At 33.1% G+C, this 72,089-nt stretch overlaps 3 protein-coding genes across 6 annotated transcripts; 2 read left to right on the top strand and 1 right to left on the bottom strand.

The window, feature by feature from the left end:
- Positions 1-9,784: 9,784 nt before the first annotated feature.
- LOC131616692 (uncharacterized) lies at positions 9,785-10,801 on the bottom strand. Its single transcript, XM_058888103.1, has 2 exons — positions 10,263-10,801; positions 9,785-10,152 (listed from the first exon to the last, which is right to left on the bottom strand). Exons 1-2 carry the CDS (start codon positions 10,452-10,454, stop codon positions 10,081-10,083), a joined length of 264 nt encoding a protein of 87 aa, XP_058744086.1. The 5' UTR covers positions 10,455-10,801; the 3' UTR covers positions 9,785-10,080.
- Positions 10,802-18,717: 7,916 nt separating this feature from the next.
- Positions 18,718-27,479, top strand: LOC131616688 (MADS-box protein SOC1-like). Of its 3 annotated transcripts, XM_058888095.1 has the most exons (9): positions 18,718-18,973; positions 19,083-19,133; positions 19,284-19,470; positions 25,637-25,721; positions 25,841-25,902; positions 25,999-26,098; positions 26,166-26,207; positions 26,387-26,428; positions 26,547-27,479. In XM_058888095.1, exons 3-9 carry the CDS (start codon positions 19,289-19,291, stop codon positions 26,715-26,717), a joined length of 684 nt encoding a protein of 227 aa, XP_058744078.1. In that variant the 5' UTR covers positions 18,718-18,973; positions 19,083-19,133; positions 19,284-19,288; the 3' UTR covers positions 26,718-27,479. The 3 variants fall into 3 exon arrangements, with proteins under 3 accessions (XP_058744078.1, XP_058744079.1, XP_058744077.1); XM_058888096.1 differs by lacking the exon at positions 19,083-19,133 and having other exon boundaries at positions 19,289-19,470; XM_058888094.1 differs by lacking the exon at positions 19,083-19,133 and having other exon boundaries at positions 18,719-18,973; positions 26,547-27,475.
- Positions 27,480-43,847: 16,368 nt separating this feature from the next.
- LOC131616691 (MADS-box protein SOC1-like) lies at positions 43,848-50,412 on the top strand. Of its 2 annotated transcripts, none has more exons than XM_058888101.1 (8): positions 43,848-43,938; positions 44,438-44,628; positions 48,561-48,645; positions 48,745-48,806; positions 48,907-49,006; positions 49,089-49,130; positions 49,428-49,469; positions 49,588-50,412. In XM_058888101.1, the coding sequence occupies exons 1-8, from the start codon at positions 43,936-43,938 to the stop codon at positions 49,744-49,746; spliced, it is 684 nt and encodes a 227-aa protein (XP_058744084.1). In that variant the 5' UTR covers positions 43,848-43,935; the 3' UTR covers positions 49,747-50,412. The 2 variants fall into 2 exon arrangements, with proteins under 2 accessions (XP_058744084.1, XP_058744085.1); XM_058888102.1 differs by lacking the exon at positions 43,848-43,938 and adding an exon at positions 44,002-44,294.
- Positions 50,413-72,089: the final 21,677 nt, after the last annotated feature.

Genomic DNA, 72,089 nt, shown 5'->3' on the forward strand with positions numbered 1-72,089 from the left:
TGTAGATTTATGAAGAAGCCACGGGAGTATCAACAAACTGCAGTCTAGAGGGTGTTGAGATACATAAAAGATACTATCGATCATGGTGTGCTGATCTTGAGGCAGAAGAATACCAACACAAATGCAGAAATACATGGCTACATTGATTCAGATTTCACTAGAGATCGGGACGAGAAGAAGAGTATTGCAGGCTACATATTCATGATTGTAGGTGCTTTAATCTCTTAGAGCTCAAAGAAACAAAGCATTGTGGCTTTGTCATCATGCGAAGCTGAGTACGTGGCTCCATTATATGCAGCATGTGAAGCAGTATGGATATAGATGCCGCTAGTGGAGCTTAAGATCATGGTACCTAAGAAAATGAAGTTGTTTGTTGATAACAACCAAACTATCGACCTAGCTAATCACCCTGTGTGTCACGGTCGAAGTAAACACATAGAGAAGAAGTATCATTTCCCAGAGGTCAAGTAAATAAAGGAAAGCTTGAACTTGGGCATCATAAGATAGAATGACTGCTAACTAATATACTCACCAAGCTTCTGAAGAATATAAGGTTTGATGAGTTGAAGAGAAGCATCGTGATGAGAAGCCTTGAAAGCACGAATTAAAGGGAGTGTTAGAAGGTGTAATTCATGGTTTTAATAAGCAAGTCTATGTTCGACAATGTTGTGTTCGACAAAGTCAAAGTAGTTGGAGATGACATAGTTAAGATAGTTAATTAGAGTTAGCTGTATTAGACAGAGTCGAATACAACATATAGTTGTTGTGTCGAAGTGTAACTTGTATGTTTTGGGTTTCAGTTGCCTATATATATTCATGTTATGTTGTAAATTGACACAACATCTTCTCTTTTAATAAAATTCCTTTTTTCAATATAAACTCTTCTTTTTCTTCTCTCTTTCTTCTTCTTTCTAGAACCGTAATTGTTTCAATAGTCTCCTATACAAAATTTATTTATGAATATAGGTAGATTAGAATTTATGGAAAAAAGTTGGTTAGTTTGAAGTTAAAGTTGAGAAACTTGATTATTTTGGTAAAAATTTCAAGAGTTTAATGGTTATGCACTGACAGTGTAAAAATGTTTTACACTGTCATCCAATTAGAATATAATGTTCTGGCTTGTCATACAAATTTTTTTTTAAATTTTCAGTCTGACTTGTCCTGATTCGTAATCGTCATTGACTGACAGTGTAAAACTATTTTAGACTGTTAGTGTATATCTTTTTTTCCAAATTTCAATAGTTTGATATACAATTTTAAAAGGACCGGTAGTTTGTGTGTGTGTGTATATATATATATATATATATATATATATATATATATATATATATATATATATATATATATATATATATATATATATATTGTTGCAAAATTCTCAAAAGTTATGCATCAATATTGAACTTAATATTTCATTCAAGTGCACATGCTTTGATTAACATGATTATGCTAGGTTGATGCTACACAAACTACTATTCCTTCCCATTTCTTTTGCCTTTCCCTAGCCGGTCTACAATAGGCAGCGTGATCCTATATAAGATTAGATTACCATCACACCATAAGAGGCATTGTTGATTAAAAAAACCAAGATACTATAAAAGGTAGTCGTTCTGAAAAAAACAACACGATGGGACATAAAATTGATGTTAACACTTGCAGAAAGGTGCTTCGTTTTCGATTTCTTATTGGTCATTTCATGTAAGTTGCTATACCTACAAAGCTGACGTGTTCCTAACATTGTTTTGCGAATTTTTTACCAAACTACCATTCATTTTCAATTTATTATCTAAAAATACATCTCAAATTTTTTCAGAATTCTTTTTTTACACTGTACGTTCCTTTGGTGGACACTATATTATTTTTTTTCAAATTTATTTGTTAATTACCTGCGGATTTTCTTAGAGAAATGTCTGCAAATTTTCCTGCGAAATTATACTCATATAAAATTAGCAGGAAATTTCGTATGAAGTTTTGCAGAAACCAATTTTCGTAGAAAAATCTGTAGGAAATTCCATACAAGTTAGTCTTCGCAAGAAAATTCGTAGGGAAATTAAAAAATAAAATAAAATAGAAGGATCCGCCCATTCAATTGGCGGATGCACTTCTAAATATATTTTTTTTTTTGAAAAAATAGTATTTGGAATTTATTTGGAAAAATTGGTAGTTTGATATTTAAAATGGAAAAAGATGGTAGTTTTGTAAAAAATTCTTGTTTTGCACCACTATCTTCAAAAAAAAATTTTAGCCATATATTTAATTTTTTTGAATTATATAATAATTCATCCTTATGAGTGAGATTGTAACTCAATTGGTGTTGTTTAGACGATATATATTAAACAAATATATTATTGTTAGAATTTTGTTGGAGATACGTTGGAATTAAATCAATAATAATTGATCACATATACTTGTTTTATATATTATATAATATATTTTAGTGTAAAATAGAATAGATAATAGGACATGTTAGTATCTGAGAAAAGAGATTGTAAAAATATTTGAATTTATTGAGAAAGTTTTTATTGGTGGTTATCCTAAAAGTTAGAAGACAAACAATGAACACCTAACAGCTTGTAAGGTTCTTTCTCAACCGGTACTGCTAATGCCTTAAATACTCTTTAGATGTGGATAAGATGTATACGGCCTATGTTGGGGTCTATAGCCTATATATATTTATTGGGAGATGACCAATTAGGTTCCTATTATCGAAATGGGTCATTCTGGCATACACTAATATGAGAGTTTATATCCAATTAATTAATTAATTAACTATTAAATAGGAATCTAATTAGCCTTTTAAAATTTATTTAACCACTTAATCAATTAAATCTCTTGATTTGATAAATAGCTAATACAATTAAAAATATACATGCCTACATAATAATAATCATCGAAATATGATAATTAAAAAATATTTAATTATAAAATATTCTAACAATTTTCCACTTGAACAATATATTTATAAATAATTATATCACAATTCTTTGGGCACACATCCGAATGTTATTTATATTTACATTTCAATTTTACAATTTGGTGCACCTTATACATCAATAATGAGACCACCGCGACTATCGTCACTGATGTATAACGTAACAGAACATCGACGACCACCACATCAATAAATTTGATGACATAGATCGATATGGAGGAGTGACGTAGAAATTTCATGTGCTGTGATCTTTGAATCATGTATATTTTCAATTGGTTCATCTGAAGTCTTTATTGAAATCAAACTAAAGTTTTCAAATTTAATATTTGCACAAATGATACAGAACTGGTTGTCACAGTAATAACATAATAAACTTTATTTCTGCAGAAAATCATAACATAGTTTGTTTATTTATCAAACCCAACAATAGAACATAAAAGAAGAGAAACTCCTACTAATCTAAGACATCATTAGTGGCAACAACCATATTAAAGATCTTAGTTGTCAAATCTTTAATTGGTAAGTCACCTGGCATAACGTTTCTATTTATATGTTCCATCCTTCAACAACAATAAGTTATAAGTCAATGAACATTATAAAATATTTGTTGAAACAATATCATACTAACTTACTCCCTCCGGTCTCAAATATAAGCAACAAAAAAAATTTATAGTCTTAAATATAAGCCGAATAAATTTATAATTATTACATTCAATGTCACTAGAAAGAGTGTAAAAGTTAAATGGACTGAGACATTCTTCTTAAATGTGAGCTTTTTGTAAATTTGCTTATATATGAGACCGGAGGGAGTATGTTACAATATATCCTTAGTAGTCTCGTTGATAATTATGACTACTCTAGTTTATTATCTTTCATGCTAATTTTATTTTCAACTTTATATATATATATATATATATATATATATATATATATATATATATATATATATATATATATATATATATATATATTTGTGTTAATCGGATGATACCTTGATAATAAGTATCTAAATACCTAATACAAAAGAGATGTGTCTAAGATCTTTTATCGCTAAACTTTTGTTAGAGATTTCTAGGTTTCACAAAACAATCATATATCATTACTGAGAGAAATTAAATAAAATCGACACATTAAAATAGGAACATAAACTTACTCCCACCGAACTTTTAAAACCCAATAATTTTCATAATAGATATCTCAAAACCAAACGAGACAATTACCTTATGAAATATTGTGGTATCACTATATGCATACCATATGCTAAATTTTCGGCAAAGTCACCTAATTGACCAAACTATAGCGCTTTAGCAAAATTAAATAGTTTCATAATACACTTATGGTATTTTCTTTGCTTAATAATCTTAATGAAAATTTACCGGTCCAATGAGAGTTTGTCTTTCGCTTTATTGTTTTAGAAGCACTAGAATTTAAGCAAAGATAATATGACGAAATGTTTGTCATCTTAAATAACACCTCTAATGTCTCTGAATTTCAAAGCTTTAAAATCATAGAACTATGTAATTTGGAGTGTACTCACTTTTAAACTTTAGTCTCACTTTAAATATACTAAATTGTGGGAGAATTTGAATTTCTCCATTATCATGTAAGGTCTAGATCCAAAAATATAATGTTCATATTTTATTCCTAAAAGTTAAAATTTTTTAAAATCAAAATCTAACTTATTTTGCAAATACATAAACTATATTAATTTATTGAGAACATAATTATTTACTCACCAAAATACCAAGTGCATCATTCATGTCAATTCTTTTGACAATAACATCAATTGTTAGTGATATTTTGTTACAATGATTCAAATAGTGACAATTAATATTGATAAACAATAAATCCTTATAATCGTCAAATATTTACCATTATAGGTGTGAATGCAATTCACTGAATATTTTCATGATTTTACGTTCACACGACTTTATTAGGCACGTTAATAAATTATTATAAAAACAATCAAAATCACATTTATAATTATAAATTTATAAGAGAAAAATAAAATACCAAACACACCATTAATCCACAATCTTAGATTGTCAAGAATTAACTGCAAGCTGTACTCTCAATGTAATGATTGAACATTGGTAATAAGTACTGTAAAAAAACTTAATAATTATCACATAATCACCATCACAGTAATGCAATTATCCGACCAAAAGGTGTCTTCCTTTTGGCAGGCTATAACAACTCGCATGAACAATTTCATGCTACATCTTTTGTAATTTCATCTGGATCTAATATATGCAGCAGAGGTTACTTTTGCAACTTGTTATTTCAACCAACTCATTCAAAATTACTAGAAATTGAAAAATTAAATGGGAAAGGATCTTAAATTTACAAGGCACTACCCATAAAATGTAGGTCGGATTCGTAAGTTTGTCGCATTCCTCATAATCATATGTTTACTTAGTGACACTAACTGTGAGAACAAACTCACAATAAAACATAAGTTTTATGAATTTATACAAATTGCTTGATTAAATAATAATATATTATTGTATAAAACTTAATCACAATAAATTCAAATAACATATCTTGCTAAATATGTATAATTTCAAATCAAATAAATATTAAATATTTATATATCCAAAATAAATGTCAAACAAATTCACATATACACCATATAATTTTTTACATATATTATTTTAAAGTCAACAAAATCAATTATAAAATCTTGATCGCGACTTTGAGTCTACCTAGATACTAACTACAAGCGCACAGTCTAATCACGTAGTTTTAAAAGATATCAAATCCACAGGAACTGGTAATCAATTTAATACGATCTAATGTTACTATGTAAGCTAAAGCTATGGTCTTCTTTGGTTTAGAGGGAAACGGAAATTAAATATATTTTTAAATTAAATAATCAAAGGAGAGATGTCGGTATGCAATACGCCGGACTTCAGGGATTTAGTGTGTCATTGGCGTTATTTTTATTAAAACACTCCTTCAGCAGAAGCTATTGATTTAAAACCTTTATCTCACACTCTCGTATTTATTGATTCGGATTATATTATCATATCTAAACGCTTGCTCTCAATGTCTCATTTAAAATCTGAATATACTTTTTGAAAAATAAATAGAATCTGATTAACCCTAAAGCGCTCTCGATGTATTTAGAATTAATGTTTGATTACCACTATCCGATTAAAATCTCAAACTCTCGTAGTGTTGATTTTAACCTTCGTTTGTCTTTTACTTTCGTAACAAAATAGTCTTAATATTAATTATGGAAACCAGAACCAGAAAAGTATTTAGTGAATGTTTATGCCAAATTATTACCGAACCCCTTTAGTCATGTGACTTTACATACCGGTATCAATGAAATTAGTCGGACAAGCTTTCGAATACCAACACAAAATAATAATAACAATAAACAAACAATATCTCAAGCATGATGGTTAAGTATAAAACAGTAAATATGCATATAAAATTAGAACCTGGAATTTATAAAGGAAATTTGGATTTTATGATAAGCTTCAAGTGCCAAAGCAATCCTCCGCAAAATGTCGGCAGGATTTTCTTCACGGAGAATATAAATCAAACGGAAAATAGAACCTAAACTAATGGTGGCAATAGCTTCCCGATGTAGGAATCTATTGCTATTTGAAGTTATTTAACTGCTTAAGAAACTAGGAAAAATAAAAGAGCTATGAACTTGGAAAAATTAGCAAAATGAACGAGAGAGAGAGAGAGAGAGAGAGAGAGAGAGAGAGAGAGAGAGAGAGAGAGAGAGAGAGAGAGAGAGAGAGTTTCTGTTGGTAACTGCTCTGCTTTTATATTCCTTGTCCTCTCCTGCCCTTCAGAAAATCTAGGAGTTATGGAGTAGAATCCGGGAGAATTGGTTGTGTGAGAAAATATAGGACGTAGCTCTTCTTACATGGGAAAAGCCTTAGTAACTGTTACATAGGTTGTGTCGTTCGTTACACAATGTGTGCCGAGGGGCACACTTCCCTTTGATCTGTGGCGACCGGCATGAAGACTGTGACGAGCGTCACAGTCTTCTGTCATAGAATTTTTCTGCTGTTCTCTGCTACTTTTTGGTTTTTGGCTCATATTTTCCTCCTTTCTCATGCAGGCCATGTGTAACATAGACATCTGAAAACATACTTAAGATAGCACATAATGCAATATAATCAAGTAAAAATGGTAACTTAATTTATGTTAATCGAGCCGAATATGCTATGTATTTTCGTGTTATCATATCTAAAGTATCCCAAATTTAAAGAATCAAATCTTTAGATTTACCTTATAATTTTGAGAGACATTCAAAATATTCAAAAATCTCCTTAAATAATATATAATAACTAAATATATATTAAACAAATTAATATTTTCTTATCTCTCAAAATATAAATTCATGTGAAAATGTCATGTGAATCAAATGGAAAGACAAAACAATAATGAAAAAATAAAATAAAAAATTTGATAATAAAACCTTTTTTTAAATTCAAAATCAAGAATCAAATCACCAAAATAAAATTTAAATTCAATATTTATCTTTCCTTATATATATATATATATATATATATATATATATATATATATATATATATATATATATATATATATATATATATATATATATATATATATATATATATATATATATATATATATATATATACTCTCTCAAGGAACAAATAAAGTATTGAAAATTAATTTTTTTAAAGAAAAGATATTATGATTCTCAATCATCGATTACAACCATATATGTGATTCCAAATATATTTAGCATAATATATATTAAATAATGTATATTTCAAAGAAAACATCCCCTAATATTATCATAAAAATTCATGTCTTGTAAAATAAAATTCACACAACTATGGATTTCAAATATATATTTCATAATCACATATTCACAAAAAAATTGAACTTTAGTGGACAAATCTCAATAAACTTAACCTGAAGACTTTCTTTAATATCACTTGTTGGAAAAGTCTGGGGAGCGAGGTCCAAAAATGTCAATGAAACAAACGTCAATGGTTACAAGAGACCTTAAAACCACACATTTACCCAAAATTTTAAGTAAATAGGGGTTTGAGTCACATCTCTTATAAATCCCTCATTTCCTCCACTACTAGTCGATGTGGGACTTTAGCACTTTCACACGTGCATGAAACTCAATCTCCCCCACAAGTGTGAGTCACCCACATCACTAGCCTTGATTCACACTAAGATTTACTTCCGCTCCCCCACCGAGCCAACGAGACTTTGATACCACTTGATAGAATTAAATCAATAATAATTAATCACATATAGATGTTCTACATATTATGCAATATACTTTAGTGCGAAATAGAATAAATAATACAAACATGTATATAAATATAGGATCTACGACATGTTAATATATGAGAAAAGAGATTGCAGGAATACTTGGATCTATTGAGAAAATTTATGTTGGAGGTAATCCTGAAAATTAGAAGATAAATAACGAACACCTGATGACTTGTATGGTTCTTCCTCAACCGTACTCCTAATGCCTTGATTACTCTTCAGATGGGTAGAAAATGTATACTGTATGTGTATGGTATATTGGGGACCATAACATATATATATGAGGATTTTTTTTGGCTTTCCATTAACATAGACTTCTTCATCACGTCAATAGCATGTAGGATTCCAATGATATTAGAAAACAAACACTAGTATAAAAATGTTAATTTACACCCGTTTTTTATTAAATTTACACCCATTATTTTTAATAAAAATCGGGTGTATATCCACAGGGTGAGAAATGTCTAACGAATTTACACCCGTTATTTTTAACAAAAATCGGGTGTAATTGGGCGTAATTATGTTTTTAATTACACCCTGTTTTAATAAAAATCGGGTGTAATTGGGCGTAATTACGTTTTCAATTACACCCTATTTTAATTAAAATCGGGTGTAATTGGGCATAATTACGTTTTAATTACACCCTGTTTTAATAAAAATCGGGTGTAAATTGGCTTAATTATGTTTTAATTACACCTTATTTTAATAAAAATCGGGTGTAATTGGACTTAATTATGTTTTAATTACACCCTATTTTAATAAATATCGGGTGTAATTGGGCTTAATTATGTTTTAATTACACCCTATTTTAATAAATATCGGGTGTAAATATGTTCTTAATTACCCCCTATTTTAGTAAAAATCGGGTGTAAATACGCCATTTATGAATGAACAATTATATCTATTTACACCCTATTTCATAAACACCATTTAGTTATATTTTATTTTCAGTCATAATATTGTAAATACTATAAAATCATACACATAAAAATCATATTTTAACTAAGTCAAAATATTTTTAATATTAACCAAAAAGTATACAAAATCATGTACAGTCATAATATTTCAAGTATTATAAAATCATACACATAAAAATTATATAATCCAATTGAATCCAACCGCTTTCCACATGTAGCATTGGATTCATCCATGGCCAAAATACCACGTCCTGGAGAAGCAATTGTTTTCTGTATGCAAAAAAACAAGACACAAGAAATTATTACAAGAAAGAGCCACATGTATCAATGGTAACCATACCGAGCCGTTGATAGTGCCCCTCCGAGAATGTGACGAAAATGCCCGTTCAAGAAACACAGAACGAGGACTATCAAAATCACTAGTTGTCTTAGAAGACCTATTCCTTGAGTGAGCTACAATATGAGTATCTACACAACAATGTTAAACCCATTAATTTATTATCGTTTCCTCTTTCTCATAGAGATAACTTAGTTATATAAACTAAAAACAAAATCCAAAATTCTACATTTCTTAAACAAATAAGAAAAGGAAAAAGAAAAGGAAAGGAAAGAACAAAAAAAGTAATAATTATAAGATGCTGAGATGGAGCATTGACGGCTGAATTAAAGTTGTTTCCAATCCCAATTTATTTATTCTTAGACTTTGAAGTAGCCCATTTAAAGTAGCCACAGTTTGCTTCTGGATTAGATGCAGGGACCTGTAAGAAAGAAAACATACAAGTATTCCTCACTTAGTGCATTTGGTGATACACAAATTATAGAATAAAAAAGCATCAAGAGACAAGGTCGGACACAAATTACTAAGATCAAACACTGGATTAAGCCTAAACACAAATTACTAAGATCAAACACTGGATCAGAATAATATATTCAAAGTGTTCAGCGGTGCTTCAGAGATTCAGTCTCAATTCCAGAAGCCCAAAGCCAAAGATCCAGCTCTACACTGAGCACCTGAAATAAGATAATACCAGATTTCAGTCATAAAGACAGTCATTTTCTCCATATACATTGAACATAGGTATAACAACAAGGAGACAATACTATCAAATAAAAGTACTCACCTGTCTTCCTGATTTTACACTTATCAGCTCCCTCATTTTCTCCACAGCATGTATAGAGCAAGCTCGAAGTTCAACTTCCTCCTCAGTCCCCGGACATATTTCACCACTGGCTTCAATAGTACTGGCAAGTTTTGGACTGAATTTTAAAATGCCAAGCTGTTGAAGAACGGCTGGGACTATATAGTCAGCCATTATGGTCAGAGAGCTGATGTCTTTAAACTCGCCATATCCTTGGCCATTAAATGCACCCCATAAATCTACTACAAATATCTGAGCTCTTTTATATAAAAATACTTGACGACCTTTGTACACTGAGTGGTCTCTAAAACCTAGAACATTTCATATTAGGAGTCAGTGAAACAAATTTTTTGCACACTATCAATGTCAACTTGAAAAATAAATACTCCAAAATTGGTCATAATTTATTTCAGAAGAAAATGTTTTACCAGGAAAACAGGGCTATATGCTTAGCTTTAAAGACCAAAATCTTGTAATGAGGAGCATCAAATGCTATCAACAAGTCTAGGCCCACTCAATTAAAAGTAAAAACGCTAAGCAACAATCAACAACATACTCACATCAAAATAAACAAGTAAATTGAACATACCACATTAAACGAGAAAAGAACAGAAGTCGTCAAAGGTAAAGTTCAGAAAGCAACCTCATCAAAAAAACTAGTGATACTTTACTTTTTCCTTTTGTATAAAACAAAAACCATTAATTTACTTTATCATTTTAGAAGAAACTCGTAAGTATTGTATCACAAACAAATCTTCGAGCTCAACAACATTCATAAGATTTCTAGCAATATATTTTTTCTTGTTGAGGCTCCTTAAGGAATATTGCTTTTTCATAGGAGCTTTGTAGCACAAGGTTGCCCTCCTTCAACTGCCAGTAGAATACTTTTAAGCACTTTCAAGACTCCCAATGAAGTTACACAATCTAGTGAAGTGCAATGATAACATTCAAAATATCACATACCCATACTAGATATGTGTCAGCTATATTAGAGATCTGAAAGCTGATATACCAGTAAATAATGCATTATTTCAAGACCATCCTGGCATTAGGCTATGTTATATCTCAACGTGAACTCTCAACCATTTCCATGTTCTAAGATCTTAAGATTCAATAGCAAAACTTAGTGTTAACTTATTCCCATTGATTAGGTGAACGAAATACCAGCTGAAGCTTTAGCCCTGTTACTCTCCCCAACTTCGCCCTTTGAACCCATCCAAAATACTTTTTTCACAGAAGAACATTAAGAAAATATACAATATCACACAAGTAAATCATTGAGTTATTTCATTCAAGAGACAATATCAGAATAAAGTTATATAATATTCGTTAAATTGAAATGAGAAATTACATCCATACTTCAAACCTACATCACCAGTTACCACATACAAACTAAAAATTACTAAATGGAGATTTAGGAATTATAACAGCTGCATCCAAGAAAAGTGAAAATATTTTTAGTTAAGACACTGATCAGCTGCATATCACCAAACTCCAAAGTTATAATACTTTGATAAACAAGTTTGAACGTCATAAAATTCCAAGGTCCATGACTCCAAAGCAAAATAAGACATCTGGTGAAAGATAAAAGGATAAAGTAGAAAAAAAATACAGATTTTAGACTAGCATTACAAATTTTATAAATCAACCAAAAAAGCCTTTTTCCACTAGGCAGGTCATTTACACGAACCAAACAACACCATAGTATCCTTTCATGAATTAAGTCCAACGATAGATCATGTAACTCTAACTGATTTGACCAAAAGTTTTTCTCTTTTATCCCTCTACCTCTATGTATCAGAATGAGACCACCCTCCAATTGGTCTGCTCTTCTAATTGGTGATTCCTTAGGTCTTCTCCACACATCCCCAAAACATTTAAGGCAAGAATCTACCATCTATTCTACACTCAAAACAACTTAAGGCAAGACTATACCGCATTTCCTAATCATATGGAACCACTAGTCCATTGTAACATTATCAGGCTGAAAAGTTAATTGGACAGCGAAAAATATAATACATACATAGTCTTTGCAGTGAATGGATTAATGGAGGATCGTTTTATTTTAAAACCTCTGGCAATGTGAGAACAAATATGTAACTTACACAAAGCATAAACCTTAAGACATGAGAAAGAATATACATCATATAGGCATGTCCGATGCTGATTTTTGTGTTATAAGCAAAACATAATCCATAAGTTTCTCAACAGGGGGGTGGGGGGATTACTACTCAGTCATACAAAAGGTAAACTGCAAATTTCAAATAGATTAAACTGACAACAAAACTTAATGCATATGCCGAGCACTGCTTGAAATGAATGATTCTAAACAGTCTAGATGTACTAAAGAAGTTCAAAACTAGCATGTGTAAAGTTAGCAATATACCTTGAACATATTCAGACAGAACCTTGCACCAGAAATTTGACTACCTGGAACTGGTCTTTTGGGGAAGTTCGTGGCTCTAAGTTCCAAGAAACTCCCGGTGGTTGAACCTGTACATAATTGTGATTCAACAAAAAGTACTATTTTATTTTTAAAAATAAATAGTGAGTATTACAAAATCATGTCAGCTTAGGTAATTCATCAAACAGAAAGGAACAAAATTGAATGTAAGGAGTTAATACGATTGTAACTAAATGCACCAAAACAACAAACTAACAAAACCCTAATAGAAGAATTAACACAATCTATATGCATGGGTATAATCAACATACCTTTTCAGTGTAAGCAATGAGCACAGGAGCTAGAGTTCTGTTTGTGGCAGATTACCCTATGCTTGATGAGTCTCACATTGCTTACATCTAGAGGATGTGGGTTTCGACGAATTATCAACTTTATGACATGAATCAAGACTAGATGAACTAACCGAATTTGTATTTACATCTCTCTCCATTGCAGAAATTTATGGGCCCAGTACTGGCTCCGTAACATCCAAGCCAGAATCTCTCATTAAAAGGATTACTCACATAAGTAACCGCATTTCGAATACATATCTATGAGAGAATTACTCACCTTGACATCTCCAACAAGGCCAAGTTTCAAAGCCAAACCATGAAGCATCATCCTCAATTTAACTTCACCTTGTGAAGCACACAAAGGTATCACTGTCACCATCGTAATACCATTAGGCACCAAACCTTCATCACCAATTATAAGCCTCTTAAACAAACCATAACTCTCTTCAAAAAAACATTCTCAGAATAAGCATACATAATCGAGTTCCTCTAACATATAATCTCCCCTTGTCAAAACTCATAGGTCATGTATTCCTCAATGAACTCAAAACTAAATATTCATTTTCCGAAGAAAAACTAGAAGCAACAATGAGCTATTAAGTGAAAACAAAATCAACAACAACAAAGATATAGGATTGAAACAAACTCTCAAACTCATATGATGCTTCAAATGATATATAATAAATTAAGTCACAGATTCAGACCTGCCTTTCAAAACTAAACGAACCATGCTTGAGTAAACCCCTTCTGAGTCTACACTTTCTCTGCAGGTTCTTCTCTATCTCGCACCTTCTCCCTTCCAGCCTTCATATATAGTCAAAACACCAAAACAAAGAAGAATTTCAAGTAAGAACATCACAAAGAGTACAATTATAAAGTCTGAAGAACTATCTAATCAAGCAATGTCACAGAAAAAGAAAAACAAGTTCACACAAACAAAATTCATTTCAAACAAAATCAAGCAATAGGAACTAATTTATGAGTATAAACCTTAATTCTTCAGCTACCAATGTCGCTCAAAGTATAAAACCCCTAATTCTTCCTTAACAATGTCGTCAGAAACGGTTTCTTCTCAGCTTCGTTGTCGTCACTGCGAAATGGTTTCCTCTCAGTTTGTGTGAGCAAATGAGCGGTGCGGTGTTGGAGAAGAAGAGAGCTTCGTTTCAATGAGCGAAGCCCTTTTCAGCCGTCACAGGAAGTTGAGCGAACGCGAAGAGAAAGGATTTCGACGAAGTTCACAGAAGCAACTCGATGCGATGAAAAACTATTTTGATCAGTTAAAGCGATGAAGTTCAGAGTTAGATTGAAAAATGGGTTCGGTATGCATGCGATGCGATGAAGTTCAGTGAAAATGGATATGCATGCGATGCGATGAAAAACTATTTTGTTTTTTTATATTTTAATAAATTATGTTATTAAAGAGTTTTAGTTTGCCAGTTATAAAATTAAACAATTTTTTTTATTTAATAAATTTATACCCGTTTTTTAGTTTAAAAGGTGTAATTTAAATTTGATTATAATAATTTTTTTAATTTAAACCCGTTTTTAAGAAAAAGGGTGTATATTATAACCAGATAATGCAAAAGTGACATTTTATTTACAAAATTGCCACTAAAATTCTTATTTACACCCGTTTTTAGTAAATCGGGTGTAAATTTTAAAATTATATTGGTTTATTTGTACTAGTGAAATCATAAATATTATCATGCTAGATTAATTTAATTTATATTATTTTTTAAGGAATACTCACCAAATAGGGTTTTTTAATTGAAGTATCATTAACATATGTCCTTGGGGCACAAATTAATAGAACCCTTAAGATATTAACAACCATGTATTAACTGTTTTTAAATGACTTATGAACTTGTCTTGGATTCTGTACACACTAATATTGTGTTTTAATAACCGGATGTCGATGAATTATGAGTTTTAGTAGTTTTTTTAAATGAAGCTATATTAAAATAACGAAGATTGATACAAAAGCGATAGGGGGGACATAAACCGAAACCCTATCAATAAGAGACGAACCTAAAGAATGGCAAAACGAGCCGATTCTTTACAAAATCTTCACGAATATTCTCAAGAATAGAAGAATAATAAGTAGGATCAATTAAACTAAGACCTAAGTTAGCAAAAGCATCAGCACAACTGTTGCCTTCTCTATATATATGAGAGACTATAAAATTCCAGTTAAAAACTATATTTATATAGTTTAACCAACGGTTCCTAATACGCCAAGGAACCAAAAACGGAGACTTGAAAGCCTTGACAACCGCCATTGAATCTGTTTCCAACCAAAGATATTTCCAGTTATTCTCATGGGCGAACTCTATTGCAAACATCGCACCGGAAAGTTCGGCAATGAGCGAAGAAGAAATACCTAACCGAATGGCAAACGCACCAAGAAACCCACCCTCACTATTACGCACAATCCCACCACAAGCAGAGTTTCCCGAAGGAGCAACAGAAGCCCCATCACAATTGATTTTAACCCAACTCCTAGGAGGGGGTTTCCAAATAACCTCAACAATTCGCGGAGCTCGGGGAGGCCGGATGATTTCACGGAAACTCTTTAGAATTATGAAATCCTGCATATTCAAGTGAGATCCAGCCGTGCTATTTCCAGCTATGGTGACCGCATCCAAAATACAGGAGATGTAATAAGAAACACTAGTGCTAATGTTTTGGAATCGTACCTTGTTTCGAGCCTGCCAAATGATATTAAAAACAAAAATAATAACAGCACCATGTAATGCTTTACACTGACCTGCTGCCTTCTTGTTGAAGATCTTTTTCACATCTTCCCAACTATGGATCGAATCATTAAGCCGAAGCATCAAACCGACCCAAGCCCAAATCTGAGAAGCAAACTTGCAGAGAAAAAACAAGTGGTGAGAAGTTTCTTCTTCTTCTTTACAAAGATCACTCCTAGACGGGAAAGCAAAACCTCTTCGTTTCCATTGATCGTCTGTGGCTATCTTATTGTGCAATAATTTCCAAACCATACACGATTTTGAAGGAGGAATTGATTTGGACCAAATCCAACGCCACCAATCTAAAAGAATACCTCTAGGTCTCTTGAAATCGTAACACATTTTTGGAGTTAGCTCGCCGTTTGAAGAATGCAGCCAAACCCTTGAATCCTCTCTAAGATCATGGGGAATATGAAAATTTTGAATCCGCAGCTGAAGCGGTAAAGGGATGGGAGAAGAAGAAAGAGAAAAATCCCAATTACCGTTCGCAATAATGTTAATCACTTTATGGTCCACCAAAGAAATCATGTCAGGCACCTCAAGATGCAAAGGATCCCCGCACCAACTATCAAACCAAAGGCTTATAGATTTACCATTACCCAAACACCAAACCGAATTCTCCAAAGCAGTGCTCAACTCTGTTTTGATACTAGACCATATAGATGAAAAAATGTGATGGTTGATGAATTTACCGTTTCTAAAAGTTCGTTGTCTTAACAAAACAGCCCAAGAATCCACCGAATTAAGACAGTCCCACGCAAGCTTCAGGTTATAAGCTTCATTAAGTTTGACAAGAGATCTGAGACCTAGACCGCCTTCGGCTAAAGGAATGCACATTTTCATCCACGAAACTGTAATGACTTTACTTTTAGAAGAATCTCCACTCCATATAAAACGTTTTATCGCCCGCTCAATGTCTCTAAGAAGCGATATAGGCCACGCATAAATAGTCATACTATGAATTAACATACTCTGAATAACCGATTTCACAAGCTCCACTCTACCGGCAAAAGATAATAATGAACCTTTCCAAGAGGCCAACTTGTTAATGACTTTATCAGCAATAGGTCGCAAAAACACCGCCTTAGGTTTGCCTTTGAAAATCGGCACCCCTAAATAAACCAAAGGAGCAGCCCCTACCTTAAAACCCGACATCTCCGACAAAATATTCCGTCTAGAATCCGACATGGCGCCACAAAAAAGGCAAGATTTGCTATAATTAACAAACTGACCCGAGACAACCGCGTAATCATCCAAAGCATTGGTAATGACTTTGATGTTTGAGAACTTGCCTTTGCAAAAAAGAAATATGTCATCAGCATATAAAATATGTGACGGGACAGTGGCATTATGTGGCCCTTTTGTTAGCTCAAGCTGCTTCAAATCAACAAGAATATTTAATTTCCTACTCAACACTTCTTCCGTGATACAGAACAGAAGCGGAGAAAGCGGATCTCCTTGACGAACTCCACGAGAACATGTGAAATAGCCTTTGAGAGTACCATTGATATTAACAGAGAGATGAGCAGAATGAAGGATGCTTAAAATCCAAGAACAAAATTTACCATTAAAACCGAAATTATGCAGCACTTTAATCAAGAAATCCCATCTAAGAGTGTCAAAAGCTTTTGATATGTCCACTTTAATAGCAATATTCCCACACCAAGCCTTGGTATCGAGCAAATTGAAAGCTTCCGAAGCCAAACCAATACAGTCCATAATCTTCCTTCCGTGAATGAAACCACGTTGCTCCTTTGATATAATTAACGGCATAATGGATGCAAGCCTGTCCACCAACACTTTCGAGATGATCTTGAACTTAAAATTGGCAACTGCAATCGGGCGGAAAAGGTCCAGCGAATCAGCCCCTTTAACCTTAGGAATGAGAATAATTGTATTAGCGTTAAAGCCCAGCATTATCCAACCAGTTGAAAAAAATTGAATCGCCGCATTTATGACGTCCTGTTTGATAATGTCCCAATAAGTTTGATAAAACACAGCACCGAAACCGTCCGGACCCGGCGCACTGTCCCTATTCAAGCTAAACACTGCTGTAGTAATTTCCTCCGCAGAAGGAATGCGAGTCAGGAGACCATTCGTCTCATCATCAACCAAGGGCTGAATAGTATTATCTACCAAAGAGTAATCCTGCAATATAGAACTATTGGTAGAAAACATATTTTCAAAATATTGAACCGTGTGGTTGGCAATATCTTCCGGATCTGTAATGTGAATATTCTCATGGACAAGCATGGAAATGGGCCTGAATTTCTGCTTAATCTTAGAAATTCTGTGGAAATAGGCCGTGTTACGATCTCCCTCCAAACTCCATTTTATTTTAGATTTGTTGCGCCAGAATTGCTCTTCCATGGCCAAAGCTTTAGACAAATTGGATTGGGCCTCCGCTTCCAATAACCTACTAGACTCAGTCATACCGTCAACCTGAATGATGTCTTGAATATTACGAAGCTTAATTATCTTCCTCCCTCTTGACATTCTCGGCAATGTTCCCAAAAATATGCTTGTTCCAATGTTTAAGATCAAATCCAAGTAAAAATGTTCATTTACCAACAAGCAATTGAAACCAGCAAAGCATGAAATATATATATTTTTACTAAAAACATGTCATTAATAACACTACTACCTTACCTATATCTGTGCTGCTCCAAAATATAATCCTGCACAATAAAAAAACATATATCTGTCCTTTCTTTCCACATACATATATAAATATATTTTCTCTTTCCTTTTCCTTTCATAGAAAATTCCGCAGTATCATTTTCACATTTCTTTTGACTAATATAGATATTCCTTTTTTTGGCCAAGTAGAGTCTGGTTTCACCTAAACAAGCAAATTATGAGGTTTCATTTTTTAATATAATTTCTTTTGGTTAATATGGTGGGGTAGCAAGATGAGATGAGGTTGATTAATAAGGAAAGGTAGGTTTGTGTATTTTCTTTCTCTCTCAGCTCAAAAAGAAAGTCAAATACAAATCCAACCCTTTTCTTCTAAACTTACCTCAATTATCTATCACTACTTTTAGGGATGCATAGTTTCAACTTTCTTTTGATTCCTTGGCTATTATTTATTTTTACTCTTCTTTTCCTTTTTTAGACTCAACCCTTTATTTCTATCTCTTCTCTTCTTCATTTTCTCAATATTTGGTGCAAATCTGTTTCCTTTTGAAGTTTCTTTTCTTTCTGGTAAGTTCAGAAAACTCACTTCTTTGAAATGAGATATAAATCTTTAACCTAGATGATTATATAAACCAATATATAATTTTATTTGGTTTTTTTCCTTCTATTTTTTCAGTAAACTTCCCACTTTTCTGTTTCTTCCAGCCTTAAGAATTTAGTTATATTGGTTGGTAAATGATTCTAATAGATCTCTTTCATTTTTTTTTTCATTTCCTCTAACTTTCTAGATCTTAAAAGCTAATATTTTCATCCTCTTTTCATATAAGTCTTTTCTATAATTTTCATACCATTTTTCTTTGTTTTGTTGTGATTTTAGCAAAGATGGTGAGAGGAAAGACTCAGATGAAGCGTATAGAGAACCCAACAAGTAGGCAAGTAACATTCTCAAAGAGAAGAAATGGTTTGATGAAGAAAGCTTTTGAGTTATCCATTTTGTGTGATGCTGAAGTTGCTCTTATTGTTTTTTCAACAAGAGGGAGACTCTATGAATTTGCAAGTTCAAGGTATGTGTCATGTTCATGTACTTGTTTTATATTTTATTTATAACTACTTTGTGCTCAATTTGTGTGTGATTAAATCTGATAATGTTTTTATTTATTGATTTATTCTTGTACTTTTCTTTTATTAAAGATAATGTGGTGTTTTAATATTAATTAATAAAACGAAAAATGCAACTCTATTAGTTAATTTTGGTGATGTGATATATTAGAAAATGTGCAGTGTACTCAAACTTACGCATCTAAGTACAAAGTGACAGAGAGATATTTTAACTGAAAAACGAACTTGAAAATAATCTAAATATAAAAATTTATTAATACTTTGTTTTTTTATGAGAAAGATTCATATCATTAATAAGAATATTTTGAGTACATGTTAGAATATCGATAAAAATATGGAAACTAGTAAGAGATGGAGTCAACCATGGCAAAGCACGTGCAACTTTATTTACTTGTCATCTAACGAACATAACACGAGAGTTCATAAAATAATGAGGTAGCAAGTGTTTAGACTCCTTGATAATCTCTCCAAACTCAAACAAACTCAATTGCTGGCTATTCACATTATCTACTACACTTTTAGAATCCACCTCAAAGTTCACTCCATCAAAATTGAGTTCATGCACCCATTTGATTGCTGCTAGAAGGCCTAAAGCGTCCTCTATATCAACCTCGATAATAGGTGACATCTCGTACACAAACACATATCCATACTTCATGAAAAGTCATTGAAAGGGAAGCATTTATATTGCATTTGAGATGACCTGCGAAGGTTTTCTCCATGTATTACAAATTTAATAAATATCTCCTTGTTTGCTTGAGAAAGACACTTACTACAAGAATTTATCTTTTTCTAGACTCTTTTATATATTGGAAAGTGGATTTTCTACTTCTTCCAATCACGGATGGTAGGCCAAGATACTTCCTTGTACCCCAAACATGTTGAATCCCTAGAATATTTGCTACCTTGTTTTTAACATTACTAGTGACATTTTTGCTACAAAATATTTTAGATTTTTGAAGATTAATGGCTTGACCAGAGGCTTTTTTATAAGTACCAAGAAATTTTTTCAACATATTTACTTCATTCACATCAACTTCAAAGAAAAGAAAGCAATCATCAGCAAACAAAATGCGAGAGATAGTTGGAGCATTTTTACAAATTTTAATGCCATGAATATCCCCGAGCTTCAGATTGTTTAATAAGTGGTGAGAGACATTCATAACATAGAATAAAAAAATACAGAGACAAAGGACCGCCTTGCCTTAAGACACGTGTTAGAATAGTAGGTCCTACAATTAGAACCGTTCATGATCACAAAATAATCCACAGTTTCCACATAAACATTATCTATCCTATCCATTTTTTAATGAACCCCTTCATTATGAGAAAATCTCTTAATTAAACTCAGACAATTCAGTCATAAACTTTGTTGATTTTAAGTTTAAGAGCCACCTCACCAGCTCCACCTCTCGTTTTTACTTCATATAATGAACCACTTCAATAATTGCCATAACATTGTCAAAAATATATCTCCTTGGAACAAAAACCGATTATTTATTTTATATGCATTTATCTAGAACTTTTTTAAGTCGATTAGCAAGGACTTTAATTATCACTTTGTACAACATATTGCATAGGGAAATTGGTCTCCAGTCTTTCATGGAATGTTGCTCGTCAACTTTTGGTATTAAAGCAATGTTTGTTATATTGAGGCTTGTTGGGAATACACTAGATTCCAACCATGAACAACTTGTACTAGAAATTTATCGACCACAAGTATTCCAGAAATGGAGATAGAAACATGGATTGAACCCATTTGGACCCAAACATTTGTCATCCTGCATAGAAAAATTGGGTCCAAATGGGTTCAATCCATTTCGGGAATACATATTCAAACCCGGTTTAGTCAACCACACATTTTCAAACTTTAATATATTGCAGGTTCTATTTGATGTCAAATTTGCTTCACAACAGAGAAGGATTTGATAATGATATGATGTGGTGACAGTTAAACAATTCAATTTTCACTACTACAAAAAACCCAATTAACAACAGTTGGGAAAGTTATATAACAACACGGGCCCAGGCGTTGTTATGTAGAGTTTCGTTGACTATATGATACTTACTATCACGGTCCAGTAGCCGTTGTAATATAATGGAAAACGCGCTCCCTATCCCAATGGTTTTCCAAAAGACCATTGTTATAACTTTAATGGTCCTGGGTTCGATTCCCAGCTACGCCGTTTTGATATTTCTTTTTATTTTGACAGCGCGCGAGATATTCTTTTCTGTTGTTAGATTTTCTCATAATTAACAAATATTGTGCTGCTTTTATAATTAATCTCATTTTTAATCTGTATTATTGTTCACCATATCACAACAGAAAAGAAAATTCACATTTGTGATAAAGTTACCTGAATAATATTACTTGTATCATATTCATAATATAACATAATTATATCATATTCAATTATACCAGAACAAACAATCTACAGTTTACACATTACATAACGTCACATAATTGTAACTTGGTGTTTTGATGTCTTGTCTCTTGGTGTCTTGACTCTAAACACCTATAATTTCAAATCATTATACTTGTTAGTAAAAATACTTGGAAACTATAACATACATGAATAAAGAATAAATTACGTACTTGTTAATTTTCTCAAATGCCTTTTCATGATCGATTCGAATAGCATGGACAACATCTCCATCAACTTCATCATATGAGGTAGGAACTTGTGTTGTGTAAGAAGGTGCGGACTTAAGTTACGATAAGGATGATCGGGTTTTAGAAATTTTCGATGCCCAAGATAAACGGTCTTTTTTCCTAACTCAAATTGGTGATAACAAGTATTATCTTCACAAATAGGACACACTTTGTGTCCTTTGACACTATATCCAACCAAGTTACCATAAGCAGAAAAGTCGTTGATTGTGCAAAATAACATTGCACGCATCTTAAACTTTTCCCCAGAATATGCATCATCAACTTCAACGCCTTCATCCCACAAGAGTCGTAAATTATCAATTAATGGGCTTAGATAAACATCTATGGTTGTCTTGGTCCAGAAATCCTCATACTTAACAGTATATACTTGCGCTTCATGCATAACCAATGAGAAGAACAGGCCACGAAGAATGATTAGTGCTCAGATTACCAAAGGGGTTCATTCCATTCGTGGCAAGCCCAAGCCTAAGGTTTCTTGGCTTAACTCCAAAATTCAGAAATAACGAATCAATTTTCCTCCATTGCAACGAATCAGCTACATGGTGAATGTTTCCATCACGATTTCTTTCATTTGCATACCATATAAGATTCTTTGCGTCATTTGAATTAGCAAAAAGTCTCTTAAATCGTGAAATTCTTGGCGAGTATCATAACACTTTAGCAGGAGGATGCTTCCTACTAACATTGTCATAGTCATTGTCATCAACATTGTTGGCCTTCAGCTTGTAACGCGACACACCATATTTCGGAAATTGATACAAGTCTTCATACTATTTCCTGTATAATATGCAATCATTAGGGCAATCATGTATTTTGAGATACTTCAAACTCATTGGACACAATATCTTTTGGCCTCATAGCAACGAGCCAGCAATTCGTTATCTTCTAGTAACATTTGCTTTAGCAATTCAAGTAATTCCGTGAAACTTTTATCCAACCGTCCATTTTTTGCCTTCAGATTAAACAACTTTAACACCGCCGACAATCGTGTAAAATTTATGCATGCCTTATATAAAGGAGTGTCTTTATCACTACACAAGGTGTCATAAATATGAACATTCTTAAAAGAAGATTCCCCAATATCACGGAACATATCCTCTAGTTGATCCTCCATATATTCATCTTCATCAAATCTTTGACTTTGTGGTGCCCCTCTTTATCCACCTCACCATGCCACGTCCATATTATATAATTTTGACATATACCATCACAACAAAGGTGCTGGAATATTTCTTTCTTTATACCCTTATTGATATTCGTACAAACAACACTAGGACAATAAAAGATACCATTATTGTCAGGAAGATGTTTATCAGAGTATTCAAGGAATTCAAGAACTCCTTTTTTATAAAACGGACCTAACCTATCGACTTTCATCCAACTATGATCCATAACAACTTCTGAAATTTATACATGTATAATAATGTGAATGAAACACCAAAATCTAAACCTAAAGTAAATCTAAACCTAAAGCATATGAAAAATGTACTATCGTACTAACTTGAGCATATATATAAAGAAAAAAGGAATAAAGATGTTGAAGAGTACATTACTTCGAAGCTGAAAAATCTTATGCACGTAAGGAATGAAGATGTCGAAGAGTATCGTACTTCAAAGCTAAAGACTCAAATGAACGAAGAGGTGAAGATTTGAGCATATACAACATAAACCAAGAAAAAAATAATGAAGATGTTGAAGAGTACCATACTAGGAAGGTGAAGAAACAAATGAACGAAGAGGGCGAAGATTTGAGCTCAAAATCAATGGATACGAAGAGGGTAAAGATTACGCCACCTCTGTCGTCTTTGGATCGCTTGTTCACCTAGGGCGTCTTATGAAAGAAATATGAAATAAGTTTTGTTTTAATTTATCAGTAAACCCTTTAATCGCGGTTGGACAAATGAACTGTAGTGGAAACTTAAGTCCTCTAATAACGGTTGGTGTATTCGTTGTTGATAAATCATTTACAATTGATTTTTAAAATAATGGAGATTGGTGACACATGCTTAATGTACTCTAAAAAATGGAAAAAATGTAGTAGCTGGGAAACAAAGCGTGTACCCATCATTTTTTACTATGGTGTTTAAAATCAACCGTCGTTAAATTCTTGTTTATAAATCTAGCACCTCACTGGGCGCGAAAATTTTAACATATCACTACGGTGTATATGAATACGTTGTAAACATGGCGTTGTTATTTGCGTGTTTTGTAGTAGTGTTTGCTTCAGAGAAAAGACGACAACAGACAATATTAACTAGTGCTCGGTCTAAATTTTTTTCAACTGCACTATTTCAACCCAGGCTGTTGAACCAAGTAAAAGGATATCTCTGCATAGGAACATCCACCAAATTTGCGTCTAAAACAACCTACCGGAAGCCATTAATCAACCAATTTGGTCGTTCAACTCTCCCTTTTTTTCTCTTCAGATGAAAGAAGATCATTAAAGTTACCCGAAATAGACCACGATAAATTAGAGCTACATGAGAGACGAAAGGTTAAATCCCAAGAATTTCTCCTACTATTTCCTTTAAGGAAGCCATAAACACATTGATATAAGTTTGATCTCACAATATCAAAGGTCGGGTTTAACAGAATGAGCTAGACTCCTACAATATAGCAAATCAATATTTAAATCACATTAAAAAGATGTATCCACATAGTATTCAACACCATAGTTTTAAATTTCAGTCCGCAACTGCAATTGCGGCTACAATATTGTTGATGCGTTAGTTTTTGTAACCACATCAAACTGCAATTGCACTGTAATTTTAAAACACGTGTATGACCACATTATGAACAACATTTGACGTTTTTTAGTATGTTTGTTTAGTTATTTTCATCAAAAATAAAAAAATTAGAACATCAAAACTCATTTTTCTATCCATTCTAATAAAATTTCTTAACAGTAACTGTTTATCAATTGTATATTTCAAACACCTCTCAGTCAAAATTCACGCCGCAATAGTCTTAATGTGCATGCAGCAAATGCAATGACCGTAATCACATCCGTGACCGCAACCTAAATTTTAAAACCATGTTCAACACGTCTCAAACAGGACTACTTTCAACAGAGGAAACTAAAAGAAATATTTGTTTGATCTGACGCATGTTTATGTACATATTTATTTTTGTATAATTTCTTGCCGTATTTTTTAGGGGTAGTATCGTTTGTCAAACCCTAACAAAAGAAAAATCTATGTAATCTCGCAATATTAAGACAAAAATTACATATATTATTTTGTTCAACAAAGCAATTTTCTTGTTTCTGCCATCGAAACAATCTTATTTTCAGAAATCAATTATAGCTTATTGTTTAGCTTACATTTCACTCTGGGAATTACTTTTTATCAAACCCAATTTCGGTTCAACTATTCTATGGTAAACCTTGAGGCCATTATGACTCTGAATTAAATTGTAACATTGCTTTAATCTTGCAGCATTCTAGAAACAATAGAACGATACCGCGGTCATAACCGGATTAATAATGCTCCAACAACATCTGATTCTGTTGAAAATACTCAGGTTAACTTAATTACATATATTGTCTTCCTTTTCATCATCTAGAATTTAAATACTTTTTTAGATGCTTCTTTAAATAAAAAATTTCGTATATACCGAAAAGTATGTATATATTATTACAGCATTTGATGGAAGAAGCAGAAAACATGATGAAACGGATTGATCTTCTTGAGACTTCAAAACGGTCAAACTTCTCGAATTTCTATTCACGTTAACAAGTATTTTTATAATATTCAATATCTAAAATTATGTTGCATTTGCAATAATTTCTTACCCTCAGGAAACTCTTAGGAGAAGATTTAGGGACTTGTTCAATTAATGAACTACAAAAGATAGAGCAACAGTTGGAGAAGAGTATAACCAAAATTCGAGCAAAAAAGGTTAGAAAGCCTATACAATTTTAAATTTATAGCTATTTTTTTAACATATGAGCTTTCTAATTTTCAGACTCAAGTCTACAAGGAACAAATAGATCAGCTAAAAGAAAAGGTAAGCTATTTGTTGTTTACATATTACATTTGCATCTTCATATGTTGCGTACGCAATTGCAATCTAATGTTGTTGCGAACACTCCCATAATTATAACCATTGTAGTTAGTTGTCTATATTTATCATTCGGAGTTCATGAATACAATTCTTATTAAAATCATGTTTTGAATGCAATTCAGGAAAAAGCCCTAGCTGCTGAAAATTTCATGCTCTCTCAGAAGGTGAATTCACTCTCTATCTGATAACTTTAACTTTTGGCATCAAACTTGAAACATTCTCTCATAGTTTTATGAATCTTTCGGTTATTATGGAATAATGAAAATCCAAATTCTTCTGCAGTATGATAGTTATTCATCACAGCGTGCAAAAAAAGATGGCATAGAAAATATAGCTGAGGCTGAACCTTTTGCAGATCAAAGTAGTCCAAGTTCAGATGTTGAAACCGAATTATTCATCGGTCTTCCAGAATCAAGAACAAGGCGGATTTCACCAAATTTGAGGACTAATTAATCCCTCTGACTATGCAAAAGATAATAAAATTTATTAGTCATTTTGATTTTTTGTTAAAACTGAAACAACTATACATATGAAAAAGTAATTCTATGAGTACAATAAATTAAAAAAGATAGAGAGCATTAAGACTTTATTAATAATCTAAAATAGCATAAAATTAGAGATAAATATATTTTGTTAGAATGATATAAAGTTTAATAACGATGAAGTAATAGTCTCAAACATATGCTCTAAATGATTACGTTGTACTGATGCACATAGATTAGAAGTAAGCACTTCCACTTTATAAGGATGAATTTCTTTAATGTCGGAAAAAAAATCCTCTTCTGGTTGCTATTTTTACACCTCAACTGCAGCCCAAGGAATCTTGTGGTAATAGATATTAGATGTGTAATTCAGTTTTTAGAAGTTAAAAGTTAGTTATGCATGGAGTTACTATTAGTTATTAGTTATGTATGTGGCTATTAACTAGAAGTTAGTTAGTAGTATGATTCTATATAAAGGTTATAACACATGCTTGTAACATAATAAATTTCATTTCAATAATATTTCTCTTCTCAATTTATTTTTATTCTTTTTTATTTTTCTCAATTTGCAAATAACCAGTAATTCAAATTATCCAAAAAATTGATATCTAGAGTACTGGTTCGATCTTTTTCATCCATGGTAAATTGGAGTACAATCGCCAATCAGTTCCCAGTCAATCTACCAATTTTCAAGGGAGTGTTAAAACTTAACTTGTATCACAAATTTTAGTCTATGGTCGTACACACTTGAACATAAATTAGTATACTAACTTGTACTTTAAATACTTTGTTATCATCAAAATCTTATGGATTTGGTACAAACCAATTTTGTTCCAACATAGGGGACCAAATATTAGTATGTACAACTTCAAAGGGAGCATTATAATTAGTGGATAATAAGGGAGAGCATGTATTCTATGAGACTTTCCCAGACAAAAAGATTTGTAAAACACTATATTTCCTTTATTGGAGACATTGTAATCACAATGTTTTAAGGAAATCTTAACTGCGGGAAAATTAGTATGACCTAGCCTATAGTTCCATGAGAAGCTAGTGATAGGTTTATTTACATTAGAAAGAACAAAATAAGAAATTGAGTTCAAAGTTGTGTGTAGGGGATAGAAACCACTATGACTCAATGAGGGTGTCCTTGAAGGCTCCATTAGTAATTGTGGAAGCAATACAACCCACTTAAGTCAAAACAGACTTCAAAAAGACTAAGGTTAGAAACCTCATATTTAACATAACAATTTTCAGCAATAAATTCAAACATAACCTTATTATCTTTAAAGAATTTGGAGACTATAAGAAAATTTCTTGTTACGCAAGGAACATCAACTATATCATTAAGGGCTAAGGAAACCTGACTAAGGATTGATCATTTCTAAACATACATGACTCTGACCTGCATAAGGTTTCTTGGTGTGTAAGAAATGAGCATGAGGAGTAAGGTGATGGGAGACACCTGAATCAGCAAGCTAAACTTGTCTTTCGAGCTCCACGGGTATGGAATATTCATGTGAAGTAGCCATCATAGGTGTGACTAGAGAATCAAATCATGAGCTTTCATGTTTGTCACTAGAGGTGCCTTGAAATTTTATCAAATTGGATTGAGCTCGTGAATGTGTGAAGGTCTCATCAAACTTGTGCCAACATTCAACAACAACATGAACATATTTCCCACACAATTGACAAATAGGTCAGTTACCAGATGAAGAACAACCTCTACCACGAGTCATGTGTCCTATGCCTCAATTCCTTGCAAAATTATCATGTACACCACCTCTTTGTTGAATTAAGTGAGTCACTTTTGCAGTAACACTAGATATACATAATTCTCGCCTGAACTTGTTAAACTGAGCTTCCTGGACATAGAGTAGAGCTTCGACATCAAAGAATTTCAGGGGCTAAGAATTGCCATACATTTGCATGATAAACGAATAACGATCCTTTGGTATACTATCCAGGATAAAATCAGTCTAACCTTGCTTATAACATCTCCAATAACAAGTAAAGAATTGGCAATTCCTTTAACTCGAAGCACATATTCAATCATGGATATATTACTTTTTTTCATAGATTTTATCACAACACGTAGTTGTCTAACTTGGTCCTTCAAATTAGCATTAGTGTATCTGTGAATCTTCTCCCATACTTCAAAGGCATGCTTCCATGAAAATACTTAAGGAAACACGTGTTTAAAAATAATTGAGATAAGTCAAATGAACACATCTTGGTCCTACACTGTTAAGATTAGTATTCTTCAAAAACCTTTCCTTCAACACGATCTTGTTCAAACTTAAACTTTTACAGATTTTGAGGATTCACCGCTATCTTGTGCACTCTTTGAGTGTGGATGACTCCTTCAACCTCTTGATTCCATATAAGATAATTGTTATCTTGTAGTTTGTTCAAAATCTTAGGACCAAAGTGATACAATGATTGTGGAACAGATGCACTGGCTACAATCATTTGAGAATTCTAAGCCAAGCTTTCAATCATTGCAACTTGAGACAGTTCGGTCATGGAAGCACATAAAGTGATGACTTCAAGGAAGAACATGAAGTCTCATTTCTTAGCTTGAGAGGATTGTAACTGAAAATTAGTTACAAATGAATTGGATTTAGTTAGAGAACAAAAAGGATTGAACACCATGAATGATACCATGATAAAATGTGAACTTTATTTCATTATGCTTAACAAGCTAGTTCCCTTACACAACCATATCACTTATATTTATAGAAGTTCTAGTACTAGCATGCTATACTCATGAGACCATACATCTGTACTATACACATATGTAAGGGTGGCAAACAGGCATGCTCGCCCTGTTTAGGCCCACCCTGCAAAAACCCGCAAAAAATGGGGCGGGGCGGGCATAGTGTAAGATTTGGGTCTAAATCCTATGTCCACTCGGCTAAAAAAGTGAAGGTGGGACGGAGAAAGTCCGCGGACACTACACCTTTTAAGCTTAAAAACACAAAAATTTATGTAAATGACTATGCCCGCGAAATCCCGCGAAGAAAATGAGGCGGGACGGGACAAACACATTTGAGGGTGAAGACTTAAATTCTTGGCCCGCCCGCACTAAAGAGCGGACAAAACGGACATAGTACTCAACGAACCGAATCCGTTTTGCCACCCCTACACATATGCATGGTAATCTACATTTTCATTCTTTATACACATATCTACATGATGCAATACTCTGCATGCTAAACATTAGATATCTATCTTGTACTACTCTTCTAATAATTTATAATCAGGGCCGGCCTTCTCCAGGTGCAGCATAAGCTACAGCACTGTGCCTCAAATATTGAGGGGCCCAAAATTTTTTTTTTTTTAATTATTAAAGTAGAAGATTTTACACCTGTTTTTTAAAAACAGGTGTAAAATTATAATTTATTTTTCAGCAACAATCATTTTATATCTTAAACAAGTGTAAAATCATAATTTTTAAAATTGTATTTTCTTAAATTTAGTCCTATTTTTAAAATTTGAACAGGACCTCCGAACTGGGCCGGCCCTGTTTATAATGTGCATTTATCCATTCATCTATGAACATTAATAAGAGAATAGATAAATGAAATAAGTCATGCTTAATTTGAACTAACGTTTTTAAAAGAATTGACTATTTTCTATTTCTCTACACTTCATTTATTATATACACGAGTCATATATCAAATAAGAAATAGGCATAAGTTACATATTCATGATATTACTTAGTGAAATTCACTTACCCTCCCCTACTCTTAAAAAATTGACTCATTTGCATATTTTTTTATTTATTAAAATAATTATCTTTTTACAATATCAATGTAATTATATTTTTTTATTAATTTTTAATATTATACGTTTATTTATTAATGTTCACTGTATTCAATTATTTAACTATTAACAATAATAATTAATAAGAATATTCTAATAAATATTAATGTTAGTTTTATCAGCAAAATTAACCTATCTTACAATTTTCAAAGAATTGTGCATAGCTTAAATATGTATTTTTTATTGTTATAAATTATAAGAAAACAAACAATAATTTTAATTTTGTAAAGCATTTTATTAAAAAAACATCTTTTCCAAATTAAAATTAACTAAAAATTATATTTAATTTGTTTTCTCTTTATTTTTTCATAAATAATGTTCCATTGAAACTGATTTTACATCTTTCAGTAAAATATATTTCGAAACATACAAAAAAAATTAAATATTTTTAAAAATATTAAATATTGATTTTTATTTATAATCAGTGGTGAGATTTTTTGAATTTGTTTTCAATCTACCACATTTTTCACTATATATTTGCATCATACAATACAACCACTCTTTTCAAATCAATTCTCTAATTACCATATTTTCAATTTTTTTATGTTATCCAAGACTCTCCAAATACAATAATTTCTTTTTTGAAAAGTTAATGACATTTGCCAATCCAACTAGCATACCCTCTTATATTTAATTACTTTTGTTATCTTTATTTTCTTCAAAAACACTTTCTTACAGAATTACTGCGAATTTTTCAACTGTATTGTTTTGAAAAATATAGATTTTATTAAAATTCGTTAATTAATATCGTAAGAATGAACTTTTACACAGGAATTATTATTTTAGTTTGAAAAGATGATAGTATAAGAATTACGAAAAAATCTATTTTAGAAATAAAATTGAAAAAGTGTGATAGTACGATAAAAATTCTCATATTTTATGAACAAAAAAATAGATCGAAGAACCTCACCACGTCAAATGGTCCCCTTGACAAGGCATTATAAATCACGTTTATCTCATTCAATTAATTTTATTTATTTATTTCTGGGTGTGCTGTCAGAAAATCAACACGTTTCGATCATAGAGGAAACCTTAGCTCTACGACATAAATGGTATTCTCTGTTCACGTCAGTCATTCCCACTGTATATTTGATATGCCAGCCAAGTCTACTTTGCACTAAATATCTAGGCATTAGTGATTTCAAAATTACATCACACTTTTGACATCATTCATTCTCAATTATATAAACAAAATCAATTTGCAGCATTTTCATTCAATATCAATTATATAAACAAAATGAATTTTGAGCATTTTTAGATAAGTAGTTTATTTTAAGTATATAACTGTTTACAGTGAAAATTGGTAAATAAGCGTTAGTCTTTTAAAAATAAAAAAAAAATTGGTTACTCACAAGATCGATTAGATTGATCCTAAAATATATGTTTTATCTTATAAGTATTTTCATTTAAGATAAAGAACAGTTCGGCACATATCATGTTCTTGTTTCAAAGTTTGTTTGATCTATATAAATTCTTTGGAGTAATGTTGTAACTTGTAAAATAAATGATGTAAAGGCAATTGAAGGGTAAATTGCAAGAAAGTAATTAATGACAACAATATAAAATTATAGAAATGGTAAACTGTTTAAAAACTGTAAAAAGATATAAAAGATGGTGTTTTTACACGTACATTCTCAGATGACCCTTTTCTCAATACGCAGATACTTTGAGTGATTTAATGAGATTTTTTACACAAATGAACACATGAATCCTAAACCCTAAGACTCTTAAATATACTAATTCGATGTAACCACTCTCAACGGTCTTTCGATCAGGGCATGCCACGTTGCGCTCAACATGCTCTCTTTTCGTCCTGAAGCTCCACGCGTCCCTTAACACAACGGATCAAGGCGAGAAACAGTTAATTCTTCGTTCAAACTTCCCCACCGAATGCTCCTTTCCGTCAAACCGAATACCAAACTTAGAAACTATTTCTAAGTCTTTGTCCAACAGCTTCCCTCATCAAAAGGTGACTTCGATAGGTCTTCATCAATCATACCAATTTGTCGAAAACTTCCAATCTTCTCCAGATGTTCCATTTTTTTCCAACAACAATGTGGTGTCAAAAATACCAGCTAACAAACTGCCCCAAAAAAAGTCATTTTCGATGCACTAAAGAAAAAGACATTTTTGACCACTTCTTTCGACACCACAAACCCTTTTAGATGACCTGGCGTCATAGTCATTATGACATTTGCCTCAAAACGCCTCTTTAAAACTGGCATGCAGATTATCTGCAAGCATGACACTCCTAGGAACTAGGAGATCGTGGGGAGCTCATAACTGCTACTACCTCCTAGCGAATCCCACGTGTGACGTGCGTCCCACTAATCAATCCCTTATTTCACAACACTTGACAAAACTCTTGTGATTTCACGCTTATAAATAACCTCTTCTTCATCATTTCAACGTTTTCTTTCTCTTTTCAATTTGAAGCTAAACTTTCCCGTTTACAACTTCTCACTTAATCACTACCCTTCCTATGACTTCTACCTAAGACTCACCTAAGTATGAGGCCCTCCTCAAACCCCCTCTGTCACAAACCCGTGACAAATAACACAAAAAAAAAAATAGAAGACACTCTTCTAAGACACCCAATCCTCAATGCTTAAAAGCTTATGAGAATGACACTACACTGATTGCTTAACAGCTTCAGAGATTAAACCAGCATTCAACACCTACAGTTTTGTGAATGCACACATATATAACTTACAACACAGCTTAAAATAAGGATTCCTATAACCCTAAAAACACAAATACCAGTTCCACCTAAAACTAGGTTACATCCCTTCTATTTATAAGATTAATATCGACTGGGCTTCAAAATGCAGCAAAGAGGCTGCCAAAAATCTACTACTTGTTCTCCAAGAAAATAGGTCTTCAATCCGAACTTTCCGATATTTTCTCCAATTATAGAAAGTGTGGAAATCTCTTGATTGAATCAATCTTGGATAACACATTAGCTAATTGATTATTCATGAATATTCTTGTAGCAATAAAAACGCCTGATTCACTTGACAGACCAGCTTCTGAAATCAGAATGTCATACCAGACATGTTATGACATCTTGTTTGAACATGTTGAAGCCTGAACGCTAGGAATCTTGCAATTCTTTCAATATGTTCTTGCTAAGTATGTTTTACCAAAATGCATGCAAACATCAGAGAAACTACACTTATCATCAAGTGTCATGTTCTAAGTATCTCTCCACTTCATTTGGTCAAGTTCATCTCAAGATCATGTGTGTTAGTTCTCTGTTTTTAAGATTAGCTTAATTTTTATAAAACAAATAAAAGGATCGGTATATGTATAAATATATATATATATATGAACAACAGTATATGACTACGATTGGTACGTTCCACTGTTGTGATATATTTATAATAAATAATTACTTATCAATACGGTTGGTAGATAACCGTTGTAAAATAATTTATCATTTATTTATCTTTATAATTTGGTCAAGTTCATCTCAAGATCATGTGTGTTAGTTCTTTATCTTTTATTGTGCTTTATGCTTTATATTACCATTCATCATCCATATATCATCTTTATGTTTATGTATATTTTCCTTTGTCCATTTGGACTTTTATTTTGTTTTTAAAATATTAATAAACAAACTTGAACTCTAAAAAAATTAATGTGGACTTGGACTTTGGTTACCTTACCCTAAGCTTGGAGGATGGACTATTGGATTGAGACCTTGATTGTGTTTACTTTCTATTTGTATACTAGAAGTTCTTGGAGTTCAGTCTAAGGCATTAGGTTGTTTTTCTTTATTTGTGCAGGTTATTCTGTATAAAGTCCTTGAGGTTTAATTCCAAGGCATTGTGAATGGGAATCCATCTGTACACAGCTGTTACTCCGTCTAATTTTTGTCTCAAGTTCTTATGGTGTATTTCAAATGCTTTGTGCAAGTTATACATATGGAGATGTTCTCATCTGATACTTGGTATTGTGCTTGTTTGGTTGGTTAATCCAAAGGATTGGAAATCTACAATGCCTTCTTAATGTCAAGTGTTGGCTTCTTGTTTGGTTAGATTGTTCTTTTCCTTAGCTTTTATTTTATGCTTTAGGATAGTTCCTTCATCTCCTCCCATCTTCTTTAATTTTCAAAATCTTCTCCCTTTTTCCAAAATCTTCTTATGTTTGCAAACTCTTTTGAAATCTTTCTTCAAAAAGCTTTTGCCTTTAATGGCTCTTCTTTCAAAGTTTAGACATGATAAATTGTTATGGAGGAGATGTAATTTCCCAAATTCTTGATATTGATTGATATAATGGATTATTTTCCACTTGAAAGAGTTAGTAGTATACTTGTTGGTTTATCCAAATTGGAGCCCTTCTTTAATTTTTGATGTAAAGAATTCATTTGTTCTCATGTTCAAGAATGATTGGCTGAGTATTCTCTTCTATAATGAAAAAGTGTTTATTCAGTCTAAAATCTTTTGTTTCCCTTTCAAGTTGAAATACATTTGCTCGGACTTCTCCATTGCACTGAGGAGGTATGCAGGCACAAGACGTTGTCTTGCCAAACATAGTTTTAAACAAACCAAACTCTCTTTTGCACACAACTTTCGTTTATATACAGATTTACAAAAAGGTTCATGTGGAGTACCACATATATGAGGGGTGCTAAGATCTCTTCTTTTTTTATTAGTTTTAATTTGAAAAACTTCTTTGGGTTTTATTTCACTCTTTTCCCATTTCCTTTAGAGACCATAAAGTGTGGTGACGATTTTCATTCAAATAATGAGTCAAGTCAATCAATGGCTTTGATCTTAATTTTTCCCCGCTACAAAAAACTGATGACTTCAGTGGGAGTAGTCCTCTAAGTGGGTTAAGCCTATATTTGTTTATCTGTGTATATTATTATTTGTTATTTGTTATTGTGTGGTTTTGCTATTTGTCAATTTTTGGGTGCTTGGTGATAAAGGGCTTGATATCCCCTATGTGAGATAAGCCCTAAACCCAGACTTGAGTGTACATTAAAATAGGATGGTGGTATAGTCATTTGGCTAATGTGGATTTAATCCTTAGTAAGCTGACTTGAGATCCTCCAATTCAGCGGGTTGTCTCCTTGAAAGTGGTGATGGTGAACAAGTTAATTGTGAAAGCATCGTCGTTTTCAACCTGAGAACAAGAGAAGCTGAGGACCTAGAACCCTTTTACCCCTCTTGTATTTATTAGGACGTAGTGAGGAGACTATTTGGGTATAGACCTAATTAGTTATCATGCGATATTTCACTCAGGCGAGTTTTTCTTGAGAATATTATTGGTTGGCATGTAGTTGTTTAAACCGATAATATCCAAAAGATGTAATGTAGACCCTGGTAGCTATGTTAAAATCCATTCTAATGGTACAAAAATACCTTAGTACACACCTTGTGGTTGGTTAGACCCATGGCTCCATGCTCATGACGTCTAACCTTTGAACCTTGTTTTTTTTATCTTGTGTGATCTTGATTGTGGTTGTTGCATTCATGCATCCAAGAAAAATAAAAAAGTCCTTTCTATTTGAATTTCAAGGAACTGAGAATTTATATTTGCTAAATTCACAAATCTAGAGACTATGGAACCTAGAAGGAGGAACACTCACAATTACAGCTTCAAAGATCCCGATCTAGGATATTTGAGAAAGTTAGCCACTTTGGTTGTTAATGTTGATGGTTTTATGAAGTGTCATGGAAAACTTACTTATATCCTGTCCACCAGAGTTGAAGAGGGACTTCTTAACACTTTGGTCTAGTTTTATGATCTGGTTTACCGATGTTTCATCTTTCCTAATTATTAGTTGCTACCAACCTTAAAGGAGTATGCTCATTTGGTTGGAATTCACATTTCCAATAAAATCCTGTTCAGTGGTTTGGAGGATATTCCTAAGTATCAAGTGATTGGTAGTGTTCTTCATTTGAAGAAATTTGATGTGGAGGCCAATGTCATCACCAAAGGATGCATTGAGGGGATTACTGATGAGTTCTTGATAAGGAAGACTACTTACTTTGCTACTGCTGGTTGTATGGCTGATTTTGAGGACATCCTCATTTTACAGATCTATGGCATGGTTTTGTTCCCTAACATTGACAACTTTGTTGATTCGCAAATTTTATGAACAATTCAACTCACCAAAATCGAATCAAGCTTAAAAATCATTCAAGAATCAAAATCAAAATCATGCTTAATCCAAAATTCAACGACAATCAGCAATCAAAATTTAATTCATGCTTAATTCTCAAATTCAATTCAAATCAATTCAAGATCCAATTAAAATTAAGAAAAAAAAAAGCAAAGGATGAATAAATTACTGAAAAGAAATCGGAGAGAGGAGGAGAGAGATCCGCGCGGAGAGGAGATTGTGGTGGAGGGAGGCGGCGGCCGGCAGAGGGAGGCGCGACAGATGGAGGCGCGGTGGCAAGCGGAGGAAGAGAGAGAGAGAGAGAGAGAGAGAGAGAGAGAGAGAGAGAGAGAGAGAGAGAGAGAGAGAGAGAGAGAGAGAGAGAGAGAGAGAGAGAGAGAGAGAGAGAGAGAGCAGAGAGCAGAGAGCAGAGAGGAGAGAGAATGTGAGTTCTTGAGAGTTTGTTCTTTGTTCTTGAGTCTTGATGAAGATTGTTGATGAATGTTTGAATGTTCTTGAGGAAATTTGAGAGAATGTTCTTGTGTTTGTTCTTTAAGAGAAAAAAGAGAGTGATTTTGAGTGTTTTTGGTAAATGAGTGATTCTTGTGAGGAAATTTGAATCAAGAGAAAATATAGGCAAGCTCCTAAGCCTTGTTTGGTAGTTCATATTTTGACTAATGCAGAATTTTAGACTTATTTCATGTATCAACGTCACACAAATAAATTCCTTATGCGATGCCGAAAGAAAGGGCGCAATCCGACAAAAATTAAGAGAGTTCAACATCTTTGAGTGGCGAGAACCTGATACGAAAAATTCATAGTGCAGATTTATCAGCTTATTTTGTGTACAGCGTGCGAATAAAACCATAAGCTCATGCCTTTCGGTGTAGATGACGAAATTTGTCAAATTCTCCCATCGGAATTGTCCCGATACTATAAAAAAATTTGAATGACAAGGAAACATGGATAAAAATTTCGGTTCAACATGCATTCTCCACCGTGTTTTGCGATTCTAAAAATGTTCGAAACCAAATTTGCTACTGGCCCGAACAGACAAACTGAAGAGGACATCAAGATAAACCATTAGCAAAAATAACCGCTAAAAAATGTTGAATGACGCAAAAGTTATAAATTTTGAATATTCGAAAGACGGCGGTTCAACACATCGTCTCCATTATATATTCACTGTACAACCTCAGGGTAATTGTATATGCGGAGATCTTATTCAAAGAATCAATTCTCGACCCAAACATATGAAATGTAGCAGACATCAAGACGATTTTATGGCGCAAAAATCGCTCCAAAAAAATTATTCGGTTAGAAGTTTTGAAATTTAGAACAATCGTGAAAACAGTTGACCAGCAGTCCAAATTTCAAGTTATTTGTATTTTCGGGGGTCTTCCTCAAAGAATCGACTTCCGGCCCAAACATTAAAATTTTGGAGAATGTAAAAAAGGATCCAACTATTCAAGAACTAACCCAACATGATTTTCTGGACGGAAGTTACAAATTTTAAACTCACACCGTAAAACTGACTTTTGATCCGAACCGTCTTAACACGACTGAAACGCTCAATTTTTTTTTGTGATTCAAAGCACATTGGAACGCATGTGCGCTTGTTATGATCGATTAGGGCTTAATTGGTCCCTGATTAGAGAGCTTGAGAAAACATGCAGATTGTATTTGAACTTTTAGAAACCTGAATTTTGCTTCACTGTATTAACTGACGGAACAATTTTTTTGTAACTCTTAAGAGTTGAAATCTTGACCCCGTAACCATAGTGACAATAACATGTATGTATGCATATGATCTAATGTAGAGATGCGCATGAGTGAAAAGCTTAAGCCAAACATGACTTGGGGGTCGAAAAATAGAATGTGAGAGTGGTGTCTAGAGTTGTTTACATTAGGTGAATTTTTGAAGACGAAAATATTCTAGTTACGTGGGGGAGAGTTGTAACACCCAGAATTATAGATTATTAAGTTATTTAATTAATTTAGCATGAATATATGAGTCATTGTGAAGTATTTAATATTTATTATGTTTTGGTGTTTTTATGTGATTTCCTATGATGATTCATGATGTTTTGATGAATATGATGGTTATGTGATGTTTATGTGAGTTATTGTGAAGCATTTGATATAAATGATGTTTTAGTGATTTTTGGTGAAGTATTTGACTTATGTGATATTTTGATGATTCATGTGATGTTGTGGTGATTTGTGTGATGCTTAGATGTATTAGGGAATATTGGAGTATTTTGGAATAATTTATAATAATTAGAATAATAAGTGGAATTATTTTGACTTGTAAAATAGAATAATATTGGTGTTAGAGATGATAAGGGTGAAATAGTAAATTGTAAGAGGTTAAGTGAGGGTAAAAATAGGAAATCCATATTTGGGGTCCTAGGGTTAGAAAGAGGAAAGAGGGAAGAGAGATTCATTATGTACGATCTTAAAAGCGAGAAGACGCTTGGAGGGAGCTAGGACATAGAGAACCAATAGGAGATTCCCGTAGAATTCAACAGAACGCGAGAAAGAGAACCAATTGCTAGCTAAAATATAAGGTAAGGGGGTTATCTTGATTATTATAATTGATTTAAGGTTTAGATAGTTGTGGGTTTATGCGGGGATTCGATTTTTGATGATAATCATGATTGAATGTGAATGAATCGATGTAATTGATGTTATGGAATGCGTAGAAACATTGGGTAAAATTTGTCTTGATGATTGGTAATAAGAAACCTATTTTTGGGGTGGAAATTGGGGTTTGGAAGGAATTTACATTGTTAGAACGCAGTTTTTTGAATTCTCTATGCTGGTAATCGATTATCAGATATTGGTAATCGATTACTAAAATGTGAATTTTTGGCATGGTTCTATGGTAACTATTACCACATATTAGTAATCGATTACCAGCTTTAAAAGTAACTTTTTTTTTTAAATTTCGAGGGTGGTAATCGATTACCACTTATGGGTAATTGATTACTGCAGTCTGGAAGGAAATGTTTTACTTCGAACATTCATAACATTCAAACTGTAACTCTGTTTTGGTCCCCGTTTGAAGCGTTGGAAAGCTAACGGGATATTATTTTCAATAAGAATGGTTTCAGGTTCTGGAAATTTATTTAATTGGTGTGTAATGAGTTGTTGTGGCATCAGTGTATTATGTCGGTGTTTGTAATTTTGTTAAAACTTTGAAAATTAATAACTTTTGACTCGGGTGTTCGTTTGACACGCCGTTTGAACCTACAGAAAGCTAAAAATATTTTATATAATGTAAAAATGATTTGGAATACAATGAACTGTTATTTGACGGAGGCTCGTGTCTTTTGGGTGGAATTAGTCTTGTATGTTCGTATTGCGTTGTGCTATGAAGTGTTTCACGTTACTATGATGATATTATGTTGTATTATGATGTGTTTGATGTTATACGAAGTGTTTCATGCTGTTATGACAGAATATGAGGTATTGTGAAGTATGTGATGATGTTATGGAGAGTATATGAATGGTGATGCATTTTGACTAGGTGTGGTCATGTTTTCTTGTGTTGTTGCGCATCGTGCATTCATAATATATGTGATGGGACTTCTGTCCAGTGATGTTTAAAAGACATTAGTCTAGTGATGTTTATAGGATGTTGGTCTAGTGATGTTTATAGGACGTTGATTCAGTGATGGCTCAATCCCATAGCGTGAATTGAGTGTATTTTGTGAAGTGTTCTGGTTCCAAGCGGAAATCGATCCTATTGGTGGGGATCTTCGGAGGAAAATGACTAAGTCATCAGTGAAGTTTTGGATGCCACATGCACGAGTCTATGTTAATACATTTCATCCTATGTGACATTGCATATTTGCTGATATAAGTGATGGATTGATGAAGTTGTGATTTTAAATGATGTTGTATTTTTGTTGTGAAGTGAATGTTGCTTTATTTGTGATGTATGATCTAATAATATAATGATGAGGTAATTGAGATGATATTAATATGATATATGGGTTAGAAGGTGTTACATACATTCACCCCGATCCGACTGTTATTATTATGTCTTTGCATCTTGTCACTTTTCTCAGCTTGTGATAGTGGTGGAAGAAAACAACCAATCATTGACGGAACTAGCCAGGATCATACAATATCAAAAATGTCACAAGGTTATTGTTTTATAACAGTCTTATTACAATACACAGTTCTACTTTAGACTTGAATCAATTATACACCTCTAGAAACAAAACATATGAGAACTTATTTGTGTGATTTAAATCACATGATTAGAGCCATGAAGTTTTGTGATTCAAATCAGAGTCATAGAAGTAAAATCCATGAAATTGCAGTCTTGTATGATTTGAATTAGGAAATTTTTGGACTACCTGTAATCCTGATTTCATCCATGTGAATAGTGTGATTCGAATCACAACGCCATGGTCACCACGATTCTTCACTACACTGTGGTGACATCTCTAAAATAAGGCGCTACCATATTATTATTATTTTGATTAAAAATTATTTGTATATTACAACTGTTCAGCATCCAACCGTGGTAAAACCATAATGCTTTCATGGGTTCAAAGCTCAGCGCCATCATATATATATAATTCCTTTAATGTTAAGGCGCGTCTTTTCTTTTTTATTTATTTTTATACAAAAAACTTAAAGGGATGTGACTACGATTGGTACGTTCCACTGTTGTGATATATTTATAATGAATAAATACTTATCAATACGGTTGGTAGATAAGCGTTGTAAAATAATTTACCTATATATAAGCAACTTTCACTTATTGACAGTAGCGTCGTTTCCTTCATAGTGAAACCCTATCACCCATTTTTTCTCTTTTTCTACGCCATTAGCTGTGAATCTTGTTCTTCATACGTTAAGGTATTCTTCTTCTGATATCTTATTGTTGGATGATCCCCATTATCCCATTTGCTGCATGTTGTTTTTGTTGATTAATTGTTCTCATTTTTTCAGATTCGTTTTCACTACCTTAATAAAGACCATACTTCATCTAGTTTGAGATACAATGAGAAGAAATATAAGAAGTATGAAGCTGTTGTGTAAGCTTCTTCCTCCTCATATTTCTTCTTCATTGCTTCACAAACTAGATGAACTTCAGAGTGGATTTTTTGTTCCACGATTAGTTTCAATAAATGAGGCGTCTTGGAAATTTATAATATAATTTTTTCATTACTCACAAATTTATAATATATGGTTCTGTTGTATGATGTTGTTTGATTTTATTATATAATATGTAGATTGCTTACTTTTCATACATCTCACTTAAAATGCATTCATTTAAATTGACATAGATACTATAATCTAAAAATTAAATTGTATTTGAAAATCAACTTAAAGAGACCATTGTTTTCGAATTGCATGCGTCTCATTATTCATTTGATGTTCTTTTACATATAAATTATGGTATAATGACCTGGCTCCTCAGATGCATCGTTGTCTTCGATTATGGTTAAGTTTCATTAACTACAAGAAATTTAACTATAATCGAGACAACGATGTATCTAAGGAGTTAGAGCAATAAACCATAATATATATATATATATATATATATATATATATATATATATATATATATATATATATATATATATATATATATATATATATATATATATATATATATATATATATATATATATATATGAGCATGAAATGCACGATGAGACGCATGCAATCAGAAAACAATGATTTCTTTAAGTTGGTTTTCAAGAATAGCTTAATTTTCAGATTATAGACTTCTTCATCAATTTGAAAACTTGTATTTCTTAAGTGAGGTGTATGGAAAACAAGCAATCTACATATTATATAATAAACTCTGGGCACTTTTCACAACAATTATATATTGTAACCGTGATCAAAGGTCATTTATGATTTACATAAGTTTTGCTGATGGATTGCGAACCCAGAACCTATGTGTAGGTATCACAAAGGTTTATAAGTATAATTGTTGTGCTAAGTGGCGCGCGTCATGCCTTTCAATAACAGTTTCTAGATCGTGATAGAAACAACGAACATAAAACCACACCCTACTTAACAACGGTATGACTCGCGTGATGTACCCCTTTTCCAACCATTATAAAATGGGTTTTCCGTAGTAGTGTACATTTAACCCCATCCAACTATAATTGTGATGTCTCTGCATGTTTTAATTCTTTTTCGCTTATAATGGTAGTGGCGGAAAACGATTGATCATAGACAAGACTTGCTAAGATCGCACAAAATCAACAATTTCACAAGGTTATATATATGGTTTTGGAAAACATTTTGATTACAATACACGGTTATACTTAAGACCGGGGTGGGGAATGTGTGTGAGACCCTAAAATTTTAAAATTGTAAGCTCTAGATTGAAATATTGACAACCATCTATTAAATGTTTCTTTAATAACTTATAAGAGCTTAAAGTAGTGCGCTGTCAGTATAAAATATTTCACGATCAGTGCATCATAAACCTTAAAAAGAAATACTTTATATATAATTTAAAGAAAAAAATCAAACTTCTACAAAAATTAACGGTTATGATTTCACTGACAGTGTAAAACTATTTTACGCTGTCAATGTATTTTCATTAAATTTGTCTTGGATTCTGTGCACAGTAATATTATGTTATAGCAACCGGATGTGTATGTATGCTGTGTCGATGAATTATGTGTTTAATTAGTAACTAAAACCCAAGTAAAAATGACCATTTAGTAGAAAGTAATTGAGTCCTTACATCGGGAAATGAGTTGGCAAACCATGAAATAAACATATATCTGTACTTTTCTTATTCATTTGATTTAATTTTGTTAATAATTTTTAATTATTAAAAAATCAAACATAATAGATGTGTATTTGGTCTTTTGTTTTCTTTTTTAAAAAATAACAAACAAACATTTTTGAAATTATATCATATTGTTTTATAACAATCAAATATTTAATTTAACGCGTCTGAATTATGTTTTGCTATTTTTGTTTCGTCTTTTAACACATGTAAATACTAATTTTGTATAGCATAAATATTTTTAGGATAATTAATCATTAATCGTTATTATAATTTTAAAAGTTTTTGCTTACTATAAATTTTAAATTAGTTCAACAAATTTTTAATAAATAATAAATACATACATATTCTTTATCCTTTTCCTTTAATAGAAAATTTGGCAAGTTTGTGTAGTGTCTTATTTCTCTTTTTGGCCAAGTAGTGTCTGATTTCACCTAAACAAGATGAGATGAGGTTGATTAATAAGGAATGGTAGGTTTGTATATTTCTTTCTCTCTCATCTCAAAAAGAAAGTCAAATCCAAACTTACCTCAATTTCTTCATTTTATTGATTAGCTCTTATTATTTTTTACCCTTTTTTAGACTCAACCCTTAGTTCCTATCCATTTCCTTTTGAAGTTGCTTGTCTAGCTAGGAATCTTTAATGTAGGTTTTATGTAGACCCTTTTCGTCCTAGGAATCTATTTTACACACTTTCATTTTCTCATCAATATATTTTGACAATTATCTCACTTTTTTCGTTGAAAACTTTTTTTTTAATCTACTTTTTCTATGAACTTCCCACTTCTTTGCTTCTTCAAGCCTTAAGAATTTGGTTATATTGCTTGGTAAGTGATTCTAATAGATCTCTTTCATTTTTTTTTCTTCTCCATCTTTCTAGATCTTAAAATCTAGTATTTTCATCCTTTTTCTTTATAAGTATTTTCTATAATTTCATACCACTATTTTGTTGTTGTTATTGTGATGTCAGCAAATTAAGATGGTGAGAGGGAAGACACAGATGAAGCGTATAGAGAACCCAATAAGTAGACAAGTAACATTTTCAAAGAGAAAAAATGGTTTGATGAAGAAAGCTTTTGAGTTATCAGTTTTGTGTGATGCTCAAGTTGCTCTTGTTGTTTTCTCACCAAGAGGAAGACTTTATGAATTTGCTAGCTCAAGGTACTTGTTTTAGATTTTCTTAATTAGCTACTTTGTTCTCAATTTGTGTGTTATTGAATTTGATAAGGTTTTTATTTATTGATTTATTCTTGTACTTTTCTTTTATTAAAAATAATGCGATGTTCTAATATTAATTAATAAAACGGAAAATGCAACTCTATTAATTAATTTTGGTGATGTGATCTATTAGAAAATGTGTAGTAGTACTATCAAACTTATGCATCTCAGAGGTTGAGTATAAAAAGATAAATTCAACTTTTGTATATAAGTTTGAGTATCTAAAGTACAAAGAGACAGAGATATTTTAACATGGAAATAATCTAAATAAGTTTGATCTCACACTATAGGGATCTAGTAGAATGAGCCAGAGTGCCAGACTCCTACTATGGGGCAATATAGCTAATCAATATTTAAATCACAGTTAGAAAATGTATCCAATTAGTATTCAATACCATGATTTTAAATTGTGGTTTTTGTGTTCTGCAAGGATAATTGCGCCCGCAATATTGCAGATGCGTTAGTCTTCGTGATTACATACGGGTAATTTTACAACACGCGTACGACCACATTAACGACCATATTTGACAAATTTTCCTATGTTTGTTTAATTATTTTTTATCAAAAAATAAAAAATTAGAACATCAAAACTCATTTTCCATTTAATATAATAAAAATTCTTAACAATAAGTGTTTCTCAGGTGTGTATTTCAAACACCTCTTAGTTAAATTCATGCTGCAAAAGCCACAATGCACGTCTCAATAACAACTATGACCGAAACCACACCTGTGATCTGTGAGCGCAACTACAATTTAAAAGTTTAAAACCATGTTCAACACTCTTCGACTAGGACTACTTTCAATAAAGGACTAGATTGTCAATCTCTGATAGCGGACTCCAAAAATGCTACAGCTACACAACGGATAACGGGAAGACCGCTATTGTAAGCTTTAAAAACCAAAGTAAATACTTAAAAATCCATAAATACTTAAAATAAGTTTCAACATACATAATGCCTTAAAAACAAAAGTTGCAACAAATACATAAATTCTAACAGGACCATAATATAAGTTTCCATAAAAATCAAATTATAAATGTGCTTAAAATGACTAAACCAAATTCTAAACGTAAACTAAATAAATAAAGGGTAATCATGTGCGCTCAGGACACATGTTAAGAGCTAAATGAAGAAATTTTTTATCGAAAATTGTGTAATATTTTTATTAAAATTTAAAATTAGTGATTTCATTGCATTTTTTCAAGACAAACTTTCTATTAATGGATTTCTTAACATGTGCCCTTATGGTACATGTTAGCATTACCCATAAATAAATCACATTTGCCTAATCTTCACTTCTGAGTTCATCCATATTAATATCATCTTGCTCATCACTTGATTCAACTTCAATCTCTTCTACTTCCATCGGCAACTCCTCATCTTCATTAGACACTAATGTAGCAAGTATCCATTGATCAACAGCTTATTATCGTATCCATCAGGCCTTTAGAATTATTCTTGTTATCTCTTGCTAGTTCATTAGTCCCAACACCATTACCAACAACTTCCTAAGTCAAACCCTCTTCTTCAGAAATCAAATCATCTTCCAATATTCCATTTTTCACCCTCATTTTGTTGCAACCATTCATAACATTTATCAAGACGTAGTTGCTACCGTTTTCATTCAGAACCTGGATGACATTTTCTTCTCCAATATCTTAAACAAATGAGTCCAACTAATGAAATATCGTCAATCTTTTTTCATGTAGCTTGAACTATCAATACTCCTTACAAACATACCCCCACTTGGAGCATTGAGCATAAATTTTATCATCCAACATTAAAGAGCATCCAAATTGAGTTTTCTTTATTACTTGCCCTTGTAACTTAGTGTTTTTGAGCTCTAGTTTCTTTTTGGGTAAAGGAGCTCTAAGTTCATGGTAACTAGGAGGCTTCACATGCTGTCCTAAATTTCCAACACCCTCAATATTCAACTTGAAGCTTTTAGATTACACAACCTTAAAGTACAAATCATTTTTATAGAAGAAACAAGCAATGTATTGATTATTTATTGCCAATTCATTTTTTACACAATAATCTTTAATGGATGTTTGTATTTTAGCTAATGACAATGTCTTTTTATGAGATACCTCTGGATTTTGAAACAATATCGTATCCATCAGGCCATTAGCATATTCTTGTTTCTGGCAACATCCGTTGAAGCAATTTTTCATGTCCGAAGGTTTGATATTTCATGGACAACATCTACATGCTCCTCATTGACATTAACATCAACCATATATGCATCACAAGAAGCGTGTTTTTTTATCTTATATGTCATGCGGAACTTTTTTAATGTCAGTCAGCATTTTCCTACAAGCTTTAACTTCTTCCCATATTCTCAATTGATGCTTCTTAGCTCGTGTTATTTCTCCCGTTGACCGGTGCTCACAAAAATCACAATCAATAGTCTTTTTGCTTTGGTCTTTATAGGGGTTCCACTGGGAATCGATGTCAATATTGTCATCAATAGGTTTGTAAAAACCTTTGTTATCGAAAGTTTTTATTAAAATTCCAGAAGATGATGTCATGATTGCTAATAGATGAGAAATCAACAAAACAGAGGAGAAATAGATGTGAACAGATGAGAAAGTGAAGAAAAAGATGAATACGTGAAGAGGAATGTGGAAGAATTAATGGACGAGAAAGATCCACCACTTGCTAACTTTTAGCCAATTGCTAATTTTTTGGTTGAGAAGAATGTGGAAGAAAAAAATTTGCATCGAGAGAGGACAACAAATTATATCCACTGCTTATTGATTTGAGTGAAGAGAACTGAAAATGACCTAAAGCATTACTATGAGCTTTTATAGTAGTCCAATTAAAGGGAAAATAGCAATTTTCCCTTTAAAAAAATTCAAACAAACAATATTGTCCTCATCTTCACAATAGCGGTCTATAAACCGCTACTGAACTGCTATTGCACCGTCAGGACTTCACAAATAGCGGTCGCTGTTTCCACTATTACAGATAGAGGTTATCAACCCAAAAGTGTGGTGTAAGGTCCTGTACTGCTATGCTATGACCCTATATGTTGAAAAATACGTGTGAGTTGTGTAAGTCCCACATTGCTTGGAAAAGTGGAGGTTGAGCATTTTATAAATTAGAGGATCCATACACCTATCACCTTAAGGTTTTTGGTAAATAATTGATGTCTCTTTTACTTGTTCGGGTGAGTCTTTAACCTTTAGGTGGTTGAATCAATGTGGATGTTTCCCCCCTCATGATGACTCGTTAGTGGTATTATAGTCTGATTCGAGTAAATATCTAGGTCGTGTGAATGTTTTCTCCTCATGATTACCCATCACTTTATCGCCACTATACTACGCTATCAACAACTTAAATAGAGAAAACCTAAAAGAAAGATATTTTGATCTGGCACACACTTATGTAGATATTTATTTTGTATAATTTCTTGTCTCGTGATTACCCATCACTGTAGCACCGCTCTAGCTCACCATCAACAACCTAGATAGAGGAAACCTAAAAAAAAGATATTTGGATCTAGTGCACATTCATGTACATGTTTATTTTGTATAATTTCTTGTAATGCCCTATTTTTTAGGGGCGGTATGGTTTGTCATACCCTGGTAATTAAAACAAAAAGCTATGTAACCTCAATATTAAGACACAATTTAAATAAATTATTTTGTTTAACACAGCAATTATTTTCTTTTTGCAATCAAAATAATCTTATCTTTAGAAATCACTTGTAGCGTACTCTTTAAGTTACAAACATAATCTCATTTCACTGATGGAACTACTTTGCATCAAACCCAATTTCATTTCTGCTTTTTCATGGGAAACTTTGAGGTCAAATTTGAGCTTTTTATTGTGACTCTGAATTAAATTGTAACATTGGTTTTGATATTGCAGCATTCTAGAAACAATTGAACGATACCGCAGTCATACAAGGATTAATAATCCTCCAACAACATCTGATTCTGTTGAAAATAATCAGGTTGATTTAATTACATATACTGTTTTCCTATTTATCATCTAGATGCTTGTTTAAAAATAAAATTTATAGATATCGAAAAGTATGTATATATTATTACAGCATTTGAATGAAGAAGCAGAAAACATGATGAAAAAGATTGATCTTCTCGAGACTTCAAAACGGTTAAACATCTTCAATTTATATCCATACTGACAAATATTATTACAATATTCAATGTCTAATTTCGCTGAAAAGAATATTTTGCATTTGCAACATTTTCAGGAAACTCTTAGGAGAAGATTTGGGGTCTTGTTCAATTAATGAACTACAAAAGATAGAGCAACAGTTGGAGAAGAGTATAAATAAAATTCGAGCAAAAAAGGTTAGAATGATCAGAAAGCCTATATAATTTTAAATTTTATTACAATTTTTTTTTTTTTACATATGAGCTTTCAAATTTTCAGACTCAGGTCTACAGGGAACAAATAGATCAGCTAAAAAAAAAGGTAAGCAGTTTGTGGTTATATTTGCATCTTCTTATGTTATGTTCGCATAATTGCAATATTGCGTCTGCATTACATGATACAATCGCAATTTTAAATCGGTAATTAGTATAAAGGTTTTAAATAGCAGTTGCGCCACCAACTATAGGTTCGTATCAGAAATGGAATATTGTCTAATCATTAAATGTTGTGAGATAACCATTTGTAGTTAGTTACACTTACATACAATGAAAATACAATTTGAAGCTACAATTTCATCAAAAAGATTCTTGCTAAAAGCATAATTTTAATGCAATACAGGAAAAAGCCCTACTCGCCGAAAATACTAGTCTCTCTGAGAAGGTGAATTCACTTTCTATATAACAACTTTTACTTTTTGTTATCAAACTTGAAACATTCTCCCTTAGTTTTATGAATCTTTCAGTTATTATGGAAAAATGAAAATGTAATTCTTCTGCAGTGTGATAGTTATTCATCACAGCAAGCAAAAAAAGATGATAGAGACAATATTGGTGAGGTTGAAGGTATTACTGATCAAAGTAGTCCAAATTCAGATGTGGAGACTGGATTATTCATTGGTCTTCCAGAAACAAGAACGCGGCGAATTTCTCCAAGTTGAGGATTAACTAATATTTAAAAAGAGATTTGTTAAAACTCAAACCACATATGAAAAATTATTTGTATGAGTACGATAAACTAAAAAAGATTGAGAACATTAAAACTTTATTAATATTCAAAAATAGCATATAATTTGAGATAAATATTTTTTGTTATAATGATATAAAATTAATAAAGATGAAGTAATAGTCTCAAACATGTGTTATAAATGGTTATGTTGTATACTATTGATGCACTTAGATTAGAAGTAAGGATTTCCAATTTATAAGGATGAATTTCTTTTATGTCTGCAAAAAAAAATCCTCTTCTCTTTGCTTTTTTTACACCTCAAATGCAGCACAAGAAATCTTGTGGTAATTGAGTGCTAGAGATTTTGTAATGGATGGATTTTTAATGTGATTACCACCTCTAGCTTTTTATGATGTTCTTTTAGAAAGTTCAGAAAAAAGAAAAAGGGTAAGATCATAGTTTTAAATTGGTGTGGTTCTTAATCAATGTGTACCACTGTCTTGGATTTGTTCTTTAAAAGTGTTTTCTTTTGCCTTCTATAATTCTTTAACATGCTCTTGAATCTAACATTCTGAAAAATCTAAGAACAACGAGAGCACTTTAAAAATTATGTTGTAGGTAGAAAAATTAATATGCTTTTGAAGAAAATTGTTTTTAATTTGCTGGCAAAGAAGAGCATTTCTTTTAAATATTCTCGTTATTTCTTCCATTTTATTGTATATACACAAATGCTTATCTCGCTTTAAATGAAAAATTGTTAATCTTTGCTTTATTAAAAAAAAAAACATAAAAATGTTTCTAGAAAATAATGCAGACATTATTCATCACAAACATAAATACTGCATACATCAAAACTTTAGGTTTAATATCATTTTTTTCAGGTATATTATACTCGGTGTTTATTTTAATCTCTTAACTTATACAAAGATCAATTGAGTCCCTTAATTATATAAATGTATTAACCATGTTACTAGTTGCCGTCAATTTTATTAATCAAATTTTAACAATAAATCAATGCGACATAGATGTAGAATGTCATGTTGCTTAGACCAATTTTGTGATTGATTTAATAACAAAAAATGAAAAAATGTCACTAAAATTTTTGAGGTTTTGATTATTGTTTTTATCCTTTTCCTCAAATTCACACAAAATCAAATATTTTAAAACGCCTCGATTAGCATCCATTCCATACATTTTTATTGTAACCGCGATAGTACAATTTACATTACAAATTTGCTTTTTTTTTTCTTCAAAATTCTTTTTTCCCAATTAATCATCCTCTTTTGAGTTCTTCAATTAATAACATATCTCTACAATTAGGGATGGCAAACGGACATGTCCTCCCCGCAAAAGTCTGCAAAAAAATGGGACGGGGCAGGGCGGAGCGGACATAGTTAAAGATGCGGGCCTAAAACTTTTGTCCAACCTGCAAAAAAGTGAGGGCGGGGCGGGTTAAGCCTGCGGACATAACACCTATTAAGCTTAAAAATGTAAAATTTTATATTAATTTCCATGCTTACAAAAGCCCGCATGAAAATCGGGACGAGGCGATCACATTAAAGGGCGAGGGCCTAAAATCTTGGTTCGCCCGTACTAAAGTGTGGGCAAAACAAGCATGCTCAACGGGTCGGGCCTCGTTTTGCCACCCTTATCTACAATTATGCATGAAGAAAATAAAATAAAAAAGAGGTAGTGTTAGTTATGTTTATTGCACTTAATTATTTTCCAACACATGTTCTGCATTGATATCTATGTAGCACTGACATCTCTAAAAAAAGTATGTCAGTTTCTATATCGATGGTGGACAGGTGCACCAACACTTATGATTATGTGCAATTTATTTATTTTTTAAAATTATTATCATTGTCACCATGTCAGTGTCGGAATCGTGTTCGGGGTGTCTGTGATTCATAGAATGATATCATTTGGAAGTGGAAAGGCCATCATCGTTGGCAGCATCCTGATAACAATTGGATTAGGCATAATTATATAACGTTTCTCATAAACGCTCTGCGACCATGGTCAATTGGAAAGGGTTATTTAGAGATTCTTCAGGGAGTTGGATGGAGGTCTATGCTTGTAAAATTGGTATATGTGATGCTCTCATTGAATTGTGGACGTTATATGGTCAGGAGCTAGGTTGGCCAGAGCAATTTGCAAATTTAGTAGTGGAGAGTGACTATGAAATTTTAATAGATATGGTGTATTATTGACTATCAAAATTTTCTAACCATAATTCGTAGAATCATAAAAATGACTCAAACTATTAGTGCATCAGATTCAATCATACTTAGCGCGGAGACAACTATTGTGCATATTAAATACCTAATTATAGTCTTAATTTAAACAACAATAAATTTATCATTCTGTTACGAAGGAAGCCAGGCCCAAACGAATTAAAAGGAGACCTATTAAGCTGAATGATTTCATTTAAGTTCAGGGGGGGTGCATTTAATAGTTTTATTAATTAAGAAGAAGTTTATTTTATGTTGTTTGGCCCATGGCCCTTTTAGTAGAGCAAAACCCTACTATATATATGTTGTATGTTGTCTTTATGAAGTAAGAAGAAAAGTTGTTTTATCTTATTGTCTTTTTATGCAATTCCTAGATCTAAAGTTAACCTAGCATAGTCTATCATTGGTGCTTTCATCAATACTCTCCCTCCTTTTCCATGGCTCCACCTAAACCCCCAAACCCTTCTTCCAAAGAAATTGTGGAGGAAGCTATTCAAATTTCTAAACTACATCTTAACAATGCTATGGCTGAAACTCAAGAGCAATTAGATGTGAGGTTTGCCCAAATGTCAGAATCTATTGCCCAGCAAATAGGGGAAATTCATTCACGTTTTAATGCTGAAAAAGAGGATGAAAATTCCAAGTATGAAGCTATTATGGCTGCCATTCAAAAGGCAGGTCTGCAAAGGGAAAAACAGCCTAATGGGACTGCTGCTGCTGCTCAATCTGGTTCTGTTTCAGGTACTGCACAAAATTCCCCTACTATTTCTTTTGGGTCTCCCCCTTTCACACAGCATCTCACCCCAACACACACACCTCTAAGACCACCTACCACCCTGACTTCTACCCCACCACCTGCCATCGTGATGACGTCAGCACCGCAGCAGGTGACGTCAGCACCCTCAAGCCCGTTTACAACATATCCCCAATATATACACCCCCAATCTGTTTTCATACCACCCCAGCCCATTCCCATTCCCTTCCCACAGCCAGATTTCTACCCACAACACCACCAGATTCCAACCTTACCCCCACCACGATCCCCTAAACTAGAACTTTCCCTATTTGATGGATCTAACCCTTTGGAATGGCTTTTTCAAGCGGATCAGTTTTTTAGCTTTTATAATTTGCCACCGGAAAATCGTTTATCTCTAATTTCTTTTTATATGAAAGGGGATGCCTTAAGTTGGTTTAAGTGGATGCATCAAAACCGTTTGTTAACTACTTGGGGGTCTTTTACAAGAGAGTTAGAGCTAAGGTTCGGCCCATCAACTTTTGAGAACCACCAGGCAGAATTATTCAAATTAAAGCAATTAGGATCTGTTATGGAGTATCAAACTAAGTTTGAGCAGTTGGGCAACAAGGTGATTGGGCTGCCAGCTGAAGCAATTTTAAATTGTTTCATATCAGGTTTACAACTAGAGATTCAAAACGAATTGGCCATCCACAAGCCCACTTCTATATCCCAAGCCATTGGCCTTGCTAAATTAATAGAATCCAAACTTAAAGACTCCAAGCCCAAATTTCCCAAACCTTTCTCAACAACTTATCCTAAACAAACCCCACCCCAGTCAACCCTCCCAAATTCCAAGGCCCAGCCCGTACCCACACAAAACAGCCCATATAGTCAAAAAAACTTTCCCACACAGCAACCCAAAACACCAATCCGTAAATTAACCCAGGCCCAGTTACAAGAGAGAAGAGCACAAGGACTCTGTTTTAATTGTGACGAAAAGTTCTATATTGGTCACAAATGTTCTACAGGCAGATTTTTGATCCTAATAGCTGATGAAGATTTGGGTGATGAGCAGGCAGAAATTGAAGAGAACATTAGTAGTACTAATGACACTGATTTGAATGACACTTACTTTCAACTCTCCCCAAATGCACTAACAGGTCAATTTTGCCCCCAAACACTCAAATTTCAAGGGTTGATTGGTGGTCTCAAAGTGATGGTTTTGATAGACACTGGCAGCACCCACAACATCATGCAACCAAGAATAGCCCATCATCTTAATCTTAAAACTACTCCAACCACTCAATTCTCGGTGATGGTTGGTAATGGCTCACATTTGCAGTGTGAGGGGATTTGTCACAATGTTCAAATTCAGTTACAAAACAAACCTTTTACACTTCCATTTTACTTGTTACCAATTGAGGGAGCAGACCTCGTATTGGGAATGGCTTGGCTTAGAACGTTGGGGCCCATCAAAGCTGATTTCTCTATTCCCTCACTCACCTTCCAGCATCAGAATGAACAAATCACTCTGACAGGTAATACCAATTTTTCACCCTCCCAAACCACTTTTCACCAATTGCGCCACCTTATTCATACTGATGCCATCGCCTCTTTTCACCTAATGTTAATGGAACCTATTGAACCACCAACCCAGAACCCAACCCTTGACCTCTCTAGTATCCACACCACCCTCCCATCAGCAATTACAACATTACTAACACAATTTCAGACAATTTTTCACCCCACAAAAGGCCTTCCACCCCCAAGACCACATGATCACCATATTAACTTATTACCAAATACCTCACCCATCAATGTTAAACCGTACCGTTACCCCCATTCAAAAAAAGATGCCATGACAGTTTTAATACAACAAATGCTTCAAGATGGCATTATCACTCCTAGCACTAGCCCTTTTTCTTCCCCCGTATTACTTGTTAAAAAAAAAGATGGGACATGGCGTTTTTGTGTGGACTATCGAGCCTTAAATGCAGTAACAGTTAAAGACCGTTTTCCTATACCCACAATAGACGAACTGCTTGATGAGCTAGGTTCAGCCTCTATTTTCACTAAGTTAGACTTATGCTCAGGTTACCACCAGATCAGGGTTGCATCGAGAGATACGTATAAAACAGCTTTTCGAACTTTCGACGGTCATTATGAATTTTTAGTTATGCCATTTGGTTTAACTAATGGTCCTTCTACCTTTCAATCAGCTATGAACGATTTATTGAGACCTTACCTAAGAAAATTCGTGTTGGTTTTTTTTGATGATATTTTAATTTATAGTGCTAATTTTACTGACCACCTAACTCACTTGCAGCTAGTGTTTGAACTCTTACAGGAACATTCTTTTTTTGTAAAGTTATCTAAGTGTGTGTTTGCAGCTAAACAGATTGATTATCTGGGTCATGTGATTTCTGAGAGTGGTGTTGCACCCGATGCGGAAAAAGTAAAAGCAATTTTAGACTGGCCACAGCCACGTTCTCTCTCGACACTCCGCGGTTTTTTAGGCCTCACCGGATTTTATCGCCGTTTTGTTAAAAATTACGCCACTCTCGCCGCTCCCCTCACCGACTTGTTACGTTCCACTATGTTTACATGGAGTACAGAGGCTGAGCATGCCTTTACAGAGTTGAAGCACAGAATGACCGACATGCCGGTTCTTGCACTTCCGGATTTTACAAAAATTTTCATCATTGAAACCGATGCGTCTGGAGTGGCCATTGGAGCAGTGTTGTCTCAAGGGGGGCATCCGATTGCATTCTTCAGTAAGAAATTATGTCCAAGGATGCAGGCGGCATCAGTATATGTGCGAGAAATGTTGGCCATCACAGAAGCGGTGAAGAAATGGCGCCAGTACCTGATTGGACAGAAGTTCCATATTTTCACAGATCAGAAGAGTCTCAGGGATTTATTACTACAAAGAATTCAGACTACAGAGCAACAGAAGTGGACAGCGAAACTACAAGGTTTTGACTTTGAAATTTTTTACAAACCTGGTAAGTCAAATATTGTTGCTGATGCTTTAAGCCGCAAGTTTACAACGCCGGAACCAGTTCTGTTAGCCTTGTCGTCCCCTACTCCTGATTTATTCCGCACCCTGCAACAGTTTTATAACACAGATAGTGCAGGTCAACAGCTAGTCACTACAAGCATACAGAACAATACTCACAGTGATTTTCGTTTTACTCGTGGCTTACTTTATTACAAAGACAGAGTGTTTATACCTGATATCCAACAGCTGCGCCTGAGTATCATGCAGGCATTCCATCACACTCCCGAGGCAGGTCATTCCGGCGTCACAGCAACGTTAGCTAGGCTTCGCGCGTCTTTTTGTTGGCCAGGTGTTTACATGGATGTAAAAAAAATGGTCAAACATTGTTTCATTTGCCAACAGAACAAATACGAAACGCAGAAAAAGAAAGGATTACTACAACCGTTACCGATTCCTCAGAAAGTATGGGAAGAACTAACGATGGATTTTATTACCAACTTACCCAATTCTTTTGGTCACACGGTGGTATGGGTCATCTGTGATCGCCTCACGAAGTTTGTCCACTTTATCCCGTTACCCACTCACTTCACAGCAAAGGATCTAGCAGCCCGTTTCACGGTGGAGATTTTTAGACTTCATGGAATTCCTAAGTCCATCGTTTCCGATCGAGACCCACTGTTTTTGAGTAACTTCTGGAAGCAGTTCTTTAAGTTACAAGGTACCAACCTGAAATATAGCACAGCTTATCACCCAGAGACAGATGGACAAACAGAAGTGGTTAACAGATCTTTAGAAACTTACTTGCGTTGCATGGCTAGTGATCACCCTCGACAGTGGCACAAATTCTTACATCTGGCTGAATATTGGTATAATACTTCTTGGCATTCTGCAATCGGGATGCCGCCTTTCAAAGCGTTGTACGGCAGAGATCCCCCTCAGCTTCTGGACTATGTAACCAAGTCAACCACTGAGCCATCCTTGGATACTACTCTGTCAAACCAACAACAGGTTGTTACGGAACTTAAACATCATCTCAAACAAAGTAGACTTGCTATGGAAAAACAGGCTAACACTAAGAGACGAACTGTTACCTTTCAGGAAGGAGATTTGGTGCTACTAAAACTACAACCTTATCGTCAGTCTACTGTGTTCCGCCGGACATCTCAGAAACTATCCCGACGGTTCTTTGGCCCTTTTCGAGTCATTAAACGTGTGGGTACTGTCAACTACCTCTTGGATCTACCTTCTTCTTCCCGGATCCACCCGGTGATGCACGTTTCAGTACTAAAGGCGTACCATGGAACCGACCCTCCATCAGCGCTTACACCCTTGCCTCCAGATCTGGTTTTGTTTCCATGTAATGTTCTGGATCAAGGTGAAAGCTCCAACAAACCTGTACGAGAACAAATCGTTAGTGACAAGATGAAAACATTTACAGGAATAAGTTACGAATCTTCATCTCCGTTCACAGACTCACCGTTTTCAAAAGCGGAAACAGGGAAGAACACAATGAGTTCTGGCTCTTCAGTGACCAAGGGAGAACAGAGAACCAAGCTTTTGAAAGGAAAGGCAAAAGTTTTTTCGGTTTCAGAGAGAGGGGAAGGTAGTGAGAAGAAAATGCAAGACTTAGATATGAATAATAACTTGGTTAGAGTACTTAACACACCCTCAACTCAGTCACGTGCAGAAAGTACAAAAGTATGGTCCCCCTACGTTCACTTACACGGCAACCAAGTATCCTTCAAGAATCCAGCTGTGCACACTGCCCCAGACAAAATCTTATCACCTTCCGCCCAATCAAATGCACCCACTCAGATTTCCCTTAGCCCTTCACCATCGATTCACGTGCCCAAGCCAGCTGTCCCACATTTCTTCCCTTCCAACACAAAACCGTGTTCCAAACCAGCTGTTTCTTTTTTCCCAAATTCTGCATGCAAACCGTGTGGACCAAGTGCAAATGGATCTATGTTCGGCCCACCCCAGCTGTCACCTGTTGGCCCAATTCCCTTGAACCTTGAGGACAAGGTTCCTTTTCGGCCCGATAGTAATGTTACGAAGGAAGCCAGGCCCAAACGAATTAAAAGGAGACCTATTAAGCTGAATGATTTCATTTAAGTTCAGGGGGGGTGCATTTAATAGTTTTATTAATTAAGAAGAAGTTTATTTTATGTTGTTTGGCCCATGGCCCTTTTAGTAGAGCAAAACCCTACTATATATATGTTGTATGTTGTCTTTATGAAGTAAGAAGAAAAGTTGTTTTATCTTATTGTCTTTTTATGCAATTCCTAGATCTAAAGTTAACCTAGCATAGTCTATCACATTCTTCCGTATTTCCTAATATCTCCTAAGGAATGAGTTGAGGACACTTCCTAATTGATAATAGATCTTGAATCACATTTCTTAGGCTTGTTAAAATTAGATCTTGAATCACATTTCTTAGGCTTGTTAAAATTTCTTATTAGATTGCTTACTTTCTCTGGGAAATTTAGCCTTCTTTGATAAATAATAAAAAAAGAAGAAGCATGAGATACAAATAAATAAGATCAAATTTATAAAATTTACTAACTCTCAATCCCATAATTCTGCTTCATTTGAATTTTTTCAATGTGTCAAAATAATCGTTTCTTTATAATATAAATGTAACATTTATTATATTTTTTATTATTTGTATACTCTTATTTCATAATCATTTTATGTTATCATTTTATTAACAACTAGTCAGAGACCCGTGCTTCCGCACGGGTGATTTTTTTTTCTGGTGTAGTATTTTTGTAATGATATGAATAATATAAATAAAAGGAATTATAAGCAATATGCATAATTAAAAGGAATTGTTTTACTTGAATAGAGTTAGAGTTTTATTGATTGCTCTGTTATACTCCCAATTCTTTGAAAACCTAATATCCATAGGAATCGTTTTGAAATTTGAAAATAAATACTTTAGTTTTCAAATATCATTATTGTTTAAAATAAAATAGGCATTGTATTGAAAGTGGTCCTTAAGATTAAACATTATTATCTTATTCATGTGTTAATTTTGTGTGTAATAAAGAACCATATAAAAAAGGACATGTAAAGTTGGAGAAAAAAATAAAATTTTAACAAATGCAAATGTAAAATTTTAAATATAAATGAAAAATATGAAATAATTTACTTAATTGTAAATTTAACAATAATTATATAGAAAACAATGATCCACAAAAAAATGTTTAAGATAGGTTAAGAACACAATAGCAAAATTGGGTCAGGTAATTTAATAATTGACGGTCCAACAACAATTAAAAGAAAATGATATAGATCACTATGGTTTAATTATAAATGAAAAATAATCATATAAATTCAATTATATTAAATAATCTTATAAAAAATACTATAAGATGGAGATAATAAAAATGAAATATTAACATTTAATAATAAAAATTATCTCTCAATTAACAGTAATTGTTGATTAAAATAAAATAGCTACTATGTTGATAATGACCCGTGAAATAAAAAAATAATTTGATGCGATATAAAATATATTTAAAAACAAATGTAAAATAAACAATAATCATGAAAATTTAATTGTATTAAATAATGATAAAATATCGTGAGATGGAGAAAAAAATAAAGATATTATCTCTCAAATAAAGACAATGATTGATTAAAATAAAATAGGCATTATGTTGATAGTGACCCGTGAGATAATAAATAAATAAATAAATAGAGAAAAAAATTAAAAATGAAAGTAAGAAAGTGTGAAAAAATGTGAGAGAAATTTGAAATTTTAATTAAGATAAAGAAAATGTAATGATCGATTAAAAAAAATTAAATATTAAGTTGATAGTGGCCCGTGAAATAATTACATATTTTTGGGAATAATAATTAAATGATCGATTATTAATATTTTTTGCGATAATAGATAAATGTTGAAAAATTAAAATGAAAGTATGGAAAAATGAAATGCGAAAGAAATTTAAAATTTTTAGTAAGATTAAAATTTAAAAATAGATTATTAATATTTTTTGTGATAATAAATAAATTAAGAAAAATTAAAATGAAAGTAAGAAAGTGTGGGAAAATGAAATGTAAAAGAAATTTAAATATGACTTCCATCATCCATGGCTTACATGTGATGTCATCATTCATGCAATAAAGTTGTAGGGAAAATGTTATTTAATTCGGACCAATGAAAAACTAACACTTGGGGCATCCATTCAATAAAGTTGAAAGAGTGAATACTTAATTTGTTAGTTACAAAAATGACCTTTTATTAGTGCAAATAAATTTTGGTGAAAGGGTAATTTAGGCAATTTGGTCAATCTATTATTAATGAATAGATAGTAGATAGCTAATTAAAAATAAGAAAGTATTAAGATCCGCACAAAAATGATATTTTTTATTTAAAAGGAAAGAGTGAATTGAACAATTTCAAAATACATTAGTATTATGGTGAGATTACTGGTGAGATTTTGTAGATACCAATAAAAATGCATCGAAAAATTCAGCATGGTAGCCTGGTAGGTATGTGGTCCCCTTCACATAGGGCATCATAATTCACGGTTCTCTTATTCCTTTAATTTGATTTGTTTACTTTATGTGGATTCTGTCAAAAATTGGACACGTTTCGATCATAGAGGAAACCTTAGTTCTACGACATAAATGGTATTCTCTGCTCTCGTCATTCCCACTGCATTACACGTGACATGACAGCCAAGTCTACATTCCAATAAATATCTAGTAGACTAGTGATCGCAAAATAACATCACATCAATGACATCATCAATCTCAATTATATAAACAAAATCAATTTTAAATATTTTTAGATACAAGAAACCTATTGCAAAAATGTTTATTAAAATTAGAGTTATTACTAATAAGTTTGCATAAATTATTTTAAATAAAATAATTTTTTTTATGTATTATAAATAATATTTGACAAAATATTCTTTTTGGTCCCGTGTGTTAACCTCAGGATTTATTTTGGTCCTCAGGATTCATTTCGTATGAAAATGGTCAATGCCGATTTGATAAGATTTTTAAATAGTGTCACAAAATATATATTAGTAGATGAATTTAAATAAATTAATTTAAATAAATTTATCATTGTATTAGGTTTAACAACAACAACAAAAAAATTGATTTTGATTTTTTTAGGTAAATTGTCACTTTTATATTCTATTCTAGTGAATAGGATAAATTGTTAACTTAGTCTATAATTATGTAGAATGCTTTCAAATTCGTCAATGAATTATAAATATTTTTAAATTGAAATCTATTAATTTTTTAGTTCATTATTATTGTTTTCTTTATGATTTAATTAAAGAGAGGGAGAAGGGGAGATACGTCAAAAGATTTGAATTAAGGTGTCGAACTTAACATTATGATACATTCAATAATTTTTTTATTACATATTTGTATATTAAAATTCACCATTAAATTTAAAGCTATTATCACACAGATTATGTCTATAAATTTTAACATCAATTAGAAATAATTTAATATATTAAAGAGATGGATCAAAATTAACTAGGGGTGATCGCGGTGCGGTTTGGGCGGTTTTGACGAAAAAAATCATCCGAACCGCAAGCGAAAAAATCGTGCGGTTTGGTTTGGTTCGGTTGGCTTTTAAAAAAAATCCGAACCAAACCAAACCAAACTAATGCGGTTTTGTTCGGTTCGGTTGGTTCGGTTTTTACAAATATTTTATTGAGCCATACATACACATATAGATGACAACATAATTTTGTATTTAGACATTCATACACTATCAAATAACAACAAAAGTCGTCATATTTTGACAACAATTTTCCATTTAATATGTAAAAATTAAATTAGACAAAAGTGGAATATTAAACATAAAATAATAGCATAAAACAATATAAAAAATATTATAATGAAACAAAAAAATAGAAGGGACGAGAGGTAGTGAAGGTGAAAAAGAAAAAAAAGTTGAGAGATTAGAGAAGAAGATGGGCGATAAAAACGAAACTGAATTACGGAATATTTACATAAAAACGAGAAGGTGGAAATGAAAGAATATAAGAGAGTAGAGATTATAGAAGAAGAGGGAAGATGTATGTGAAAAAGAAGGTGCGATAATATTATTAGAGATTTGAGAAGATCAGGACTGAAAATATATGTGTAAGGATGAGAAAAATTGTTCGTAATCATAAGGCTAACGTATAATAGGTTTAAGTTTGGGTTCGTTGTGAGTAAAGTAAAAGTTAGGTTGTAACATAATGCGGTTTGATTCGGTTTGGTTCGGTTTACAAAATACAAACCGCAAACCGAACCGAACCGCGCGGTTTTGTTAAATGATGACCCAAACTAATCCGAACCAAATGCGATTTTTTGCGGTTTCGGTTTGGTTTGGTTTGGTTTGCGGTTTTCTATTGGGTTGGTTTAGTTTTGAGCACCCCTAAAATTAACCACTATATTAAACTTGTGTAAGACGTTAATTTTTATAAATCTCATTAGCAAGTTAAATTATTTTCGATTGATGTTAAATTATATAGACATAATCTATATAATAGTAGCTATCAAAATGCTCACTTCGCTTCTACCAAGTGTTTCACGTAACTCTTAAAAGTTGTAGCATTTTCACCAACAAACTTACCACTTTGTAAGTAAAAATCAACCGAGAGCCTAACACAGGTATTTCAGACTTTTGTCAACCTGACCATCATTGTGGCATCTTTAGAATTTCTTTTACTTTTAATCTTAGTAGACATGGTTGCAGGAGTGATGATAGTTAAATCGTCCATCTCTGTTTAAACAACAACAACGACAATAAACATTTTACTTAGTACAACATGAACACATCCAAAGAGCACACCATAAGTATAAATTCATAATCATTTTACTTAACACAATATTAACAAAGAAACCTAAGAGTCGTATCAACAAAGACTCCTAATTTGAAATTCATGGTACATATGATATATATTAACACTTTTCTAACAACACTTTATTAGAATTGTATCATAAATGTCTATAATATAAGAAAATGATATGTTCTAAAAATGTCCACTTTGCCCCTGCTTTAGTTTATGACACTTGCACAAAATAGGGTCTTTTAAAGTCTAACATTTAAAAATTCCAACCAATTTCTTATTAGTTACCTAAGAGCAACTAAAAATGTCCTTTAGACTACAAATATAATTAATTCTAACCAAACTGTTTGATACACAACAACAACTTAATATTGCCTTGTACTTCTTGTATATTTGTATTTTATAGGTATCAAGCCAAAGCATTCAACAAAATTAGCAAAAAAAAGGACAATTTTTAAATTTGGAGGTATTTGGCACCAATTTCATTTTTTGAGAGAATATTCTTGATCACAAAAAAATTTCCTATCTCATCATAATTAAATTTCATCATACACCTTCATTTGATGACATGTGCACCACTTGATCTTAATTTTAGCTCCAATCAATTTCCAAGCCTAATTTTGGTTCCAAACCAAACTCTAAACCACAACTAATCCCAAGCCTAAACTCTATAAATAGAACCCTGATTTCATTCATTCAACAAGCTTTTGATAGTCAAATTCACCTTGCAAAAAATTCTCTCAACTATTTTCATCTATCCAAATTCACTCAAAACTCCATTTTTAAAAAGTTAATAAGTTTTTCATTGAAGCTTACTAATCTTTGAGCTAAACCTCCATCCAAACACTTTCTCTTCATTAATTCTCTAAATCAAAGCATATGAGAATGATTCTTGGAGTTTATTTGAAACAAGTTTTGAAGTTGATTGGTGATTTTCTAGATCCACTTTTGGTAAACTTATTTCGTCTCTTACAATGTGATCTCTGGTTGATTTTGGTTGCTTGATTCTTTAAGCTATATTTTGTAATTCCATTGGTGTTAATTGCTCATAATTTAATGGAATTTTCGTGCTCAATTGCAACCAAGATCATAAGGTGTTTGATAAAATGATTGATCATAGTTTTCTCCCTTTAAATGCGGTTTTTCTGAAAATCTATCAGGAAACCAGTTACCCTGTTTCAGGAAGCCGGTTTCCCTCACTGTTTTTTGCGCCAAATTTGAAAATTTGTGCAGGAAACCGGTTACCCTGTTCGAGGAAATCGGTTTCCTGACAACAGAATGCAGTTTTTGCTTTGTTTTTAAGCTGTTTTGTTTCCTTCTCTCCATCTATTTTCCTTTTGATTTGTGGATGTAAGCCTTGATAAATCCATTGTTTAGAGGTTATGATTTTATCATTCCTCTGATGGATCATTAAGATGAAACCCAATAATGATTTAAAAGGAATTCATCTGGACACTTGGTTTTAATTTCAATCCATTCCCCTGCCTCTTGATCTGAATCCCATTCTTAATTTTGATTGTTATTTTACGTGTGTTGCAAGTTTTAGGAGAATGATTTATATATCGTTTCTCTAATTTGCTCTTAAACACATAAATTTTTATTGACCGACCTTGTTGTAGGGTGACTTCTATATAAGTTACTTGGTGATTGCTTAACATAGCGCTAAATTTGTCTCGTAATAGAAAATAATCATTTGTGGTATAAACCTATGTTTATAAGCCCAAGGATGGTTGATTATTTGACAATTGGCTCAATACCTTTGAAAACTTGTTGCTATGAGGTTTTGATCTTATCAATCCTCCAATGGGTTTTCATCAACTTTGACCTAAGTTAATTATTCAACCATTATTGATCATTACTTTAAGAATCAACATCTAACCACTCTGAACTAATGTGTCCGCCTTATCATCCTTCCTCATTATCACCTTACGGTGAAATGAAGGAATGGTCATAAGAGTGCTCTCTGGAACAGCCAAGGACTGAAAGCAGGAAGAAGGCTGGGCCTAGCCCTTGACTCATGGTAGAGAACACCAAAGGGTACTGCTCGCTTTGTTTCTCTTTATGTGGGGACGAGAACAAACTGACTATAAATCTGCAGAATCCACTACCCGCTCCTGCTTATTGGTCACCAGAAGGGTAATTAGGTAATTACTAACTTCTAATTTTACCTTTATGCTTCTTTTAATATTTTGCTTTATTTTACTATTCCTCGTTCATCATCATGTTTATGTTTATGCTCATTTTCCCTTTGTCCATTTGAACCTATGTTTATGCTTATGCACTTTTTCCTATGTTCATTTGGACTTTTATTTTGATCTTAAAACATTAATAAACGCTTGAACCATAAAAAACTTAATGTGGACTTGGTCTCTGGTTACTATACCCTAAGTTTGGAGGATGTACTATTGGACTAAGACTTTGATACCATGGCTCCGTTCTTTTGATATTCTGGAGTCCTTAGAGTGTACTCCAAGGCATTGGTTTGATTTTCTTTGTGTGCAAGTTATTTTGAGTTCCATACTTTGTCTGAAGTCCTTGGAGTAACTCCAAGGTATTGTGATTGGGAATTCTTCTGTATGCAGCGGTTACTCTGGCCAATTTTTGTCTTAAGTTCTTGTGGTTTATTTCCAAGGATATTATTGCAAGCTACTCGTATAAGGATGTTATATTCATTGAATACTTTGCTTGATCTATGATTCATATGAGGCTTATTTTATCTGGTACTTGGTATTGTACTTGCTTGGTTGTGTTAAACCAAAGGATGTGAAATCTACATTGACTTCTTTATGTCAAGTGTTCACTTCTTATTGGTTAGATTGTTCATATCCTTAGTTTTTTTCTTTATGCTTTAGGATAGTCCATTCATCTCCCCCATCTTCTTAAATTTTCAAAATCTTCTCCTTTTTCAAAACCTTTTATGTTTGCAAACTCTTGTAAAACTCTTTTGATAAAAGTTTTCTTTAAAATCCTTTTCCCTTTTGTGGTTTCCTTGTAAAACCTCTTTTCAAAGTTTAGTCATGAATAATTTTTTTAGTGGATATGTAATCCCCCAAACGTCTTGATATTAATTGATATGACTGATCATTTTCCACTTGAAAGAGTTAGTGGCATACTTATTGATTTAATCTAAGTTGGAGCCCTTCTTTCATTTGTGATGCAAAGGATGCACGTGTTCTCATGTTCAAGAATGATTGTCTGAGTTTTCTCTAATATGATGATATAAGTGTCTATCCTATTTCAAAACTTAAATCATTTGTTTCCTTTTAAGTAAAACTACAGTTGCTCTGAATTTTTCATTGTACTCAGAAGGTATGTATGCACAAGATGTAATGTCTTCCCGAGCATAATATTTAAAACCAAACAAACTTTCTTTTGGACACAACTCTCTTCTTTTAACACAGATTTTTAAAAAGGTTCATGTGTGTGGTGTCGTTTTCTTTTACCTCCCCGTTTCACTTGGGAGGACGGCACGCTAGACCCTTCACGCGAAATTTGGAAGGAGAAAGCGCCCGTGGCGGGATGAATTTTATTTCAGTTCTTCCTACGATATCACACAAACTTTCTTATTTGTCCTACGAGTAGGAAAGGGGAAAAAAGATCTCAACTAAACCCTAGGAGTTTGCTAAGTGTGGGGATTTCACCTAGACTAGAAATTCTGGAGTCCGGGAGGTCGGTTATACATAGGGAAGTGTTTAAACACCCTACATATCTGTAGTACTCTACAGGAACCTTCTCTGTGTCATTTGTGATTGTGTTTGCTGCTAATGATTGGGAAAGTTTCTCCTTTGTGTTAGGAGAAGGAATTGAATTGATTTGAAAAGACAGACAGATAGACAGACTGACTATTTTTGGTATTTTATTAGCTCGCTGAGATTCCTTGTGAGCCTCATGCCTACATATCCCTAGTGGAAGTCAGAGCTTAATGTAGTTCGGGGAACTAACTAGGGAAATTAATTGTTTTTTTTTTGTGCCTTGCTTGAAGCTCAAGGTTGAAGCTTGGAATTAAATCTCTGTTTACAGTAAAGAGACATGAAATCATCTTTACAGAGAGGTATTTGTACTATTCTACCACAAACATTTAAAAGAGTGACAGAATAACTGAATTCATTTCATTCAAGAGGGGGACCTTACTTGTGTGTGTGCAAGTATGCCAGTCAGATGCCTCTTAAATGAAAGAAAGATGCTCGTCCAAATTAGGGAAAGTGTACAAGTCTGGGGATGTGCCAGAGCATGTCTTTCAGAGTCCTAAATGGGAGACTTTGATTGAAATTGAAATTGAAATGTTTGTTTGTTTGAATGTGGTAGAGTAGTAAAAATATCTCTCTATAGAGATAAGCTATGTCTATCTACTGTATAAAAGATTTGAATCTAGCTGGCTTGTATGAGGCCCAAGCTTGAGGCTTTTTGATTGATTAATTAATATTATTGACTCTGGGAGATGACTCCATTGAGAATTAATTACAGGGTATTTTAGTGTTCTGTACAAAGCCCAGAATTGAGGCTGACTCTATTTGGAGAGTGTTTATTTGATGGATTTTATTTGGTGTTCTGTACAAAGCCCAGAATTGAGGCTGACTCTACTGAGGGAGACTCTATTTATGTGCCTTGTACAAAGCCCAAGGTTGTGGCTGACTCTAGCTATGAAAAACATTATTTTCTGCCTTGTACAAAGCCCAAGGTTGTGGCGGACTCTTAAATAAATGAATTGAGTATGGATGAATATATGGGGAAAGATCCTAAGTGTTAGGAATCTTTGACACATGAAAGTATGGTTTATCTGCCTTGTACAAAGCCCAAGGTTGTGGCTACTGAATGATGATGAACTCACTGGGGAGACTCTATTATCTGCCTTGTACAATGCCCAAGGTTGAGGCTGACTCTTGACAGGGGAGTTTTATTGTTTGGTGCCTTGTATGAAGCCCAAGGTTGCGGCTAACTGTTTTTGTTGGTTTTAACTCTACTGGAGATTAAAAAGACTGTTTTTCTTTGGAAGCTAACCCTTTCCAGGGATTTTGACTCAGCTGGTGAATTTGTCTATTAAAAGACTGACTTTTATCATGTTTTTGGAGGCTGACCCTTTCCAGGGGTTTTGACTCTTTTGGGGAAATTATCTCCTAAGAGAAATGAATCTTTATTTTTTGACTTTTTATTAATTGACTTTGGAGGCTAACCCTTTCCAGGGGTTTGACATTTTAGACAGATGTTGGAGGCTAACCCTTTCCAGGGGTTTATTGAAATGGAGGTTGATTTTAATTGACTTTGGAGGCTAACCCTTTCCAGGGGATTAAAATGAAGGAATGTGTGGAAGCTAACCCTTTCCAGGGATTTTATTTTAGACAGATGTTGGAGGCTAACCCTTTCCAGGGGTTTATTGAAATGAATGGCAGAAAGATTATCTAGTGGAGACTTCTTGTTTAAAGCCCAAGATGAAGGCTGACTCAATACTGAGGATGATCAAACATGGATCCTAGACTCTGCTAAGGAAGATTGATGAAGATAAGGGTGACAGAGACTGTCCATGTCTCTCATTCCAAAAGGTGTACTCAATGCAAAATTGAGACAAACTTAGCTTGTTTAAAGTCTGGTTTAAATTGGAAGAAACTCACCAGGGTAGGCTAAAAGGTGACTAAAGACCTGTTCCTATGTTTATAAGAAACCTGATGGGTCCTTGTATACAAGCTCAAGAGGAAGCTGGAAATGCTTTTAAGAAGCCTGTGGGTCCTTGTACAAAGCCCAAGAGGAGGCTAATCGAGGGTCCTTGTTATAGCACAAGAGAAAGCTATGTAGTTTTAAACTTATTTTGGCTCTAAGCAAATGGGTAAGAGGTTTCACCGGGAATAATTCCTCTTTGGGTGGATGTGTCCTATATTTTTGGATTCTATGGTTTTTGCCAAGATGTTTCACCGGGAATAATTCATCTTGGGGGTTTGAACTACAGATCTCTAATTAGGAGAGAGCCTTCACCGGAAAGACATTCTCAATCCTAGGCCATATTCCTATAATATATATATAGTTTAACTGTCCTAAGGTTTATACTCAAACGTAGTTCTAAACAAATATATGTACAGTTTATATTTGACAGTAATTTAAATAAAGACTGTAAATTGAAAGCTTGTAAAGCCTAACCTGGATGGAGTGGAGGCCTTTGAAGAAGTATGTACAGAGCCTTACCAGTAATTGATGGATAACAGTTGAATATATAGGATAAACAGTTAATGGTTTTTGAAAACAGAAGAAGTGAAGATGGACAAAGGTCACATAGGTATCTGAAGAGTTTCACCGGGAATAATGCCCTTCAAATACCAGAAGAATGTTTTGAAAACAGAAAGAAGATTTTGAAAATACAGTTTTGAAAACAAGCTAAGAAGAGAAGGTTTTTGGGACTTACACTCTATTAGAGGCCCAGTACTTTACAGTACTGGTGTAAAAGCAATTGAAAATGATTTTGAACGATACAAGGTTTTGTTGTTTGAAAACCCTAATCATTTGATTTATTTGGAGATTTGAAAACAGTTTTGAGAATTGACAAAAGTCAACTTAATTAAAGTAAAAATAAAGATTTTTTACTTAATTAAGACCTAAACAATTAGGGTTTTATCATAAACTTTATTTACAAAATGATTGGGTTGAAACAAAGTGAATATATGTATTTAAAGTATTTAAGAAAACACTTAAAACATACTATTTTAAACCTAATAAAAATATATGAAATAAATAATATTTTTATGATTTTTTTGATTATTCACAAAATAGGTATATTAAATGATAAGTGTGTGAAAAATGAAGTGAAAATAAATTAATTTGATAGGTTAAATAAATATGTGAAGTTTGTGAGAAAATGAAAGAAATTGTGTGTTAAAAAAATAGTTTTGGCCCTTGGAGGGTTTGAACCCACGCCCTCTAGGCCACACACTCAAAACAAACACCACTGAGCCAACGCGCGTGTGGTGATAGTGACTTGCCTTCATTTGGTTATGTTTCAAAACAAATTGCAAATCCTTGAAAAATAAAAGAATCAAAAAGTCTGGGGCGAGGGGGATTCGAACCCCAGACTTGAGGCATGATGATACTAAGGGCGTATGGGAGGCCACTAGGGCAAGTTTGTTCAGTCGTTAAGGGAATGACTATCATTAAAAATAAAACAAACTTTGCTCAGAGATTTGAAAAATGGCGCCACCCTCCATCTTCGTCTTCAACCTCAAGCTCCATCAATTCAAATTTCTGAACTCTCTCAACTCTCAACCATTTGCAATGATGTAAACATGAAACTTGCTCTAAATTCACTCACGATTCTAAATATGTAACTAACATGAATTAATATTAACTACATCTAACTAATTTACCAGAAATCGTGAAGAACCCTAAAATTTCAAAATCAAATTAAATGACTATACTGCAAGATAAATGGATGATGATAGAGGGTTTTCAATCCTCTGATGATGCTGAACAAGATAGAATCGAGCTATTTCACAAAGAGTACTTAAATTAGAGAAGTGAGGTTCAGGAACTTACCTCTGAAAATGGAGGTCGTGAGGATGATTGAGAGCACCTGGGCTTGAATGAATGATCTCAATAGCTTCCCTGAGACTCAATGATGCTAACTGAATGCTTGTTGGAGCTTGAATCCTCCTGAATTGCTCTATGGTCCTCCCTCGATTTCAGCTTCAAGTGAACATGGAGGGTGTTGATTCTTGAGTTACAGATGAGCTGCAGCCATCTGGTTAGCTTCACTATGACCTGAGGAATGTGCCTGGATGATTGGCTTGGCTCAGAACCTCCTGAATTACTCCATGGACCTCCAACTGCAAATGCTCCAAAGTGAGAGCAACAATGGTGTTCCTCCACTTACAGAAGTGATCCAGGTGCTTGGATCACCTCAAATGACCTCCCTTGAGATGTTAGAATGCTTACTTTCCAAAGATGAGCTCTGGTTTGAAGAAAACGATTCTTCTTGCCAAAGAACTTTGAAAAACAATAAGCATGAGAAGAGAAAGAGAAAGCAAGGAATTGAGTTGCTTTGGTGTGGTTTCTGAATGAGAATGAGGCCTCTATTTATAGGGAATTGGTTCAGAGTAATTGATCATAGTAAGCTTGCTTAATGAGGTGAGTTTGGTTTCTTAGCCATGAAGAAAGTTTGAAAATATCCCAAATGCAATGATGCATTTTCGGGCTAGCTTCCCCAACCATTGATCTTGCATGATCTTAGGGAACATTTCTGATTCAGAGGAGAGTTCTAATTGGCTTAGAGCAAGATTCCTTGATGATTCACCATTTGCCATAAATTCAAAAATGCAATCATTACATAATCACATGCCTTTGTTTTTGGGAATCTTCTCTAATCCTCATGCAATGATGAATTTGAATGTATGGCATGTCTTCAGATGTATTAGAGGTCGTGTAGCATCATTTAGTGAAGCAAAATGCACAAAATTGCAAAGTTTCAAATTGTACATGACCTATAATTTCACTTCATGAGGCCAACTTTGAACAAGCATAACTCCTAGCTCAAATTGAATTTGGAGAAGGTTGAACACAATTTGGAAAGCCCTAAACATCTACTTCAAATCATTAGTTTATGTCTTCTTCAGAATCATTTGGGAAATTTGTGAAAAATGAGCCCAAAGTTGGATGAAAACTAGGTTAAAACACTTAAAAAAATTTCTAAGTGTTTATGACCTAAACTTCAAAATTTCCAAAACTTCATAAATGGTTGATCTTTTGAAAAAAGTTCCTTTGTAAGATGTTTTTTTATTTTGCAAGATCTACAACTTTCATGTTGGAAGTTTTTTGAGTTGTGTAGGTGAAATTTTGAGTTCTCACCATGCCTTCAAAAACCCTAATTCCCGACTTTTCGCTCCTTGATGAATTTCTTTGAATTTCTTTGGTCAAATGACTTTGACATCCATATATTGATGATATTGATCTTTGAAAGTCATTTTTTGACCAAAAACCTTAAAAGTCAATGATGATCCTTCACAGTTGACTTTTTCCTGACAAAGTGAATTTTTGGGCTTTTGTGTAGAAACAAGATCTTTTCCTCAAATGAATGATGTAAATGGATTATATTGAGGTAGTAGAGATTCTTGAATCATGTCTTGAGTTTTGGATTCATGCCCTGATTAAAAGTCAACTATCTTGGTGAATTAGGTCAAAACCCTAATTTGTCGACCATGTGAAAATAATGACTGTAGATTTTGAATTGAAGTGTGATGTCCAGTAGATCTTGTAATATGAGTTATTTGAAGATGATTGATGTCTTTGAATGGTTCCCTGAGGCTTTTTAGGGTTTCCCAAAAGTGATCCCTGATTTTAGTCCTTGATAGGCTCAAAACCCTAGTCTGGTGACCTGAGTAAACCTGTACTCATATGACTGGATGTCTAATCAATCATAGATGAGAAAAGTGAAGTCTTTGAGCCTCATGATTGTATTAGGGACTAATCCTTGTATTGATTGATCCTTTGCCTGAGCTTTCTTGTCTTTGAGCATCCTCGATTGGATACCAGATGGAGAAGTGACTGCTCTGGGAACTTGTCTTGACCTGATGAAAA

This window comes from Vicia villosa, linkage group LG7 (assembly GCF_029867415.1).
Source record: "Vicia villosa cultivar HV-30 ecotype Madison, WI linkage group LG7, Vvil1.0, whole genome shotgun sequence".
NCBI lineage: Eukaryota > Viridiplantae > Streptophyta > Magnoliopsida > Fabales > Fabaceae > Vicia > Vicia villosa.

Coding starts and splice junctions, on each gene's coding strand:
- LOC131616691 (XM_058888101.1), top strand. Junction 48,646..48,744: donor ATTCTGTTGAAAATAATCAG/GTTGATTTAATT, acceptor ATATTATTACAG/CATTTGAATGAAGAAGCAGA. Junction 49,470..49,587: donor ATACTAGTCTCTCTGAGAAG/GTGAATTCACTT, acceptor ATTCTTCTGCAG/TGTGATAGTTATTCATCACA.
- LOC131616688 (XM_058888095.1), top strand. CDS start 19,289: ATGGTGAGAGGAAAGACTCAGATGAAGCGTATAGAGAACCCAACAAGT. Junction 19,471..25,636: donor TATGAATTTGCAAGTTCAAG/GTATGTGTCATG, acceptor TTAATCTTGCAG/CATTCTAGAAACAATAGAAC. Junction 25,722..25,840: donor ATTCTGTTGAAAATACTCAG/GTTAACTTAATT, acceptor ATATTATTACAG/CATTTGATGGAAGAAGCAGA.
- LOC131616692 (XM_058888103.1), bottom strand. CDS start 10,454: ATGGCTGACTATATAGTCCCAGCCGTTCTTCAACAGCTTGGCATTTTA. Junction 10,153..10,262: donor GTGTAAAATCAGGAAGACAG/GTGAGTACTTTT, acceptor ATCTTATTTCAG/GTGCTCAGTGTAGAGCTGGA.